The sequence below is a fragment of the Xyrauchen texanus genome, chromosome 19, assembly GCF_025860055.1.
Source record: "Xyrauchen texanus isolate HMW12.3.18 chromosome 19, RBS_HiC_50CHRs, whole genome shotgun sequence".
NCBI classification, from domain to species: domain Eukaryota; kingdom Metazoa; phylum Chordata; class Actinopteri; order Cypriniformes; family Catostomidae; genus Xyrauchen; species Xyrauchen texanus.
This window is the reverse complement of record NC_068294.1, coordinates 2,455,853-2,527,941: the sequence shown is the minus strand read 5'-3', so window position 1 is coordinate 2,527,941 and position 72,089 is coordinate 2,455,853. Positions and strand designations below refer to the sequence as shown.

Sequence of the window (72,089 nt, the reverse complement as noted above, 5' to 3'; positions counted from 1 at the left end):
AGTCATACAATTACTTTGTTCAATTGATTCGTGATGTCTTCCAATATCCTGCTGGGGGCATGGACGCAGCTTCACAACTAACTCAGATACGTCAAGGTTACAAATCTGCTTCAGACTACGCTATCCAGTTTCGCACCCTTGCAGCCCAGAGCGGGTTTAATGATGTTGCTTTGAAGCACATTTTTCGTTCAAGTCTGTCTGCTAAATTACAAGCAGAATTGCTATGTAAAGATGATTCTCTTGACTTCTCCCAGTTTGTTACCCTTGCTATCAAAATTGACAATCTCTTACTGAACACAACCAAGTCCCAAGTCTGGTTATTATCTGCCTGCAACTACTGCTCAGATGCCATATCAGTCTTGTCCACCTGAACCCATGCAAATAGGACGTACTCACTTACCACCTGATGAACGGAGAAGAAGATTTCTCAATCAACTCTGCTTCTACTGTGGTGAATCAGGTCATCGTTGTGCTAACTGTCCTGTTAAACCCACGACCAACCCCTCTCCAAGTGATCGAGTGAGTCACATGTTTAATACTTTACAAATCAGTTTATGTTTGTCACTTCCCATCATTTTGTCCATTGCTAATCTAGACCATCATTTCTCAGCGTTAGTAGATTCTGGAGCAGCTGCTAATGTGATTCATGAAGATTTAGTGAAGCAGCTGAACATTCCTACGACCAAATGTGAATCACCTATTGCTGTCACTGCCGTTGATGATGGTCCCATCGGTACCGGTCATATCACTCATCAAACTCTCCCCATAAAACTCAGAGTTGGCCTGCTTCACACTGAAGAAATCACTTTCTACGTCATATCATCACCACGAAACCCTGTCATCCTTGGATATCCTTGGTTGTCTTCTCACGATCCACAATTTTCATGGAAGGAAAAGGAATTGGTCCGTTGGTCACCTCATTGTTACGCTCACTGTCTGGAACTGCCCACAAAACTTACTGTCTGCACCACTCATCTAGCCAAGAATCCTTTTCCATTGCCAGATAATGTTCCCAAGGAGTATGCTGACTTGGCTGAGGTTTTTAGTAAAGACAGGGCCACCAAGCTGCCACCTCATCGCCTCTCAGACTGTGCAATCGATCTTCTTCCTAACACATCTCCACCTAAAAGCCGGGTTTACCCATTGTCCATACCAGAAACGAAGGCCATGGAAGAATATGTTGAAGAAGCATTATCTTATGGATTTATTAGACCATCCACCTCTCCTGCAGCATCTGGGTTTTTCTTTGTTGACAAGAAAGATGGTAGCTTAAGACCTTGTATTGACTATCGAGCTCTTAACGCAATCACGGTTAAGAATCGCCATCCCCTACCTCTTATTCCTTCTTCTCTGGAACAATTACGAGAGGCCCAGTATTTCACCAAGTTGGACCTCAGGTCTGCCTACAATCTCATCAGAATCCGTGAGGGTGACGAGTGGAAGACGGCTTTTCTCACCACTAGGGGCATTACGAGTATTTGGTTATGCCTTATGGGCTTGCTAATGCTCCTTCAGTTTTCCAGTCCTTCGTTAATGAAGTATTCAAAGATCTCTTGAATCAGTATGTGATCGTCTACATAGATGATATCCTGATCTATTCACGTTCCATGGAAGAACATATCTGTCATGTAAGAACTATTTTGTCACGTTTGCTTCAGAATGACCTGTTTGTCAAGGCCGAAAAGTGTGAGTTTCATGTTACCTCAACCAAATTCCTGGGATACAATATTAGTTATTCTGGAGTTGAAATGGACAACACCAAAGTAAAAGCTGTCATGGACTGGCCCATACCCAGCACTGTCAAGGGGTTACAACGATTTCTAGGATTTGCAAATTTTTACCGTAGATTCATCCGTGGCTTCAGTACCATAGTTGCACCTATCACCTCACTTCTTCAAGGAAAACCCAGGAGGTTAGTGTGGTCAGAAGTAGCTGCTTCAGCATTCAACAAACTCAAGTCCAGTTTCACCACAGCTCCTATTCTTAAGCATCCTGATCCAAGACTTCCTTTTATCGTAGAGGTTGATGCCTCGGACTGTGGAATTGGTGCTGTCCTCTCCCAGCGTCATGGAACACCAGGCAAGTTACACCCCTGTGCATTCTTCTCACGAAAGTTAACTCCAGCAGAAGCTAATTACGATATTGGTAACAAGGAATTATTATCTATCAAGGCCGCAGTAGAAGAATGGAGACACTGGCTAGAAGGTGCCCTTCATCCCTTTCAAGTCATTACAGACCACAAAAACCTGGAGTATATCAAGGAAGCCAAGCGTTTGAATCCTCGCCAGGCAAGATGGGCACTCTTTTTACACGTTTCAATTTTTCAGTCACATACCGTCCAGGGAGCAAAAATAGCAAGGCAGATGCATTGTCACGTATTCACGACTCTGTTGATTCACACATGAGACCAGAAACTATCTTACCACGTTCCGTCATCATCGCACCCATTCAGTGGGATATTATGGATGAGATACAGCAAGTCCAACAGGGAAACCATCCCTCCAGAGTGTCCAGCTGGGAAAATCTATGTTCCAACCAGTCTTCGCAACAGAATCATTCAATGGGTCCACACATCCCTAGCTTCTGGACATCCTGGAATTAATCGCACCATCGCTTTGGTCAGAAATTCATTTTGGTGGTCTACATTATCTGCAGATGTTAATAGGTATGTAACTGCTTGTCTAATCTGTGCTCAGTCACGTGCATCTCGACAACTGCCTGCAGGACTACTAGAACCACTACCCATTCCTCAACGACCCTGGTCCCACCTTTCTATTGACTTTGTCACTGACCTTCCATGCTCTCAAGGATTCACCACCATCATGGTCTCCATAGACCGCTTCTCTAAGTCTTGTCGTCTCATTCCATTGAAAGGGTTGCCCACTGCCATGGAAACTGCCCAAGTTCTGTTTAATCAGGTTTTTAGAATTTATGGATTACCTGATGATATCGTAACGGATCGAGGGCCACAGTTTACTTCACGGGTTTGGAGAGCCTTTTGCAAACATTTAAACATCAATGTCAGTCTTACATCGGGCTACCATCCTCAAGCTAATGGACAAGTAGAACGTCTTAATCAGGAGATTGGTAGATTCTTGAGATCATACTGTAGCCAGGAACAGGAAAAATGGAGCATATACCTTCCATGGGCAGAGTATGCTCAAAATTCCCTCAAGCACTCTTCAACTGGTCTGACCCCTTCCAATGTGTCCTGGGATACCAGCCTCCCCTGTTCCCCTGGTCTGGGGAACCATCTGAAGTACCTGCTGTGGATGATTGGATTAGGAGAAGTGAACAGGTCTGGGACAATGCTCATGTCCATCTCCAGCGAGCTGTTCGATCTCAAAAGATCCAAGCTGATCAACACAGACGTCCGCATCCGGCGTACCAGCCAGGTCAAATGGTGTGGCTTTCCACTCGCAACCTACGCCTGAAACTCCCTTGCAAGAAATTAAGTCCAAGGTATGTTGGCCCTTTTAAGATTATACGTCAAGTTAATCCTGTCACATACCGTTTACAGTTGCCCAATAACTACCGCATCTCTCCTTCCTTTCATGTGTCCCTCCTGAAACCGGCCCATGGCTCATCGAGCCCCAGGACCACTGATCGAAGAACCTCCTCCACCGCTCGAGATCGATGGAGCTCCTGCCTACCTAGTTCGGGAGATCCTAGATTCTCGCAGGAGAAGGGGTCAGATGCAATACCTTGTAGATTGGGAGGGATATGGCTCGGAGGAGAGATCGTGGGTAGCAACTAAGGGCATCTTGGATCCATCACTCATCATAGACTTCCACCAAGCCCACCCGAATCGTCCAGCACCCAGACCAAGGGGTCGTCCTAGAAGAGGAACACCTGGAGGTGTTCCTAGGGAGGGAATCTGTAACGTTTAATCAGGCACCAGTCCACCAGAGGGAACCATCACCTGAATTTTGAACTCTGTTACTTCCTGTTCCTGCCACATCAGTTCCTGTCTTGTCATTTCCTGTTACTCTGTATTTAAGCCTTGTGCTATCACTGCCTTATTGCGTAGTATTGCCAGTTCTCTGCCTTACTAAGCATCCTACTATCCTGTTTGAGTTACTGTTATGATCATTGTTTTGTTTCCTGACTCATGCTTTTGGATTGCTGTTTTCTGGAGTTGTCTGCCTTTGGATTGTTTTACATGTGCTCTGACCTATGCCTGTGACCTGACCTCGAATTGTGACTGTTGTTTGGATTCTTTGCACAGATCCTTAATAAAGACCCGCTTATGGATTCTACTCAGCCTACATCTACTTTACAATTACATTTTGTAAATGCAATGACTCGATTTGTTCGGTTGAAGGGGGTACCAAACTGCGAATCACAATCAAAACAAGTTCCAGTAAGAAGGAAGCGGGAAGCGGGGTGGCAGTCCAGGTAAGTCAGCTTTTTAATGTTTTTTCAACTTCACAATAGGATATGCACTTTAGCTTCACAGCAAACTATACTTAAGCTTCACAACAAAATACACTTCAGCTTCGGGTGTGTATTTGTCTCTGACTCTGTCTCCCCGGCATTCTCGGCAGCCTTTTCTAGCCCGTCTCTGTGTTAACAATCACCAGGTGATGGTCCTTAACGCTTCCTCTCTCCCTAGTGACAGACACATCACCACGTCTCGCTTTACAACATATTTACACATTAGCTTCCACTGAATAGTGGGAGGCACATATACAAACTGTTGTAATTCCTACACCGTTCACCTGATTTGGATGTAAATACCCTCAAATTAAAGCTGAAAGTCTGCAGTTAAAGCACATCTTGTTTGTTTCATTTCAAATCCATTGTGGTGGTGTATAGAGCCAAAAAGATTCGAATTGTGTTGATGTCCCAATATTTATGGACCTGACTGTATCTGTGAAATGCTAATATCGGCCGACCACTAATGTGAATGTTGAAGTCACCAACAATGAAAGCTCTATCTCCTACTAGATTACAGGGAATTCAGAATATGGCCCGGGTGGTCTATATATCAGTTGCAAAGCAAAAGATTATACCGATTGTTTTATTTATTTCAGATAATGAGACATTAATCACTTTAAAATATTTAAACTAGTGTCTTGACCTCTGAGTAACACCAATAACATCACTGTAAATCACAGGGTTTCAGTCTAACTGTAATAATTTCATTTACTGTTAGTGCTTTGGATTAAAGAAATCTAATGTTTAGTAACCAAACCTTATAAGATGTTTATCTTAATATTTTCAAGTGATCTTCAATCATATTTTTTCTGAAATGTTTCTTTACCAAGGTTTTGTGTTTGGGGAACAGACACAGTCTCTATATGTTATCTAGGTGATATGGTCTCTATGTTTTGTAGTTTATGTGACCTGTGTATTTTCTCAAACCTGTCAGATTAGCCAGTCTGTCTGCCTCCTCACCTGGGCCAAGTCAGTCAGATGCTATTACTAATAAGTAGGGCTGTCAATTGATAACAAATTTTAAAAAAAGCCCCTCATATAACAATAATTCAATATATAATGATTATACATATTTATATCAATATATAATTATACATAGTTATCTGTAAATATTTAAAAATTATATATATATATATATTGTCATAGTTCCTCTGTAACCCGCACACACAAACACAAGACGAGACAGTCACAATGTCGGAGAAAACTGCTTTATTCCAACAAAGCAGGCAACAGTACAAAAACAGGGCAAATCCAGTGAAGAATGGTCAGGGTGAGCGTTAAATCGAAGCCGGGGAATCAAGATAGGGTAAAGGGGCAAATCCAGGAGAGAGTGGTCAACGAGAGCGTAGGGGGTCAAAGCCGGGGTAATCAGAATCAGTGAGACGGGACTAGAGGGAGCAAAAGGGGAGCTCGAAAGCCGGGGAATCAAGAGGAAAATGACGAGACTAGTGGGAGCAAAAGACAGGGGAACAAGGGGAGCTGGCAAGCTAAGAGGTGAACGAGAGGAGGTCAAAACTAGACGAGACTAGCGGGGGGCAAAGACACGGGAAACTAAATACAATAACCAACAACCGTGAAACGAAAGGGTAGTGATATATATAGGGGCGAGTGCAGGTGTAAACCATGACAGGTGATGAGACGAGTGCAGGTGAAACTAATGTGCAGGAGTGCAGATGACGCGAGTGCAGGTGGTCATAATGTTCTGGGGGATTGGAAACGCGTGAGAAACTCGAGGAAGGGAGATTGCCTACAAGCATGTGAGCGAGTAGGAGCAAAGTGGGCGTGAGGGCTTGAGCGAGCAAAAGGAGCGTGCGAGCTCGAGGGGGCGGAACGAGAGTGGGAGTTCGAGGGGGCGGAACGAGCGTGGAAGCTCGAGGGGGCGGAGCGAGGGAGCGGGGTTAGTGACAGTACTCCCCCCTCTAAAACGGACGGCTCCTGACGGCCGCGCTCGGTTGCGAGGAAGTGGTGCTGGACGAACCCAACAAACAAAAAACCCTGAACAGACAACCCACAAAACACACAAACAAAATTGAGGGCAGTCCAAGGGGCACAGAGGGAAATGAGACAGTCCATGGGGTCAATGGGCAGTATCAAGGCAAGGTCTGGGGGAACATAGCGGACAGGCGGGTGGTCGGGAGATCTAGGGGGCAGCCGTAGGGCAGAGACTGGGTCAGGGGGTCTGGAAGGCGACTGGAGGACAGGGACTGGGTTCGGGGGTCTGGAAGGTGACCACCGGACAGGAACAGGGTCAGGAGGCCAGGGAAGAGGCCACAGGACAGGGAGAGTGTCAGGGGGCCACCGGACAGGGTCAGGTGGCCAGGGAAGAGCCGTGAAAGGTGGTGCCATCAGAGGCGGCACAGTAGGTGGCTCTGGAGGTGGGGTTCTGGAAGGCTCTGGAGGTGGAGCCGAAGGAGGCTTTAGGGGCGAAGGCCTGAAAGGCTCTGGAGGTGGAGCCAATGACGGTGGCGCCGTGGGAGGCTCTAGAGGCGGAGGCCTGGAAGGCTCAGGAGGTGGAGCCAATGGAGGTGGCACCGTGGGAGGTCCCCGAGGCGACGACCTGGCAGGCTCTGTAGTCTCGGGGGGTAGAGCCGTAGGAGGCCCGAGAGGCGGAGCCATAGAAAGCTCTGGAGTCTTTGGAAGCAGAGCCGTGAGGGGTTTGGGAGGTGGAGTCGTGGGAGGCTCGGGAGGCGGAGCCGTAGGAGGCTCGGGAGGCGGAGCCGTAGGAGGCTCGAGAGGCGGAGCCCTAGGAAGCTCTGGAGTCTCTGGGAGTAGAGCCGTGAGAGGCTCGGGGAAAAAGGTCGTGGAAGACTCGAAAGGCTCTAGAGGTGGGGCCCTGGAAGGCTTGAGGGGGGAGCCATGAAAGACTCAAGAGACGGAGCCCCGAGAGGCTCGGGAGGAGGAGGAGCCCTGGAAGACTCGAGAGACGAAGCCCTGAGAGGCTCGGAAGGGGGTGGAGCCCTGAAAGACTCGAGAGGAGAAGCCCTGAGAGGCTTGAGGGGAGGAGCAGCCCTGAGAGATTCGAGAGGGGAAGCCCTGAGAGGCTTGAGAGGGGGAGGAGCCCTGAGAGACTCGAGAGGCGAAGCCGTGAGAGGCTTGAGGGGTGGAGCCATGAAAGACACGAGGGACGGAGCCCTGAGAGGCTCGAGGGGAGGAGGAGCCCTGAGAGACTCGAGAGGCGAAGCCGTGAGAGGCTTGAGGGGTGTAGCCATGAAAGACTCGAGGGACGGAGCCCTGAGAGGCTCGAGGTGGGGAGGAGCCCTGAGAGACTCGAGAGGCGAAGCTGTGAGAGGCTTGAGGGGTGGAGCCCTGAAAGACTTGAGAGGAGAAGCCCTGAGAGGCTTGGGAGGGGGAGCCCTGAAAGACTCGAGAGGAGAAGCCCTGAGAGGCTCGAGAGGAGGAGCCCTGGGAGGCTTGGGAGGAGGAGCCTTGGGAGGCTCGTGAGGCGGAGCCCTGGGAGGCTCGAGAGGAGGAGCCCTGGGAGGCTTGGGAGGAGGAGCCTTGAAAGACTCGAGGGACGGAGCCCTGAGAGGCTCAAGGGGAGGAGGAGCCCTGAGAGACTCGAGAGGCGAAGCCGTGAGAGGCTTGAGGGGTGGAGCCATGAAAGACTCGAGGGACGGAGCCCTGAGAGGCTTGAGGGGGGGAGGAGCCCTGAGAGACTCGAGAGGCGAAGCCGTGAGAGGCTTGAGGGGTGGAGCCCTGAAAGACTTGAGAGGAGAAGCCCTGAGAGGCTTGGGAGGGGGAGCCCTGAAAGACTCGAGAGGAGAAGCCCTGAGAGGCTCGAGAGGAGGAGCCCTGGGAGGCTTGGGAGGAGGAGCCTTGGGAGGCTCGTGAGGCGGAGCCCTGGGAGGCTCGAGAGGAGGAGCCCTGGGAGGCTTGGGAGGAGGAGCCTTGAAAGACTCGGGAGAAGAAGCCCTGAGAGGCTTGAGAGGCGGAGCTCTGGGAGGCTCGAGGGGTAGAGCTCTGGGAGGCTCGAGAGTCTTGAAAGGCAGAACCCTGGGGGGCTTGGGAGGTAGAGCTCTGGGAGGCTCGAGAGGAGGAGCCTTAGGAGGCTCGAGATGCGGAGGCCGCGAGGGCTCTGAGGGGCGAGCAGAGGCTGGCAGAGCCGTGGAAGACTCTGAGGGCGGAGCAGAACCCGGCAGAGCCGTGGAAGACTCTGGGGGCGGAGCAGAACCCGGCAGAGCCGTGGAAGACTCTGGGGGCGGAGCAGAACCCGGCAGAGCCGTGGAAGACTCTGGGGGCGGAGCAGAACCCGGCAGAGCCGTGGAAGACTCTGGGGGCGGTGCAGAACCCGGCAGAGCCGTGGAAGACTCTGGGGGCAGAGCAGAACCCGGCAGAGCCGTGGAAGACTCTGAGGGCGGAGCAGAGGTCGGCAGAGCAGTGGAAGACTCTGAGGGCGGAGCAGAGGTCGGTAGAGCTGTGGAAGACTCTGAGGGAACCTCTGCGGTCTTGAGCACAAGACGAGACTGGGGAGAAGGGGCCCTCTTCCTTCTCTTGCGTCCTCGGCCAACAGGGGACGTGGCCATGGGGACGGTCGAGGCTACAGGCGCTGGCTCGCCGACCGTGGCGGGCATGGGCGCTGGCTCGTTGGCCGTGGCGGGCATGGGCGCTGGCTCGTTGGCCGTGGCGGGCATGGGCGCTGGCTCGTTGGCCGTGGCGGGCATGGGCGCTGACTCTCTGGCCGTGTCAGGCCTCGGGACTAGGGCCGTGTCAGGCTTCGAGACTGGGGCCGTGACAGGCTTCGGGACTGGGGCCGTGACAGGCCTCGGGACTGGGGCCGTGTCAGGCCTCGGGACTGGGGCCGTGACAGGCCTCGGGACTGGGGCCGTGACAGGCCTCCGGACTGGGGCCGTGTCAGGCCTCAGGACTAGGGCCGTGTCAGGCTTCGGGACTAGGGCCATGACAGGCTTCAGGGCTAGGGCCGTGTAAGGCTTCGGGGCTAGGGCCGTGTAAGGCTTCGGGGCGCTGGCTCGTTGGCCGTGGCGGGCATGGGCGCTGACTCTCTGGCCGTGTCAGGCCTCGGTACTAGGGCCGTGTCAGGCCTCGAGACTGGGGCCGTGACAGGCTTCGGGACTGGGGCCGTGACAGGCCTCGGGACTGGGGCCGTGTCAGGCCTCGGGACTGGGGCCGTGACAGGCCTCGGGACTGGGGCCGTGACAGGCCTCCGGACTGGGGCCGTGTCAGGCCTCAGGACTAGGGCCGTGTCAGGCTTCGGGACTAGGGCCATGACAGGCTTCGGGGCTAGGGCCGTGTAAGGCTTCGGGGCTAGGGCCGTGTAAGGCTTCGGGGCTAGGGCCATGTCAGGCTTTGGGGCTAGGGCCGTGTCAGGCTTCGGGGCTAGGGCCGTGTAAGGCTTCGGGGCTAGGGCCGTGTCAGGCTTCGGGGCTAGGGCCGCGACAGGCTTCGGGACTAGGGCCGTGACAGGCTTCCGGACTAGGGCCATGACAGGCTTCAAGACGGGGGCCGTGTAAGGCTTCAAGACGGGGGCCGTGGTAGGCTTCAAGACGGGTGCCGTGGTAGGCTTCAAGACGGGGGCCGTGGTATGGAACGCTGGTTCAGTTTCTGCCTCCCCCACAGTAAACGAGGAACCAGCGTACAGTAGGGCGAGGTCAATAAACTGAGCCAGGTTGAGAGAGCAGCGACCACCAGGCATGAATGATGAGGCTGGCTCATTCAGTCCAAATTGAAAAATGTCTTTCAGAGCCACCTCATCAAAATTCACCTGGTACGGCAGGGCACAAAAATCCATAATATAAGCTTCCAAGGGTTGGCTCCCCTGGCGCAAACCCAAGAGTCGGGCCGCTGGCTCCATAATGTCAAGGACGGGGTTATGAGTTACATAACCACTGCCTTGCACGGAAAACCCTTGGTTCGCGTCCGATGAGCCATAAAACCTCTCCGGGGATGGAGAGCATACGGCGCTCGCGGATGCGTGGAAAGCATCAACGGGCTCAGGGGCAGACACAGGTGAAACAGGGTGAAAAATTTCAGACATAGAACATACCTGCTGCCCCTGGGCCGCGAGCGCTTGGTCAAGTTTCCACACCGTAGCTCCTCGCGCTGAATGTGACGTGTTCCTCTGCTCTAGTGAGCTGCGCAAATCCTCAGCGCGACGCATTGTGACTGTCTTCGGTGAGGTTGGTTGTTTTGTAACCCGCACACACAAACACAAGACAAGACAGTCACAATGTCGGAGAAAACTGCTTTATTCCAACAAAGCAGGCAACAGTACAAAAACAGGGCAAATCCAGTGAAGAATGGTCAGGGTGAGCGTTAAATCGAAGCCGGGGAATCAAGATAGGGTAAAGGGGCAAATCCAGGAGAGAGTGGGCAACGAGAGCGTAGGGGGTCAAAGCCGGGGTAATCAGAATCAGCGAGATGGGACTAGAGGGAGCAAAAGACAGGGGAACAAGGGGAGCTCGAAAGCCGGGGAATCAAGAGGAAAATGACGAGACTAGTGGGAGCAAAAGACAGGGGAGCAAGGGGAGCTGGCAAGCTAAGAGGTGAACGAGAGGAGGTCAAAACTAGACGAGACTAGCGGGGGGCAAAGACACGGGAAACTAAATACAATAACCAACAACCGTGAGACGAAAGGGTAGTGATATATATACGGGCGAGTGCAGGTTTAAACCATGACAGGTGATGAGACGAGTGCAGGTGAAACTAATGTGCAGGAGTGCAGATGACGCGAGTGCAGGTGGTCATAATGTTCTGGGGGATTGGAAACGCGTGAGAAAGTCGAGGAAGGGTGATTGCCTACGAGCATGTGAGCGAGTAGGAGCAAAGTGGGCGTGAGGGCTTGAGCGAGCAAAAGGAGCGTGCGAGCTCGAGGGGGCGGAACGAGCGTGGGAGCTCGAGGGGGCGGAACGAGCGTGGAAGCTCGAGGGGGCGGAGCGAGGGAGCGGGGTTCGTAACATCCTCCCCTGAGTGATCTACACAGAGTCCGCCATTTTTTCCAGCACTTGAGCAGATACAGTGAGAAGAATAATGTCTCAGCATCGAAAGCATCATAAGTGTTCTGTTGTTGGCTGTAAAAGTGTACATAAGAGTCTTCATGTACTCCCGGCATCAGAGCCACTGAAGACGCAGTGGACAAGTTTTGTTTTTGAAGGAAATGTGCCCCAACTGTTCATGTTCCAGCTTTATATCCTGAAGTTGTAAGTATCGCACTTTATATTTTGTGAATGTTTGCATATCGCCTTTCCGAATGTGCTTGTTAGCTGATTCAATGGTTAATGCAGCTAAAGTTACCATTGTCTCTGTTTGAATTCACAGAGACCAGAGCTATATCCTTATTTTTTTACTTACTGTCTGTATAAAGGTGCATAACCGCACCTTTATTATGCACAATACTGTAAGGTGATTGTCTTTTTGAAAACTATGTACGTTTTCTGTGAACGTAAGAGAGTTGTACTAAAAGTGGAATGTTTACTTGCAAAGGCCAGCTCATCTGCACAACATATCAGTACCACGAGGGATGTTGGTTGCCAGACTGACTCACCACAGCTGTGTAGTGTCAATTAACCATTCAGAAACGTTGTGATTCATTCTCACAGTTGTGACTTCTGCCGGAGTATCTCCTTCATCAGTGCCCGACTCTGGTTCATACATATATGGCCGGTATTTAAGCTGTCAGTCATATTGGTTCTGATTTGTTGTTGCTGTAGTGACCGTCATCGGCGAGCCTCTTCTTTTTAAATAAATGTTTTTTGGCAGTTTCTGTGAAAATAAATATTAGATAGCAATACTTTGTACATTTTTAACTATCAATAACTTTGCCAATTTTGTCACTTGTCAAAAATCCGCCTTAAGTAATGTGAGGCAGAGAGCAGACTTTTTTTACACTGTTCACCAGCTGTAAAGACACAGCCCTCTTCCGGAAAGGGGTCAGGGAGCAGCAGCTCATTTGCTTTTAAAGAGACACACACGAAAACCGCATGTTTTTGATTCCACCCAAAAAGCGACATTTACAACATGGTATAATAAATGATCTGTGGGGTATTTTGAGTAGAAACTTCACAGACACGTTCTGGGAACACCTGAGACTTGTATTACATCCTGTAAAAAGGGGCGTAATAGGTCTCCTTTAAGAACACTTCTGCAAGCAGTATTTGTTTTTTGAGTTTCTCAACTTTATGCACTACATACAGGTATTGTTATGCTTGTGGGAAGGCAGGAGAAGGCAGACGGGAGGTTTGGATCTAACTGCGGTTTATTGCGACAATAATCAGACAAACACAGGAACAAATGAAAGGTCCACAATGGGAAAATGAAACTAAAAACACGAAAGAACATCCACGAAGGGCAAGGTAATCCACAAACGAACATTCAGGAGAAAACATGAACAGGCATGAACAAACATCAGGAAACACTAGAAAACATTATCAACATTCAACATACAACGATCGACAGTGACTAAACAAAGAACCAGGGTTTAAATACACAGACACAATGAAGACTGAACGAGACACAGGTGAGAACAATGATGAGTGCAGGCAGTGAGGGAGGCTGGGAATTGTGGGAATTGTAGTTTTTAGACAAGGACAGTGAAACACGGGGCGGACAACTATGAAAACGTGACATGGAGCGTGATCAGTGACGAGTGAAACAGAAAACACGGGGCAGACAAAACGGGTTCGTGACAGGTATAGTATGTAAAGAAATGCAAAGAAACTCAATAATACCTTTTAATGTGCAGCTCAATAAAACCATCTTATAATATCTTAATATGTATTGTATGTATAATATATTGACTCATAATATATAAACTCATTTAATACATTTTAATACACCTGTAGAGTGTGCTTTAATTTGAAGTGAGAGATACAGGGGGAGTGAATTTATTGCATCAGAGAGGTCACTTTACTCACAGCTGATTAGTTCAGCATCTGTTTGCGAACTATAACCCAGTTACTGACCCACCTCCTTAAGCCCGAAAAAACAGAGTTTGCTCAAGAGAAACGCAGACTTACTGTACCTGGGTAGCTACTGAAATCAGCTTTGTGCAACGGGCCACTGGGATTTTGTTAGTCAGTGGATAAATATATGGACCAGCACATATTAGCCAGAAAGACTGATTGGTCTGAAGTTTTTGCCTCTTGTACAAGGAGATCTGGGTTCAAATCCACTCTGAGATCACTTTTTAATTTAATAAAAAAAGATTTACTATTGTTTATTGTTATTTACACAGAAACCAGTGGCCCATTGCACGAAGCTAGTTGAACAAACGCAGAGTTCCAGAGTAAGTTTCAAGTTGACAAAACAAGATAGATACAAACAGGTTTAGATCAGGTTCAACAATCTCAAGAATCTTGGTACAAACGTTTTCCATCAACTCAGAGTTTGATCCCGAGTTAATGCTTAAACCTGAAGCTTGTGCACATGAATTAGTGACGTTTGCCATGAACAGTTAATGGGTGAAGTTTGGAGAGAGTCATGTGATTTACTTCTCACGAGACATTCAGTTTGATTTCTCAACTAAAGATCATTATGAAAATATAAAGAATTTAAACATTTACATGCATGAAGAACACTGCTGCTGCTGCAAAGGGAAAAACAGAATATTATGTTTAATGTAACTGATATAGGTTCACAACAAGACACTTACTTAGCAAAAAAAAAGAAGAAACTATACATTTATCTAAAATGAAAAGCTTTTATATAAACTTAAAATTAAAAGGCTAATATAATTTAAGTGCAAGCAATGTCACAAAGTATCATAAAATATCACAAAGATGTTATAGTCTAAAATATAATTTTACCAGTGTACCTTGTGAACACTTCTACAAGCAGTAGAATGTTCTCAGCATTCCCCATACAGGTACAGTATGTATAGAAATACAAAGAAACATAATAATACATTTTAATATGCTGCTCAAAAGATAAAATGTTCCCCGATCTTTCAAATAAACCATCTCATAATATCTTAATATGTATATATAAAATAGTAATATCTAAATACATTAAATACTGTATATACATTTGGAGTGAGAGATAAAGAGGAGTGACTTTATTGCATCAGAGATGTCAATTTACTCACAGCTTACCTTAACTCAGTCTTACCCGAGACCTGTACCATGAAGCTCACTGAACAAACTCAGAGAAGTATACGAAATCTAGAAGTAGTCTTAAATTCTTAAGTAGACAAAAAGGATTGGAGGACTAGAATTCCCAAATTATTATAAAGCTGCCCAAATTCAAATCTAAAGTGAAATGGAGGAAGATAGTTTACAGAATTAGTATATCCCTGTTACACAAACAAAGCAACATATTTAAGTCAATAGATAATATTTGTATTAATAGTACTTTTAGAATTTGGATAGAAAAAATTAAAATAGTAAAATTAAGAAATATATAGTTAATTTACAAGAAATTGCTAAAGACCCCAATTTCATGCCAAATAGATTAGATAATACATTCTCACAATACAAGTTTTGGGCAGATAGAGGTCTGAAAAGATATCACCAACTGTTCACTGATAAAGGAATGATCCAATTTCAAACCAAGCAAAAAAGAATGGGCTTCCAAATTCACAATTCTTTTTATTATTTACAGGTAAGAAGATATTTATTAACAGATTTTAAAGTAAAAGAAATAAAAAGGAAATATATCCATTAATAAATTATATAATTGATGCATACAATACAACTAATCCAATAAAAATACACTTGAATTAGATATACAGGACACTCTGAATACAATTACATGTAGGTGGGAGGATGAATTAAAAATAAGAATTGGTTATCAAGGCTGGGAAGAAATACCATATAATACATTCCATACTACTCAATCTAGTGATTGGAGCGGTCAGGTGGCACAGCTGCTTTTTCCAAGTTGTGCACAATGGGAAATTACATTCTGATGACACAGCTTAATGCTTATTGGCTTAAAAAAACGTGATGTTTCCTTATCTTCAAAAATGGTTGTTTTTTATTTATAATATAATTTTTGTGTGTATAAATTGCAAATATTCCCAACACTCTGACTGTGTAATCTTTGAATATGATTTTATTATATTTCTGAAACATCTAAAATATGTGTCTTTAAAAACACATCTCATTTGCGGAATTAAATAACCGGTAGATTTAATGTCTTTTCTTCATATTTATTTTCATTTTAAAGCAACAGAAATGAAATTATATCCACTTTCTTAGCAACAGCGCATGAACATTAATCCACAATCTATATGCCTTTGATCTCATAGAGGCTAATCCACTATGAGATGTGAGAAATGTCCGACTTGACAGCACGTATATCACTCATCCCATGACTGCAGCCACATACTCTCATCTATTTTCAAGGCGAAGGGTTTGGCATCTCGAACAAGCCTAACCGTACGTTCACACCAGAGGCGGCGAGAGCGTCAAATCGACCGGAAGTCATTCTTTTTCAATGACAGCCAGCGTCTCTCTGTGGCGAGAAGCGGCGTGGCGAGTCTTGGGCGGCGTGGGCGTCAGATGGAAGTTCAAGTGCAGTCAACATTATGGTAATGAGCTGTGACGCGGTTCGGCGGCAACCAATTGGAATATAGAAGTGCTCCGCTCTAGCGATGTCGAGAACACAACCGTGTAAACATTGGTTCCCACCAAACATTCGTTCCGAAGATAAAATGTAGAAACGAATTATTGCCGTGACGGGTTTCCCTGTAATATATGACCAAGACCACAGTTGTTATTACAAATGTATTTTATTTTGATAACAAACAACTATAATTTTAATTACTTTTGCCATCGATCGATTTCTTATTTTCACATTTTAAAGAGTTCATGAGGATATACGCTACTTGTGATCGGTAGGCAAAAAGTAAATGGTCGACATGTCTGGATGTTTAAATTGCGGCCCCTTTAAATATAGTTCACAAAACAAAGCATTCTGAACAAACGTTGCCGCTTATTTCAACTACGTCAGAGCGTCCACGAGCGTCCTTGAGCGTCGAAGGCAGGGCTGCCAGAGCGAATTTTGACGCTCTCGCCGCTTCTGGTGTGAACGTACAGTAATACTGTGGATTGGGAGAGAAAATGACAGGTATACTGATAATCAAAAACCCGCATGTTCAGCTTCTCCATAGAAACGTTGATTATGCTCAACAAGTGACACCTGAACACACACACACACACAGAACAAACTTGACCGTTACATAATGACGGAGATTTTTTTTTTTTACGTAACCCCTGGACCCACCTATATCTGTCATGAGCCGCAATACGTAAATCATAATGTTACTGTTTTACTGCAGGATTAACGTGTTGCTTAAAATAGTGCAAGCAAAAACAAGACATTATTAGTCCTGTGGCTCCCTCTGGTGGACAAATAGTAAAAATACATGGCTTTCTCCACATTTCTAATTATTTGTCTCAGGGAAGCAAGGAGCCTTTTGAGTATCACCTTGGTAACTGCCTAGCAACCAGATGGTGTCACCCTATCAACCAAGTAACAAATCAAATATCTCTGCACCAGAACATCGTAGAGATTTCTGGCTTGTTCATTTGACTCAGGGTAGCAAGGAGCCTTTTTGAATATCACCTTGGTAACTGCCTAGCAGTTGGGTTACCCTAGCAACCAAGTAAAACTTTTGGGCCATAACTCTTAAATGATTTTGCTACAAAAGATATGTATTCAACCAATGGAGATGAATGTATAAATTTTATGTTTCCTTTATGTGCGTTTTACAGCTTCAAAAGGTACACAATTTTCAGCAAATTTAGATTAGGGAGGATCTATTCTTTCAATTTGTATTATTTGGCATCCTCTGGACCATTTCTGTCAATTCTGATTATATAGTTTATTTCTTCACATGTGCTTGGACCCCAATGATTGCCGCTTGAGGCTATATTTTAAAAAAGCAGTTGTAAAATTAGCTATTTCTTCTGTTATAGCTCTAGCTAAATTGCTGTCATTTTTCAAGTGACCTCATAATATTCCCTTTTCAGTGTTTTTTTAAGTTTTGCCAAGTTTTACAATTGTGCTCACAAGATAAAAGGCCAAATATGTTATGGGCCGCAGCCCAAAACATATTTGATAATATCTTCAGAACGATTTGAAATATCAATATGCTTTTGATAACTTTTTGTCTGGAGGCTCTTTAGATGAAGTATACCATGTTTTGTGCGAATTGCAAAAACAGCCTAGGATGAGTTTGAAAAAGTATGTTTTTAAAAAAAATATTTCTGCTAAAAAAGTTTCTTGCGGGAATGAAAATCTATGTAACCATATCACTGAGGGCACTGGTGGACTCAGAGGAGCTACACATTTGTATTGTAGCCTATACGGTTTTGGTTTTATGAGCATAAATGTGAATTAGCTAATTATACTGCCATCGTGTGGCCGATTGTCACAAAATTGTATATGCGGCTTTGAGTTGACAGCTTGTATATATTAATTTCCATAACCCTCGGCCATTCCCAATATGAGTTATGAGGTGCTGAAATTTTATTGGCCGTTTTTTTTTTATTTGTTTAATTTATTTTTTAAGAATATGTTAGCATTTGAACCAAAGATGATGCATATTTATTTTGAACTTTTTTGCTCAAACGGCTGCAAAGTTATGACAGTTTGTCTGTAGTAGCGCCCCCTCGGGGCGGAGTTGTAAAAAAAAAATGCTAACATCTTCTAAACATCCTATTGACTACGAATAACATTTTGTGTTGTGTAGATATTGATCAATTACTAAAATGTTAAATTGAAGGAATTGTATTGTGAATGTGGCGGGGTAATTGGTAACTCCACCTCTCCTACCTGATGATTAATCAGTCAGCCAGCGTTGTTCATTCTCCCCAATGGCTTATTAGTGTTGTGGAGAGAGTATATATAGATTGCGTCCTTCCAGCAGGAATGGTTGGGAAGGGTGGTTGAGCACGACTGCTCCGTGAATGGATCAGAGGTAGGTGGCTGGAATAATATGGATTATGATGGAGAAGATGAAGAAAGGGAAGAAAGTAGGGGACGGATGAGTGACAAAAGAACCAAAGGGAATAAAAGAGTCAGGAATGAGAAAGATAATGATACAGAAAGTGAAGTAGAGGGGCAAGGTATGGTTCAAAAAGAAAGAGAGGAAAAGTATGTAGTCATAATAAGATTTAATGAAAAGAATCAGGGGAGTATGAAGAAAGTTAGCCCACTAGTGCTAACATCAACTCTGGCAAACAAGATAGGGGATATCGAATATGCAAAGGTTCTAAATGATGGCAATTTATTGGTGAGATGTGCTGATGCAGTGCAAATGGAAAAAGCGCTAAAAGTTAAAGAGATAGGAAAATGCAAGGTGGAAAATACGGGAAGGGTAGGAACTCGGATGGGAGGTGGAAACATAGGAGTGATAACGGGGTGCCAATAAGTATTAGCATGGAAGAATTAAAAAGGAATATTAAAGGAGGGAAAGTACTTAATGTACAAAGATTGAAATCAGCAAAGGAAGGAGTGATGAGAGATAGTGAATCGGTGTCAGTAGAATTTGAAGGAGAACATGTTCCAAAGAAAGTATTCTTGGGTTTTATGAGTTATCCAGTCAGGATGTTTGTACCAAAGCCGATGAGGTGCTTTAACTGCCAGAGATTTGGGCACACAGCAAAGAATTGTAATAGGCAGAGAAGGTGTGCTAGATGTGGAGGAGACCATGAATATGGGAAGTGTGCTACAGGGATTCCACCAAAATGTTGCAGTTGTGGAGGTGCCCACAATGTGGCATATGGAGGGTGTGAAATTATGAGACGGGAGACTAATATTCAAAAGATAATAGTGGGAAAAGGATATCCTATGCTGAAGCTGTAAGAGTGTCAAAAGAGAGGGTAGATGTAATGAGAGAGCCAGAAGTTGTGGAAGAACAAGTACAATATCAAAGAACCAATGAAAGAATGTATGTGGGAAAAAGAGATCTAGTTACATTCATAGCAGGGGTGATTAATAGCACTGCAGAAGTTAAATCAAAAAATGAAAAAATCCAGTTGATAGTTAAAGCTGCAGTTAATCATTTAGGACTGGTAGGACTGACGTGGGAAGAAGTAAGAGAGAACCTTACTATTCAGTCAAGTCAAGAAGCGTCATGGGTTGGTAAATCATTTTAATGGTAATTCTTTTACAACGGAATGCTAGAAGCTTAATGGCGAATGGTCAAGAATTTAAGCATTTCATAAATGAATTGGAAGAGAAACCAGATGTGATGTGTATACAGGAAACTTGGCTGAAACCAAGTCTTGATTTTGTAATTCATGGATACACTGTGATTAGGAAAGATATGATTGATGGAGGAGGAGGTGGGTGTGCAACATTTATAAAGCTTGGATTGACTTATAGGTTAATAGAAATGGGAGATGAGCAGGAATATATAGCGGTGGAGGTGTGGGAAAGAGGGAGGGATAAGTGTTATTAACTACTATAACCCATGTAAAAGGTTGATGATTGATAATTTATTAAGTACTCAAGGTCAGGATAGACAAAAAGTAATTTGGTGTGCAGACTTTAATGCTCATAGCCCTGTGTGGGGGAGGACAAACAGATGCAAATGGTAAGATAATTGAAGAATTGATGGATGAAAGAGAATTGGTCAGTCTGAATGATGGAAGGGGAACTAGGGTAAATTTAGTAACAGGAATGGAATCTGCATTAGACTTAACATTAGTGTCTAACACTTTGGCTGGAAATACTAGATGGGAGGTATGGCAAACAACTACACTGGGTAGTGATCACTACCCAGTTTTATGCAGAGTAGGTGGGAGGGAAGAAATAAGGGTAGAAGAAAGGATCCCAAAGTGGATATTTGGGAAAGCAGACTGGGATCAATTCAAGAGGATGAGTGAAGAAATAATGACTAGGATTGAAACAGCAGGAAGTATAGAGGAGATAAGTAACCAAGTTACGTCAGCAATCATAATGGCAGCGGTAGAAGCTATTCCTAAGGGGAAAAACAGAGGTAATCGGAAATTGGTGCCTTGGTGGAATGAAGAGTGTCAAAAGGCAGTGAGGAAAAGAAATAAAGCGTTTAAACTAGTAAAGAGGGATCACAATATGCAGTCATTAATTCAGTATAAAAAAGCGCAGGCAGAAGTGAGAAGAACTATTCGGCAGGCAAAGAGGGCAAGTTGGAGTAAATTTTGTGATGAAATTGGAAGGTCAACACCGGTGGGTAAGGTATGGTCTATGATAAAGAGGATGGGTGGAGATAGGAGACAGTGGGAGTACCCAGTATTGACATTAGAGGAGGAGATAGGTGTCACCAATCTGGAAAAGGCAGAAATAATGGCAAAGTCGTTTACAAAGATACACAGTTCAGAAAATTTATCAGAAGAAGAGAGAAGGAGAAGGTCAGTAACTTTAAATCAAAATATGCATGCGTTAAATAGGAAGGAAGAGAATGGTAGTGTCATTGATGAGCCTTTTCTCTGGCGGAATTGGTTAGAGCGATTAAAAGAGCAAAGCCTACTTCTCCAGGAAAGGATCAGGTGTGTTATGTAATGTTAAAACATCTTGGTGAAAGATCACTATTTAAGTTACTGGAACTTTTTAACAAGATATGGAAGGAGGGAAAACTGCCAGTTGCATGGAAAGAAGCAGTAGTGATTCCAATTAGGAAACCTGGCAAAGATCCAAGTAAACCCATAAGTTATAGACCAATTGCCTTAACATCTAACTTGTGTAAGATAATGGAGAGGATGATAACAGAGAGATTGTCGTATGAAATGGAGAAAAGAGGATTACTGGTAAGTTATCAGAGTGGTTTTAGGAAGGGAAGGAACACAATGGATTCAGTAGTGAGATTAGAGACTGAAATAAGAAGGGCACAAGCAATTAAAGAGACTGTAGTTGCAGTATTCTTTGATATTGAAAAGGCTTATGATATGTTGTGGAAGGAGGGGCTATTAATCAAGTTAGATAAAATAGGTATAGGTGGGAATTTGTTTAACTGGATAAAAGATTTTCTGTTTGGTAGGAAAATTCAAGTGAGAATAGGGGCAGAAGTGTCAAGTCAATATGAGGTTGGGAATGGGACTCCTCAAGGAAGTGTGATAAGTCCTTTGTTATTTATTATAATGATAAATGATGTCTTTGCAAATGTTTCAGAAGACATTGGAACATCATTGTTTGCAGATGATGGGGCTATGTGGAAAAGAGGAAGGAATATAGAGTACACAATTAGGAAGGTACAGAAAGCAATTGATAAAGTGGTAGAATGGGCTTATGACTGGGGATTTAGGTTCTCAATAGAAAAGACTCAGACAGTCTTTTTTACCAGGAAAAGAATTCAGGAAGAAGTTAAGCTAATGATGTATGGGAGAGAGTTGGAGAGGGTACGTTCCATTAAGTTTTTGGGAGTGATTTTAGATGCAAGGTTGACGTTTGCAGAACATATAAAGAAAATGGAAGACAAGTGCAAAAAAGTAATTAATGTGATGAGATGTTTGACAGGAAGAGAGTGGGGAGCCAGTCGGTCATCGCTTAAGAGTATGTATGTGGCTCTGATAAGATCAGTGTTGGGTTATGGTAGTATAGTGGTTGGGTCTGCAGCTAAGTCTCTTTTAATGAGGCTGGAGGTTATTCAGAATCAGGCTTTAAGAATCTGCTGTGGTGCTTTTAAAATGTCTTCAGTACCTGCCATACTAGTGGAAATGGGAGAACTGCCACTGGAATTAAGAAGGAATCAATTGATGGCAAATTACTGGGCTGGATTGCAGGGCCATAATGACTCGCATCCCACGAAAGCAGTATTGCAGGATTGCTGGGAAAATGGAAGAAAGTTAAAGGAAAACTTTGGTCGGATAGGAAATAATGTAGCAAAAGAGTTAGAAGTATTTAATCTTAGAATAAGCCCTACGGTAGTTTTTCCAGAGATTGCCCCTTGGAAGATGACATGGCCTGAAGTAGACTGGTATGTGCTTGAGGAAAAAAGGAAGGGAAAGGAAGAAGTTAATCTGAAAATTATATTTAATATCAGAGTAGGTGGAAACTATAATGAATTTATGCAGATTTATACGGATGGTGCAAAAAAACCAGAGACGGAAGAAACAGGTTTTGGGGTGGCAATTCCAGGGAAAGAAGTAGAAATGAGTATAAAAACATCTAATAATTTAGGGGTATATTCTGTAGAGATGTTGGCAATTTTAAGTGCTTTGCAATGGGTGGAAAAGGTAAGACAGGAAAAGGTTTTAATATGCTCTGATTCTTTATCAGTCTTGGCAAGTTTAAGGTCATTCCATTCAAAAGCTCGGCAAGATATCCTGTATGAAGTACTTCAATTAAACACAAGATTAAGTCATATGGGATGTCAGGTTAAATTTATGTGGGTTCCAGCACATGTTGGTATTACAGGTAATGAGATGGCAGATAGGCTGGCTAAAAGGGCGCTAACAAAAGGGAATGTAGAAATGCAGGTTAATATTAGTAAAGCAGAGGTTAAAAGCATAATTTGGGAGAAAATAAATAAAAAGTGGCAAGAGAGGTGGGATAGAGAGAAGAAACGGAGGCACTTATACCAAATTCAGAGAAATGTAAAAGAGGATAGGGTGGGAAGTGGGAATAGGAGAGAAGAGGCTGTGATGACGAGGTTAAGGTTGGGACACTGTTCGCTGAACAAAACACTAAAGATGATAGGGAAGCACCAGACAGGGTTGTGTGAGGGATGTCAAGAAGAGGAGACAGTGGAGCACATAATTATGAGGTGTAGGAGATATGAAATGCAGAGGCAGGTGATGAAGAATACGTTGAGGCAGATTGGGGTGCAAGAGATTACATTAAAAGGGTTATTAAGAGCAGTAAATGGGACACAGAATAGAATATTGATGACTTTTTTAAGGGAGGCGGGAGTTTTCAATAGGATTTAATTGATAAATAAAGTTTGTTGTTTGTGTGAGTGTTTATTTGAAGGGAATTAAGGTTATGTAAGTGTAGGAAAGAGAATGGACAATGATGTTTTGTAGTTATAGTATCTGATCCACACTCCGGAGCAGAGGGGGCGGTAATGCACCAAAAAGCTGGATGCCAACCGCCGTTAAATTGGAAAGAAGAAGAAGAAGAAGAAGCAGGAATGGTCATTGAGTGTTCTGCCCTTTTTCTTGGCTGTTTCACGTCATTGTCAGAGAGTGGGGTTTGGAGTGTTTTCTGGCCGTTGGCGGGTTTGATCACTGCCCATCCACAGTACGTAGTTATGATCTGTTCGGCGTTGCTCTGTGTTTGCTGTTTCCTCGCGCTCCTGTGCGCATTTATGACCTGTTCGGCATTGATCTGTGTTTGCTATTTTCTCACGCTCCTGGCGTCTTGAGTGCGTTCTTTCTCGAGGGTCCCATTGCCAGGGTTGCAGGGAACTCGCTGTCTTCAAGACGCTGCTGTTTTGCTTTCTTCTGTTTTGTTGTACTGTTTAATTTTGTGTTTTGTTAATTTGGGTAAATTTAGAACACTTCTCTACTGCCAGTGTGTGAACTAAAGGGCAGCTTTGTGATCCGCTTTGGACTCGCTGGAAGTCAATGTAGCCCTACTGTTTGGCTCCTGCGTTACTGTTACAACCCATGCGGTTTGAATTAGTGTTTGAGTGCTTTTTGATTTCATATTTTGTTTATGTATGTTCATAATGCTCATTGAGTAATGCTGCGTTTTTGTATAAATCATGATTTTTCTTTAGGATTTTTTGTTGTTAATTGTGAGTGATACTTGATTCATTTTCTGTCTGTGTTTTATTCAAAGGAGCTGAGGCATGGAGAACAGGGGGTTGGACTGCTGGTGGCTGTGTTTCCTTTTCCCTTTTGTTCTGTGAATCACCATTGATTTAGCGTGCGTGCACGTGTGTGAGTGGGATTTTGTTTTAATTTTTGTGTGTGTGTGTCATCACTGTTTTACTATTTACTGCCTGTGTTGTGCCCCTTGCATAGGGCAGATGATGTTTTGGAATCTTGTGCAATAAACAATAACTTTGTACACCTGTGTGTCCTGCCGTTTATGGGACTTGCCTGCCCTGATTATTGGTTTTCGCATAGAGAATTACCAGGGTGGAAGCCCATGGTGGTGTAATCGTTAGTTTAACCTTGGGAGTGTGAATTCCTTGTACTCCCCTCTGGCACATTAATATCTTTGGAATGATTGTATGTATCAAAATAATTTTGATACATTTGTATCAGGGGGGGGTCTGTAGATGTATACCTAATTTCATGTCAATCGGACTAACGGTGTAGGAGGAGATGGGGAAAAAGTCGGTTTTTAAAAGGACATTTTGTGTTGCGCTAACTCTGCTGCACAGCATATACCTTTTAAAGCTCCTTGTTGACTCATACAGGAAAACACCATCGTCATGAGCATCCAGCTCTCGGTTTGTAGCAGATGACAGCTAACAGATCGCAAATACATTGCAACTTAAGGCACATACAGAGTACGTACATAATTAAATAGCAGGATTTTGTAGTTTATTAATCACTTGAGTCATGTAGCGACCTGCTATTTTGGACTGAAAAACTACCGTCATCACACAGAAACATTTAAAAATTAAAGCTCTGTCAAAATAAAAGCTCAATTTAAATGAAAAATAATAATGACAAATATCACTAATGTACAGTTATGTACTCACTTTATTATTACTATTAATAATAAATTAATGGTAATTGTATATTTAACCAATATCTCACATCTGTGATGCTCTGTTATGCAGAAATTTACTTGACAAAACAGAACTCCAATGCTGTATTTTGGATTGTGCTGCGAGGTTCTGTATGCAAGTACTTCATTTGTTGAAAATTAATTGTTATATTGTCATTTGATTAAAGTTTTAATTCATTTATTTAAACACCATTTTGAAGATAAAATTTAAATAATCTGTTTATGGATTTCAGAAAAAAAAGAAAACTGGTATCAGAAATAAAGTTTCGGTACTTGTTAATAAAAAAATGGTATCGGAACATCCCTACTAATATACCACATCTTAACACCAGTGTCATTATACCTATGCCTGGCAGAAAATGAGAATCTACCACTGCAGATGATTAAGACATATACACAAGCTTTTCATATACACCACACCTGTCACACTGAATCAAGTTTGTTCTCTTACAATGGGCTGTATTCCCCAGAGTCACGTGATGACATGGCCAAACAATCAGACCATCCCTACTTACAAGACACCTATTTTTTCATCAATCCTACATTCTCAATCATATGAACAATTATATGTTTGGTCAGACTGCATTTTGCCCTGATATTTTCAGTCAGACAGTTACTACGGCTGTTGAGAGACTTTGCTTGGTCAATACAACTAAAGATGTGTGTTTGTAATGTTTAGCTGCTGATGGCAGAGAGATGTGTAGAGACAAGTGATTGATGCTGTATGGAAGAGGCTTATAAAGAACACAGAATCATTCACTATCGTCACATCAACACATCAACATCATCCCAATGGTCTTCTTCCTCTGTAACTTTGAGTGACAGCACTTCTTCATTGAGAAAGAGACCGCTCAATCGCTCTTTACGTGCTTGTCTCTGCTCTTTCAGCTGTCGCTTACGTAACACCTTTTGCTGCATCTTCCTCTGCTTGGATCGTTTCTGCAAAAACATGAAGATAGAACAGAACAGCCGTCATAATTTGTTAACAATATCAAGATATTGAGGATTGGTAATGAATATGAGAGTACCAACACAATAGTGCTAGGTGATATGGCTACAAAAACTATATCTCAATATTGTTCAGCCAACTGACGATATTCAATTTATAGCTTGTTAATGAAAGTATTTGCTCTGAAATAGCTTAACAGTGATTTGTTTTTCTTTTCAGAGTAAATATAATTTCAACTAAACACAAGGAAGAATTACATTTAATTGTTTTCATTTATATGCACCCAAATACCATAATACATTAAAAAATATATATATATATTTACCTAAATATATTTTTACTAAAAACTTTTTGTGAAATAACTTCCCACATTTATTTTTTTGGAACCCAGTTGAATATGATATAATACTGAATTATTATTCTGGGACCAAGGTTCATTATAATAATATGATACTGAATAATTATTCCTATTGGATTGGTGCATTAGATGGCGCATTAGATGGTGTGAATGACTTTACTGTTGCTTTGAGGGGAGACTTCCAGAGAAGACTTGTTAGAGACTTGACTGAAACCAGCATGAGTGTGTTTACAAGTAAAGAATAAGAGGAGAGTGGTCTATCAGTGAGATAACCTTCTCTTTACATCGTTGCATGCCTCTGCCAGCAGCAACGAGATGATCAGTATGAAGTAAATAGTGTTAAAATTGTGTGTTACTCTTTACAATAAGATTCTATAAGTGAACATTACAAAATGCAACAGCTAGCATAAAATTATTATAAATTATTATTATAAAATTATAACAATGAACAATACTATTACCGCATTTATTAATCTTGGTTAATGTTCATTTCTATTTACACTGGCGGCCAAAAGTTTGGAATAATGTACAGATTTTGCTCTTATGGGAAGAAATTGGTACTTTTATTCACCAAAGTGCCATTCAACTGATCACAATGTAGAGTCGGGACATTAATAATGTGAAAAATTACAATTTGAAAAAAAATTTTTTAAACTTAAACTACTTCAAAGAGTTCTCATGAAACAATCCTCATCAATGCAGCATATGATCCCACAAACTTCAGTGTCTTGTCATAGTATGAATAAAACAATTGTTTTCATGGGTGAGACCCATAACCTTATAAAAGCTGTTTTATTCTACATGGAAAGGGTCCACACATGGGGCTGCCTTGTTGGAATCACATGACCAGCTGAATACTACTTGCTTAATCTCAGTAATCATCCTGTTATTTCACACTTTTACTCATTGATTAAAGTCATCATGACTGACTGTGAATACTAGATTTTAAATGATGCTGCATCCAAGCCACTAGATGTCAGTGTAAGTCCAAGATGACCCAAAAAGTTACTGAGTGCACCTTTAAAGAAAAATTAACGCATTACATTTTTTTATTAATCGCATATGTTAACGCATTAACGCTCTAATGGATATACACACCTAATCAAAAAAGTAATTGTATGTGTTCTGCAGAAGAAAGTTTACATTAGTTTGAGACTGCATAAGGGTGATTAAATGATGAGAACTCAACAGCTGCAACACACTCTAATGTATGCATCCAATGGCCAATGAGAATTTCAGACAGACAGATCCAGTTGTGTTGTACTAAATCCAATTTGCTGTATTCCCACTTGATTTCAAACTGACCCGGCTCTTTCTACGGTAAAGTTATTTTGAGAGGTGGAGAATGTTACACTTTGATATAATTTTTTTTTGTAATCGTGTAATTCTTAATTTATTGAATTGTTTCAATCCATTGTTTCAATTCAAAATGTTAACTGCGAAATCGCAGCAAAAATTTTGTGTTTGGTGTGCAAAGGTCTTATGAAACTTAAGAAAATAAAAATAATGGAATTATTGATATTTAAATTAAATTAAAATGTAATATGGTAATGAAAATGAATATACCTTTTCTCAGATATTAAAATGAAGGGCATTTCTGATGCCAAGATTACCTTAGAGTCTCGTATGCGCTCTGCAGCGGTGGCTAGGTTTCCATCACTGTGTGCGCGGCTGATGTTGGTGGAGGAGTTTGATCTGGTAGATCCAGTGCTGCTGCTAGAGCTGCTCACCATGCTGGCATTACTGCTGCTGTAAGCACTTATGCCACTGGTGCTGCCACTGCTCGCCACACTCCGCTTCCAAGCATCACGCAACACGCTCGCCCGCTGCCGTGGACTGTGCTCACGGATGTAGCTCCTAACCTATAACAAACAGAGCTTTACTAACTACAAGCTAAAGTATCAAAAACTGCAACAATTAGCGGTCTAATTTTGTGCTTACTATACAAATCTAATCTGTCTGTAGTACACTTCAGAAAAAAATCATAATTTACTCTGTATGTGTATTTTCCATTTGGACGGTTATTCCTTTTAAAGCCAAATGTAACCGACAAAGTTTTAAACTTTGATTAAAGTGCAGCGATTGATTGACAGGTGAGTAGGCGGTGATTCGCTTTTGTTTGAATGCATTAAAATGGATAAGCATATACACAACAAGCTCATTAAGAACACGCAGGTTTTTGACCACCTCTGAATGTGGTTGCAGGGTTTCAGACTGCAGCTTAATGGTCACAATTTTGCAACCATTTTTCCTGACAGTTGCAACCATTTCATAAAATTGAGTGCGGCTACAAAATTGGCCAACTCTCTCCGATGCGCTTGAGAAAAAAACGATAAAAAAAAATTAAAAAAGTTAATTTTTTTTCTAAAGCACACTCAAACACAGCAAAGTTGACTGAAGTGCTGAACAGATAAAAGATCTAATATATAGTAAAGAAAAAAACAATATTGCTTGGCCACCTTGAAATAGTTACATCAGGTACCTAGAGAGGATACACACAGTGTTTTTTCTTTCTTTATATTTTTTTAATCTTTAAATAAATCTAAAGAAGAGCATGCTATGGATTAAACTGTGTCAGCCCTCATACCCAAATTAACATGTACAACATCAGCAAGGATACCTATATTTGCTCCAAGTTAAATTAAAATGAATAACTTAACCTTAATTAATTTACGTATTGAATCAAGTCTTAGTAAAGGCGATAGTAAATAAAAACTTTACAGCATTTTAGATAGTGTGTTATGAGACATTATGAGCAGTTCTGTTCACTTACACTTATGTTACCAGGTGTATAATCGCCATTACATTTTTTGTTTTCAAATTAAATAAAATTACTGTGTTATTTACAATTTATTTTCCAAAAAATGTCAGATAAATGTGCTTTTTAAGTGTCACTCTTCATTCCAGCCCACATAAGAATATTAACAATTCTGTTTATAAGAATATTTTGCTAAAAACCAATCTGTTCATGCCAATCTCCAAATCATTGCTATGGAATTTCCACAAAGCTTATCAGCACGGCTAATGGACAGAGAATCATGAGTGCAAAGCAGGTGCGTTTACTCGTGGACCGGTCTCGAACTCAAAAACTGTGGTGTGGGTCATGGAATTTAGCACAAATTATTTGTTGAAAACCTCTATAAAAACACCAAATCCCAAATGTTCTAGTATATAACCCAAATAATCTAGTTAGTGGTACTTGCAATGCAAAGCATCGCTATTATAATCTCACATACTTTACTCACATTAACCTTCTTCCGCACCTTTTGGCATAGACCAACGAATGAGTTGTCAAATAAACCGGCCTATTGAGGACACCTGTGCTATGTCTTTTCTAAGTGGTAGGTGGTATGGCGCACCCCTGGGGGGCAAAAAATGTCCCGAAAAATCCCATTGACTTTGCATTGCGCCAAAATTTGTTTGATCATATATCTGGATGGACTCATTTAATTCAGCCTAGCAAGCAGTTTTGGAGCATTACATGAGATAAGGGGTAAGATATATCCCTGGGGGGTAAAACCGGCCCAAAAATGCCCCATAGGCATACTATGGCAAGGGTCTCACCCATGAAAACAATTGTTTTATTCATACTATGACAAGACACTGAAGTTTGTGGGATCATATCTCCCAATCAGAATGTCGTACAGACATGGGGCAGGCTCATTTCACTCAGGCTACCAAACAGTCTTTAAGTATCACCTTTGAAATGGTGTTGCCACACCCTAGCAAACATTTATGGCACGCTAGCTACCACCCCATAGACTTCCATTCAAAATGGCTCAGAAGTCTATCTTCAAAACAGAATGTCGTAGAGACTTGCAGATTGACTCTATTGAGTCAGGTTAGTAAGCAGCCAATTAGAATCACTCACTGGTCACTGGCTAGCCATGCCCTAGCAACCATTTAGAGCACCCCAGAAACCAGCCTATTGACTTCCATTAAAAATGGATGAGAAGGATATCTTTGGATCAGAATGTCATAACCCTAGCAACCAAGTAAATCAAACAAATATCTCTGCACCAGAACATCATAGCGACTTCTGGGTTGGCTCATTTGACAAAGGCTAGCAAGAAGCCTTTTGAGTAGCACCCTGATAACTGTCTAACAACCAGATGGGTTTAGCCTAACAACAGAGTAGCAAAACACATATATTTGCACCAGAACATCGTAGAGACATCTGGGTTGGCTCATTAGAAGCCTTTTTAGTATCACCATAATAACTACCTAGCAACCAGATTACCAACAGAGTAGCAAAATGCATATCTCACTCAATCAAATCAAATCCCTTTAAATCAAATCACTTTATTGTTACTCAACCATATACACAAGTGCAACAGTGGATGAAAGTCTTGGATGCAGTTCCGAGCAACATATAAATGTCTGTAAAAACACCAGGCAGTTGGTTCGCGCACACTCTGATGATGCGGCCCGGATTGCCATCTGGACCTGCGGCAAGATTTTGTATTCCCTTTGAAGTCTATGATGATATTAATTCCCTGCCACATGCTTCTAGAGTCGGTGGAGTGGAACTGTCCTTCAATCTTGTCCCTGTACAGGCGTTTGGCTGCTCTTCGGAGGGCATAACTGGCTTTTTTATGATCCTCCGCATTCCCATAATTAAAAGCAGAGGTCCACATATTAAGAGCCGCACGAATATCGTTCATAATAATCCAAGTTTTTTGGTTTGGGTAGATCCGTATAGTTTAGGTCAGTAATCTGTCATCTATACACTTCTTGATGAAACACGTAACAGTATCCGCGTAGACCTTGATGTCATCATCAGACGCGGACCAGAACATCTCGCAGTCCACGTGATCAAAACAGTCTTGTAGCATTGAATCTGATTGTCGGACCAGCACTGGATCATTCAGAGGTTGGGTGCTTCCTGCTTCAGTTTCTGCCTGTAAGCGGGCAGAAGCAGAATGGAAGAATGGTCCAATTTGCCAAATTGTGGGTGGGAGAGGGATTTGTAGCCATCCTGGAAGGGAGAGTAGCAATGGTCTAAAACCCGGTCCCCTCATGTGTTGAAGCTGATGTGTAGTATTTCAGTGCTACTGAGATGAGGTTGGTTTTTTTTAAAGTCCCCGGTCACAATGAACGCTGCATCTGGGTGCGCAGTTTCCTGCTTGCTTATACTCCCATACAGTTCCTTGAGTGGCCAGTCTGTGTCGGCTTGTGGTGGGGGATGTACACAGCTGTGATAATGACCGCTGTGAATTCCCTCGGTAGCCAGAATGGTGACACAGAAGAAGCATGAGAAATTCCAGATCAGAAGAGCAGAAAGACTTGATAAATGTACGTTCCTCTGATCACACCATGATTTTGTGATCATAAAACATAACCACCTCCTCTACATTTACCTAAGAGGTCTTTCACTCTGTCCGCTCAGTGCACTGTGAAACCCAAGAGTCTGGACCAGAACATAGTAGACATGCGGGTGGGTTCATTTTACTCTAGATAGAAAGAATCCCATTTATTGTTAACCTGGCAACTGCCTAGCAACCAGATGGAACACTCTAGCAACTGTGGAACAACACTAAGAAAATCTGCACCAGAAAATCCTTCAGTCGTGGGGGTGGCCTCATTCAGCTTGGGGCAGTTAGTGGGACTTTGTGGTGACAAATTTTGCCACGGTAAACAGGATACTATCTTAAAATTATATTAAATGGCCAGCCATGAACAGACATAAATTGCAAGGCTTTTCAATCCACACATTGCAACGCTTACAAAAACATATGCATTTACTATAGTTACACAAACTTTATCAACTATGCCATATGGGTAGAAATTAATTATTTTCATACTAAATATAAAATAGTTCTACAGCTGGTATTCAACCAGAATAAGCTTAGTACCACTGCAATCACTGCATTAATTAGTCATTAGCAGCTCTAAACCTCAAAGGGGTGCTATAACCATAGAATTTTAACAGGCCAGAACTGAACACCTCAAAGCTCTTTCTCTTTTGATGTTTTGAGTCGGCAACTGGTCTGTGACAAGAAGTCTCAGATCTCACGATGAATGGTCTTGTAGTGTGGGTATTCCTGCGACATGCTGAGACTAGTCGCAAACAGCAGGTTTCAAATTAGCTAGATATCTAGATGTCTTGTAGTCAAGTGTGCACAGTATCCCGATGAGCGAGAGACCGAAACTGAGCAACGGCCTCGAAATACATGTGAAATACAGGAGTGCAAAAGGAGCACAGCGTATTGGGAAGCAGGAGATAAACAGTAATTTGAAAATAAAATAAAACTTCATCCACACCTCTTTATTATTATTTTTAGCTGTTTTTCGTATTTTTGAAAGTGGTCTATCAATGAGATAACATTCTCTTTACATCGTTGCATGCCTCAGCAGCAACGAGATGATCAGTATGAAGTAAATAGTGTTAAAATTGTGTTACTCTTTACAATAAGATTCTATAAGTGAACATTAAAAAATGCAACAGCTAGCATAAAATAACAATGAACAATACTTTAACCAAGATTAATAAGTGCGGTAAATGTAAATTTCTATTTAATTTTCTATTTTGGCGGCCAAAAGTTTGGAATAATATACAGATTTTGTTCTAATGGAAAGAAATTGGTACTTTTACTCATCAAAGTGGGATTCAACTGATCACAATGTATAGTCAAGGCATTAATAATGTGAAAAATTACAATTTGAAAAAAAAACATCATAACTTCAAAGAGTTCTCATGAAACAATCCTCCATGTGCAGCAATGAAATCTTTGCAGATCCTTGACATTCTAGCAGTCTGTTTGTCCAGATACTCATGTGGCATTTCACCCTACTTCCTGTAGCACTTGCCATAGATGTGACTTGTCTTGTCAGGCACTTCTCACGCACCTTACAGTCTAACTGATCCCACAAAAGCTCAATGGGGTTAAGATCCATAACACTCTTTTCCAATTATCTGATTCCAATGTCTGTTTCTTTGCCCACTCTAAACTTTTCTTTTTGTTTTTCTGTTTCAAAAGTGGCTCTTTCTTTGCAGTTCTTCCCAAAAGTCCTGCACCCCCGAGTTTTCTCTTTACTGTTGTACATCAAACTGGTGTTGAGCGGGTAGAATTCAATGAAGCTGTCAGCTGAGGACATGTGAGGCGTCTATTCCTCAAACTAGAGACTCTGACGTACTAATACTTTTGCTTAGTTGTACATCTGGTCTTCCACATCTCTTTCTGTCCTTGTTAGAGCCAGTTGTCCTTTGTCATTGAAGATTGTATTGTACACCTTTGTATTACTTTTTTTGGCAATTTCAAGCCATTCCTCAAAGCAATAACTGACAAGTTTCTAGAGAAAGCTGAAAATATTTTGCCATTTTTTACCTAATATTGACCTTAAGAAATGCCAATTTATTGCATACTGTGGCAACTCAAAAACAAAGACAATCTGTGGCAGGGCGGAGGGCGGGGCCGGGTCGTGATCCTACACACCCGGTCCCGTATTAGGCTAATTATGCCTCCGTGAGGGATAAAGGCTGACTGCAGGGGATCGTGCGAGATCGTTCCTGTTACAGGAAGTACCCCCCCATTTTAATTATTTCTGTTTCCCTCCCCTTGTCCCCTCCCTCGTCCAGGTAGATGGGGATGACCTGCCGGCAGACTAGACGTAAAGCACGCCCTCCCCCAGGGAAAGGGGGGGGTTTACGTCAGGCTGGGGCCTCCCCAGCCTGAGAGAACGAGGGAGGAATGTGGCAGGGCGGAGGGTGGGGCCGGGTCATGATCCTACACACCCGGTCCCGTATTAGGCTAATTATGCCTCCGCAGGGGATCGTGCGAGAGTGAGAGAGATCGTTAGCGGACATGCCCGTCGTGTGTGTTTGTCTTCTTTTAAGTTTATCATTAAACTATTATTTATATTGAAAAGCCAGTTCTCACCTCCTCCTTTCCATTGATCACTTTACACAATCTTAAGCTTCATTTAAAAATCCAAATAGCGCTCAGCAGTGTCTGATAAAAGTACTTTTTTGAAATAGTAATGGTACTGTTTTACATCAGTAATGTCCTAACTGAACTTTGTGATCAGTTGAATGCAGTGGCAATTTCTCAGGGCCACCAAAGCCTTCTCTGCTGGTGTAAATTGCCTAATAAATACATATTTTTTCATCCTTTCATTCTCATTAACCTTTTTGCCTATGTATTTTCAATCACTTTCCACTCCTAATTAATCTACAAATGAACACAAATCATATGCCTGAAGCTGTGCTCCTTAGCCGAAGCAGTCTGAGTCTGAGCTCCACCCCATCAGGCCTTCAGAATTTCCACAGAATCCCTCAACAGTGCAGTCAATAGGCATCTTAAGTCAGATTGTCAGATTCATCAGCCAATTAGATTGATTTATTTTTTTCTTGGTGGGTGTGGTCTTTAGGATATGTCCTGGTCAAGGCCTTCTAGCTGGTCTTGAGTGACACAATCATGAGTGATGTAATTTGTAAATATAACAGGGTTCAAATGGAAAGGAAGGGAGGAACCGAAAGAAGCATCAAAGTAATGCTTTTAATAAACTTTAATAAACACAAAGACATACAAACGTAAACGCATACAGGGCAGCTGCCTGTAGCTCTCTCTCTCTCCCAAACTACCACATCTTATTGCACGAATCCCTCTCCTCAGCTGATTAGCCCGTTCTGGCACCGCCCTCCTCGTCACAGTACAATTTCTTTTAATAAACATTAGCAAATATTTGAAAGGGTTCTGTGGAGAAACACGTTAAACAATTTCCTGTAACACATTTTACTGTATTATTTAGGAATTTATTAAAATACCTTTTAACGCTTAAGCAAATCATGACTTTTTTTAGATAATTATTTTTTACAGAAAAGTTTAAAACACCTATTTCCCTCTACTAATTCAACAGGGGGAGGGAGCTGTTTAGATCTTTGTTTGAGGTAAAAAAAAAAACACCCTGTTTAGACCTGGTATTAAGATGTATTTCGGGGTGATCTGATCACATGTTGTCAGCACTAAATCCAGGTCTAAAATCACATACGAATGTGGTCACACATTTGAAGTGTAAATGTTATCCATCCTGAATGCGTCCTAGACAACAGTGAACACCACCCCTCAACTGTCAGTGAACTGCTGCGCTAAACAAGAGTTTACATTTTGTCAGTTACGAGCGACTTTAAAAGAAAATAACCTTCCAATTGGAAAATTTGAAAAAGCAGATACATTCATTGCATGAGAACTTCACGGATCTTCTTCAGTATGTCTGAAATCAACATGCAGAGACACAGATCTGATATATTAACCAACATCTGATACTCTGGTTAATATAGGAAATCCACTAAAATGATGGATAATTCTGCTTGAAATGTTACGCTTGTGCTTGGATTAAATTTCAGCTCCATCTGGGAGAAACACAGATTTTTTTTGGCAATTTCTTTGTCATTTCTGACTTAATTGTACTTTAATATCATGCAGTAACACAATGACAGAGTGACTGATGTATGTTGTCATAAAACAGAGACTCTCCCCTCTGTGTATACAGCAATGTGTCTCGTCTGACCACATGTGATCGTTTCAACCCAAACGCATCTTAACTGACTCTTCGCTAAGCTCCACCCCCCTTGGTTACAGTTGCTTGCTCTGACAAGCTCTGCAGAACTCCCCATAGGAATGAATGAGAGATTGCCATAAACATTTTAAGGACCCGCGGGTACCCTGTATGATGTGGTTAACTTACTGAGACCGAATATGTCTCCTTCCTGAGCGGTATAATGGCTGCGTGGTCTCATGGTGTTTACACTTGTGTACTATTGTTTGTACAGATGAACGTAGTTTGGTTGTACTGATGAACGTAGTTTGGTGTAAAAAGTGCTAATTAATCCCAGAACAACAGCAAAGAATCTTGTGAAGATGCTGGAGGAAACAGGTAGACACATATCTACAGTACATCCACAGTAGTCTACAAAGGCAGAACTACATAGTCATAAAACCTGACTGCAGCCTGTAGAAACACTCAAAAGACCTGATAACACAAACGGTACCAAAATCAAACAAAGGGAGTCCAAGACAGACTACAGATCCTTGCTCACTTTATATCATCCTATTGGATGAAGCACACGACAGAACGCGTCCCTCAACCATGATATTATCGAGAGTATAAAACCTTGGAGATTCCTCCCAAGCTTTGCTTCCAGGGACATGTGCCATGTCTAGTTGCAGCCCTGCTGCTCCCAGGAGTCACTTTGTTGCCCAAGGAAGTAACGTACATACCTGAACTTTGGCCATACAATCTCCATCTTGCTGGACAAGCTGAGATTTCTCTGTGTCCCACAGAGCACGCTAGCGGTTCTGAAGGATACTGCTGAGCAATCCGCGTCTCACCCTTTTTCCTGCAGATATGAAGAAAGAAGAGTCGACTTTGCTGATTTCTCCAACAACCCACCGATAATCAGCCGCCGTACTGTCCGCCGACAGAGCGAGGAAATGGCCTCCAGTCATCACCCGAGCTTCGAGGAACAGAGTCAGAGTCAAACGACGGACGAACACACATTCTATCTGTGTCCTCATGCGACTCCAGAATTTTGACTGACTTGGGTGACAGTGTACTGGAAAAAGGTCAAAGGTCATTTCCAAACATCCTATCCCGACAAAGATGGTAATGATGAAGCCAACCGCCTTGCCAAGCTAGGCACAGAACAGGGCACGGCCTGAGTGTTCAGAGAAGCTTCAAATTATCCAAAAATGTGCGGTAAATGAAATCAACCGTCGGCAGGCAAATGGTGAGAAGACCCGCAGACCTACCCACAGACTGCACTTGGGACAGACACCCGGCGATGCAGATCTGATCACCCTGCAGGAGCAAGACCTAGCAATCCAAAACCATCCTGCAGCGGGTTGCAAACCCTGCAACACAAGGAGCCTCTCAAACCCTACCTTGTGCGTCGGAGGAGCTACATGCTCTCCTTCGCTACCAGCCGCGTCTTAAACTGGAGAAATGTTTGTTGGTCTATACCCAAACTGACCTGGGACCATTGATCATAGGGGGGTGATGATAGCCCAAGCTCATGACTGCCCTGTCGGAGGCCACCTGGGTTTCAAGGCCGCCCTCAAGACCCTCCAGCAAGTTGTTTACTGGCCATCGATGACACCTGGCCCTATATCAAATGATGCCTGGTCTGTAGACAGGCTACTGGATCAGGCCACACTCCAAAACAGAGGGATCACGTTCCTGTGGTCCCAACTCCAGCTGGATTGGATTGGACCAGTCCCCAAGTATTAACAATTACATCCTCACGGTTACCTGCGCTTTCACCAAGTAGCTGGATTGCCTCCCTGCTCCAAATAACACCCCCACCGCAGACCTGCTGCTGAACCATGTGTTCAGCCGCTGGGGCTATCCCTCTCCATTGATTCGGATTGAGGCACCCATTTCACCTCAAGCATCATGACTATCATGTACGAAATCATGGTCTTGGAAGTCTACTTCCACATTCCGTATCAACCCCAGTCATCTGGACAGGTCGAACAGGCCAACCACACCATTATCAACATATTTTAAAAAGTATGTTAACAGCAATGGCAGAGATTGGGATGTGAAACTCCCCCTGATGCTGATGGCCATTAGGTCTACTCCGAACCGCTCCACAGGAGTCACATGTTCGAATGATGACTGGACCTTCCGCTACACCTTCTGTACCACCCTGAAGAAGTCAGTGTTGCAACCGCCTATACAGCGAATAAGCCAATAAGTGATGGACCTAAGTGACCATCTTCGGGCCACATTCGCGTGGGCACAGGAGAACTTGGAAGGCAGCGTCAAGGGATCCAAAGCCTACTATCTTTCCCACAGGAAAGTGTCTCACTGAGAGTACAAAGTAGGCATTAAGGTACTCTATTTTAGGTTCACCAAAACTGGCAGGAATCTCTAAAACGTTCCTATTACGTTGGTCAGGCTCCTCCGAGATAGTGGGAAATCTCTGTCTAGTAGCCTACTGCATCAGGATCAAAACCAAGTCAAAACCAAGTCAAACACTGGCATACAAATGGTTCCATTCGAATCAGATTAAGCTCTTCAAGCCGTTTTCACTCCAAAGGGGAGAAGTCAAGTCAAGTCGAGTTTTTATTGTCGTTTCAACCATATACAGTTAGTACAGTACACAGCAAAACGAGACAACGTTCCTCCAGGACCATGGTGCTACATAAAAACAACAAAGGACCAACACAGGACCACATGAGACTACACAACGAAATAAAATACCTATATAAAATACCTATGTATACCTATATAAAGTGCACGTGCAAACATGTGCAAAAAGTACGGGACAGTACAACAAATTTCTGACAATGAACAGGACAATAGACAAAGTGCAGCGCCGACCAGTACACAGTAGTGCAAAAAGATTACAGTTTCTAAAAAATAAAAAAAAAAACATAAACATAACATACTATGAGATAGTGTTCTATACACATAGCAGTTATTGGGGTAGCAGACAGTTATAAAGTGACAGTAATTAAAGTGCAACTCAGGACACGTGTGTGTGTGTCAAACCAGTCACTGAGTATTGAGGAGTCTGATGGCTTGGGGGAAGAAGCTGTTACACAGTCTGGCCGAGAGGGCCCGAATGCTTCGGTACCTCTTGCCAGACGGCAGGAGGGTAAAGAGTTTGTGTGAGGGGTGTGTGGGGTCGTCCACAATGCTGGTTGCTTTGCGGATACAGTGTTTTTTGTAAATGTCTTTGATGGAGGGAAGAGAGACCCCCAATGATCTTCTCAGCTGTCCTCACTATCCTCTGCAGGGCTTTGCGGTCCGAAACGGTGCAAGTCCCAAACCAGGCAGTGATGCAGCTGCTCAGGATGCTCTCAATAGTCCCTCTATAGAATGTAGTGAGGATGGTGGGTGGGAGATGTGCTTTCCTCAGCCTTCGAAGAAAGTAGAGACGCTGCTGGGCTTTCTTGGTGATAGAGCTGGTGTTGAGGGACCAGGTGAGGTTCTCCGCCAGGTGAACACCAAGGAATTTGGTGCTCTTGACGATCTCCACAGAGGAGCCGTCGATGTTCAGCAGAGTGTGTTCACCTTGTGCTCTCCTAAAGTCAACAACCATCTCTTTTGTTTTGTCCACATTCAGAGACAGATTGTTGGCTCTACACCAGTCCGTCAGTCGCTGCACCTCCTCTCTGTATGCTGACTCGTCGTTCTTGCTGATGAGACCCACCATGGTCGTGTCATTGGCGAACTTGACGATATGGTTCGAGCTGTGCATTGCTGCACAGTCGTGAGTCAGCAGAGTGAACAGCAGTGGACTGAGCACACACCCTGGTGGGGCCCCAGTGCTCAGTGTGGTGGTGGTGGAGATGCTGTTCCCGATCCGGACTGACTGAGGTCTCCCAGTCAGGAAGTCCAGGATCCAGTTGCAGAGGGAGGTGTCCAGGCCCAGCAGGTTCAGCTTTCCAATCAGGTGCTGGGGAATGATTGTGTTGAATGCTGAACTGAAAACTATGAACAGCATTCGAACGTATGAGTCCTTATTGTCTAGGTGGGTGAGGGCCAGATGGAGGGTTGTGGCGATGGCATCGTCCGTTGAACGGTTTGAACGATACGCAAACTGCAGTGGGTCTAGTGAGGGGGGCAGCTGGCTCTTTATGTGCCTCATGACGAGCCTCTCGAAGCACTTCATGATGATGGGTGTAAGTGCGACGGGACGGTAGTCGTTGAGGCAGGACACTGAAGACTTCTTTGGCATGGGGATGATGGTGGTGGCCTTGAAGCACGTTGGAACGACGGCGCTGCTCAGAGAGATGTTGAAGATGTCGGTAAGAACATCTGCTAGCTGGTCTGCACATCCTCTGAGCACTCTGCCAGGAATGTTGTCTGGTCCAGCAGCCTTCCGTGGGTTGACTCTACATAGAGTTTTCCTCACATCTGCCGTGGTAAGACAGAGCACCTGGTCGTTGAGAGGAGGGGTGGTCTTCCTCGCCATCACGTCGTTCTGCACTTCAAACCGAGCGTAGAAGTCGTTCAGCGCATCTGGAAGGGAGGCATCTTTGTCACAGGCAACTGATGTTGTCCTGTAGTTGGTGATGGCCTGGATGCCCTGCCACATGTGCCGCGTGTCACCGCTGTCCTGGAAATGACTGTGGATTCTCTGGGCATGTGCGCACTTTGCCTCTCTGATTGCCCGTGACAGTTTGGCCCTAGCTGTTCTTAGGGCTGCCTTATCGCCTGCTCTGAAGGCGGAGTCTCGGGACCTCAGCAGCGTGCGCACCTCCGCAGTCATCCACGGCTTCTGGTTGGAGCGTGTGTTGATGGTCTTGGAGAAAGTGACATCATCAATGCACTTGCTGATGTAGCTGGTCACTGATGCTGTGTATTCCTCCAAGTTGGTAGAATCGCCATATGTTGCAGCCTCCCTGAACATGTGCCAGTCAGTACACTCAAAACAGTCCTGAAGAGCAGAGATGGCTCCTGCTGGCCAGGTTTTCACCTGCTTCTGAAGCGGTTTTGTGTGTCTGACGAGCGGTCTGTATGCTGGAATTAACATAACAGAGATGTGGTCTGAGTAGCCGAGGTGGGGGCGGGGCTCCGCCCGGTACGTGCCTGGGATGTTTGTGGAAACAAGATCAAGTGCGTTCGCCCCTCTCGTAGCAAAGTCCACATACTGATGGAATTTAGGGAGCACTGTCTTGAGATTCGCATGGCTGAAATCTCCAGCGACAATAAACAGTCCGTCGGGGTGAGCGTTCTGCAGTTCGCTCATAGCCCCATACAGTTCACAGAGCGCTTCCTTAGCATTAGCGCTGGGGGGAATGTAAACTCGGTTATGCAAACAGTGGTGAATTCCCGTGGTAGATAAAAAGGTCTGCATCTAACAGTCACAAGCTCCAACAGCGATGAACAGTAACTAGAGACTAGCATAGAGTTCTTGCACCATTCCGTGTTGATGTAAATACACAAGCCACCACCGCGAGTCTTACCGCAGAGAGCTGTATTTCTGTCGGCACGAAACGAGGCAAGCCCGTCTAGCTCAATGGTGGCATCCGGAACTCTGTCGCTGAGCCATGTCTCCGTGAAAACAAAGACGCAGCAGTCTCTAAACTCACGCTGCGTAGCCTGCTGGAGTCGGATATAGTCCAGTTTATTGTCCAGGGAGCAAACATTTGAGAGCAGGATAGACGGGAGAGCCGGCCGGCTAGGGTTTGTTTTTAGCCTAGCATGGACCCCCGCGCCCTCTTTCCCCGCTTCCGCTTTCTCACACACCGCTTACGACGTCCTCTCCCCCGGCCACCGGCATCTGGCGACGCCGAGGACTGGAGGCCTGGTCTCCGCAGCAAGCAGAGTACGCGTAGCGCCTCCTGCAGGTCATCATGCAGCTTGGTTTTTGCATGAGTCTTAAATTTCAGTAGTGTCTGGCGATGGTAGACACGAACACTGGTTGATCCGATGTCCATGTGTTGCAAAAGTCGGGGGTTTTTAGCAAAAATAGCACCATTGTGGATCCGGAGTGGCCGCTGCGTGCTACCGCGCCACCATCTTGGATCTTGCTAGTAGAAGATAGTAGCGCTGTAAGGATAGCTCCATGCCTCAACCCATCCCGCCAGTATGCAGTTATTCCTAGCACCACTCCAAGTGGTGGAAGGATTACAGCTTACCTGGTCTCTCTAGACCTTGTCAAACAAATCCTTAGATCTGCTACTGCCTCTATTGTGCAAACTTCATAGATACACCTGGCATATAGTCTTGGCAGTGCAATTCCAATCTATGTAAAACCTCAGAACCTCGAAATAGGATTCATCCTCAATCTACCCATCATAGAAAGGCAAAATATATACTGACTAAAGTCCGTATTGAATACTGGTTTTTGGATAGGTAACACACATTTGACTCAAAACACCACCAACAATTGCCTAACACAATGAGGACCTCTCGCTCTACCTTATCCCTAACCTAAGCATGTGTACCAAGACAAAGGGCATTCTTTAGGTTTGTCCAAGCAACCCCTTTGTTAGAGAGGTGACAAACTCCCTCTGAGGCCTAAAAGCAGAATCCCCTGAACAAAAGTGTCAAGGTGTCTGACAAAGATGAAGGAACCGAGACAAAGGTAGAGCAAGCAGGCATTCGCTGGCTTGTTAACACGAGCCACCGAAGTTCTAATATAATGTCATAACCACCATGATACAGCTACTAAACCAAAACAGACGGTTTTCTTAATGGTTCCCCATGGAGCCACCGTGCACATTTATTATATTGTCCTCCATCATCTCAGCGTCGACAAACATCTTCATGCACTTGCTTAATAATTAGTGTTTTGTGATACAACAAAACGCCAAAGACGGACATCAAGTCATAGATACTAAAGTTGACTTTTATGCAGGGGTCATGTGAATCTGTTTTTATATGAACTGTCCAAACTAATCACCAGAACATACATTTTAAAAATCAACTACTGTCCCTCGCATTCGTGTTTGCGATGAAGTGCACTGGAGGAATCCCAGAGAATGATGCAGAGGGAACCCCCACTGCCACAGTGCAATGCAGCAGTAGATGCAATGAAAAGTTAAGGAAACAAACTCTGTGTAGCAACTGTGTAACATCTGGAAATAAGGTGAAGCAACGGAGAACAAAATCTTCCAAGGACTTCCTTAGATGTCATGTTTGCTATTTGGACACTTCATGAGGCTCATTATATCAGTTCACTCGTCTGTAGCGTGCACAATACAATGTGACAAAAACCATGACTATTTCACACGCCATTGAACTGTACAATATAATTAAGCTAAACGTGAAGTATCCCATTTCTGCGCTACAAGTGGCACCAAACGGAATTACAAAAATTAAGTATCTTTTCAAACAACCTTTGCCAACACCCCATAGACTCATCATGCCCTTTCACAGTCTCTGATTCCCTCTGAAGAAATAGGCAATACCAAATAAAAGGTGACAAACGTTTAACATCATATACATTTTTTTCCTGAACGTGGAAGTATTACATAGTCAAATTTCCGGTCTCCATTGTTTTCACCCGCATAGACGTTTATTCTTAGCATGTTAAGTGTTACATTTGTAGAAGTTGTTAAAAAACATGTGACTCAATAGCACCTCTGTGATTCTATAGTGACTGATACATAGTCGAGATGACTTTTTTTAATTTTCTTTTATTTTTATTTTTTTTACATGGAGTAGATGGCATGAAGCAATGGTCCAAGGTTAGTTACACTGATATCACTAACTTCTTTGAGATGTTATGACAGCCAACAACTGCGCAAGTTGAGCGTGAAATTCGTTTTTACTCCAAATAACACTTTAATGGTGGCTGCTCTCCATCTGGATTGCTCGTTTGGGTTTTACATTGCATCTCAACACCAGAAACAGAAAACAGTCAATTCAAATCATCATGGCGCCGGTCAGTGGTTGCTCAGGAAAACCCTGGATTAAACAATACCACTTTAACATATACACAACAAACAGAAAGCATGGCAGAGGAATCCACTTATCCAATAACATCACTGGACTAAACGGCAGCTGGGTGTGTGGAGGATCCAGCACATGAGGAAGCTTGTTCTTGTGTAAGTGTAGTAATACATATTCCGAGTATCATACAAATTTATCTGAAGTTCGACAGTAATGAGAAAAACTGATTGTAGCTTACCTGTCGAGAAACAACACAGCAAGTTTGCCGAATCCATCGAACCCCAAATATTTCTTCCACAAATTTCTCCAACTTGTAAATGTTATGCTAATGTTCACTCTGGTTTTGCTACATTCTCTGTCTCTGAATTTTGGCAAAGTTACATTTACTTTACTCTGTACACGTCTGCCATAGATATTCCTATTCTCCTGGCTGAACAGTTACTACAAGTGGCCACACCCCAAACTTAAAACGCATAAGGTTGCACTAAAAAGGGATGGGTGGAGCTGAGCGGGCCGCTCAAAATATAAACAATATTTTGATAGTGCCTGAAAGGCTCAGTGTTTATACATTTGTCGGAGGTAAACCCACAAATGGCTTATAATTGTCAGTGAACAATAAACTTGGATAGCAGAATGTATTAACATAAAAAAACATTACATACACATTTAAATCATAAACTTATCCATGAATGCTGCTGAGCTGTGACTACCGCCTATGATTTTACCTTTAAAAGATACCTGCAATCTGTTGCATCAGAGCCTACATAGCACCTAGACTACTGGTCCACACGTGTCATCAAATAACTTTTAACAACTCCACAGTACCTTCTGTAACTTTAAAGGCATATTATATAATAACAACAAAATAAGCACATTTCATGACACATGAGCGGGTCTCAATTGAACCAGTAGTCTACCACTACTGACTTGCCAGGTCAATTATAACACGGCTTAACACAGTTAATTAAATGCATTGTTCTTGTCTTTTTTTTAGTAGCTAACAAGTCAAATTATGAATGTTCACAATGTATTTTCGTAGATTTTTAGGAAGATGATTAAATAACCAATATCTATGAGGCTTCCATTTAATGAAAAAGGCTGACATTCTAGGATTTTCTTTTATATGCCAATGGTATTTTCATGACTAAGCAAAATTCAACTAAAACTTTAATGCTGCCATTCGTTTTGCATTTTTTTAGATTAGATAGATTAGATTCAACTTTATTGTCATTGTGCAAAATACAAGTACAGAGCCAATGAAATGCAATTAGCATCTAACCAGAAGTGCAAATAACAATATGTATATATACACTCACCTAAAGGATTATTAGGAACACCATACTAATACTGTGTTTGACCCCCTTTCGCCTTCAGAACTGCCTTAATTCTACGTGGCATTGATTCAACAAGGTGCTGAAAGCATTCTTTAGAAATGTTGGCCCATATTGATAGGATAGCATCTTGCAGTTGATGGAGATTTGTGGGTTGCACATCCAGGGCACGAAGCTCCCGTTCCACCACATCCCAAAGATGCTCTATTGGGTTGAGATCTGGTGACTGTGGGGGCCATTTTAGTACAGTGAACTCATTGTCATGTTCAAGAAACCAATTTGAAATGATTCGAGCTTTGTGACATGGTGCATTATCCTGCTGGAAGTAGCCATCAGAGGATGGGTACATGGTGGCCATAAAGGGATGGACATGGTCAGAAACAATGCTCAGGTAGGCCGTGGCATTTAAACGATGCCCAATTGGCACTAAGGGGCCTAAAGTGTGCCAAGAAAACATCCCCACACCATTACACCACCACCACCACCAGCCTGCACAGTGGTAACGAGGCATGATGGATCCATGTTCTCATTCTGTTTACGCCAAATTCTGACTCTACCATCTGAATGTCTCAACAGAAATCAAGACTCATCAGACCAGGCAACATTTTTCCAGTCTTCAACTGTCCAATTTTGGTGAGCTCTTGCAAATTGTAGCCTCTTTTTCCTATTTGTAGTGGAGATGAGTGGTACCCGGTGGGGTCTTCTGCTGTTGTAGCCCATCCGCCTCAAGGTTGTGCGTGTTGTGGCTTCACAAATGCTTTGCTGCATACCTCGGTTGTAACGAGTGGTTATTTCAGGCAAAGTTGTTCTTCTATCAGCTTGAATCAGTCGGCCCATTCTCCTCTGACCTCTAGCATCAACAAGGCATTTTCGCCCACAGGACTGCCGCATACTGGATGTTTTTCCCTTTTCACACCATTCTTTGTAAACCCTAGAAATGGTTGTGCGTGAAAATCCCAGTAACTGAGCAGATTGTGAAATACTCAGACCGGCCCGTCTGGCACCAACAACCATGCCACGCTCAAAATTGCTTAAATCACCTTTCTTTCCCATTCTGACATTCAGTTTGGAGTTCAGGAGATTGTCTTGACCAGGACCACGCCCCTAAATGCATTGACGCAACTGCCATGTAATTGGTTGATTAGATAATTGCATTAATGAGAAATTGAACAGGTGTTCCTAATAATCCTTTAGGTGAGTGTATATAGAAATAAGTATATACAATATACAATATGGGTTTTTGAGTGCAAAGTTATGATGTAGAGAAGCAGAGACCAGCTCAATGCAAATGTCTATAATACAGTACAAGGTGCAAATGAAGAAGCATAAACTGAAGGTGCATTGTACAGAATGAGGTATAAGTATGTAAATGTGTAAATATATGTATATGGCCAGTGGCCATAACAGTGCAAGCAGCATCAGGAGGTAGACGTTATGTGCAAGAAATGTGCAAGGGAATCTGCAGAATTTTATTTTTTTTTATAAATATATATAAATGAATAAAACAAAAATACAAAAATGAAGTTCGGGTGGGATGTAGTGTTCAGCGCCTGAGTTGAGAGTTCAGTAGGCTGACAGCTGAGGGAAAGAAACTGTTCCTGAGTCTGCTGGTACGACAGCGAAGACTCCTATAGCGTCTCCCAGATGGGAGAGGAGTAAACAGACCGTGGTTGGGATGAGAGGTGTCTTTGATAATGCTTCTCACCCTCCTTAGGCAGCGTTTATTGTGAATGTCATTGATGGAGGGTAGCTGGACACCAGTGATGTATTGGGCAGTTTTCACCACCCGCTGGAGTGCGTTCTGATCTGAGACAGTGCAGTTGCCATACCAATAGTGCAGCGGTAAAAATTCAGCAGGATATGGGGGACAGGTGAGCTTTCCTTAGCTTCCTAAGGAAGTAAAGGTGCTGTTGCACCTTTTCAATCAGAGTGAAGATGTTGTAGGTGCAGCTTGTCACACGCTCCACTTCATCCCCATCAATGTAGATGGGAGTGTGTGTGTCCTTCCCTAGTCCGCCGGTAGTCCACAATCGGTTCCTTGGTCTTCTGGGTGTTGAGTGTGAGATTGTTGTTGGCTCACCACACTACCAGGTGCTGTACCTCTTCCCTGTAGGCCGTCTCATCGTAGCCGCTGATCAGACCTACTACTGTGGTGTCATCTGCAAACTTGATTATGGAGTTGGAGCCATATTCAGGCATGCAGTCGAGGGTGAAGAGGGAGTAGAGGATTGGACTCAGCACACAGCCCTGTGGTGCACTAGTGTTCAAAGTGAGGGTGGAGGATTTGTGGTTACTTATCCTAACAGACTGTGGTCTGTTAGTGAGGAAGTCCAGGGTCCAGTTGCAGAGGGAGGGGCTAATGCTCAGCTTTTATGGGTTGTTCTGTATTTCTACGATCAAAGCGAGCATAAAAGGTGTTCAGTTGTCTGGGAGGGTGGCATTACTGGTTGGGGGGGGGTGCTGTTTGCTGGTTTGTAGTTTGTGAGGTCATGGATGCCTGTCCACATACGTCGGGGGTCATTGTTCGTAAAATTGTCCTCAATCCGCAGTTTGTAGTTGTATTTTGCTGCTTTAATTCCCCTCTTCAGACTGGCCCTGGATAAAGTGTAGGCTTCCCGGTCACCAGATCTGAAAGCAGCATCAAGTGCTTTCAGCAGGAGTCGGACTTCCTTGTTCATCCAGGGTTTCTGATTAGGGTATGTTTTAATTGTTTTTTTGGGTGGTTACCATGTCGACACACCTGTTGATGTGTTGCAGAACAGAATTTGTGTAGCTGTTAATGTCGGTGTGGGAGTCCAGGTTGGCCTGAGAAGCAAACACATTCCAGAGTTCTGGAACTCATGCTGTAGTGAAGAGTCTGCTCCTTCCAGCCACACTTTTACAGTCCTCACTGTGGGTTTCACACGTTTGATGATGGGGTGTATTTGGGGAATAGGAACAGGGATAAGTGATCGGATTGTCCAACATGGGGGAGGGGGTGGCTTTGTAGGCATCAGAGATGTTAGTATAAACATGATCAAGAGTGTTGTCTCCTCTTGTAGGGCAAAAAACTTTTTGATAAACTTTGGGGAGTGCTGTCCTCAAATTGGCGTGGTTGAAATCACCAGCAATGATAAAAGCTCCGTCCGGATGCGTTGTTTGCAGTTTACTAACAACAGAAGAGAGTTCCTTCATGGCTAGCTTAGCATTAGCATCTGGGGGTACATATACTGCAGCGATTATGGTAGATGTAAATTCACGGGGCAGGTAAAAGGGTCTGCACTTGATAAAGAGGTACTCAATATCTGCAGAACAGTGGGATTTGGTAATAACAGCATCGGAGCACCAAGTTCTGTTTACATAGATGCAAACACCCCCACCTTTGATTTTACCGGAGTCCACAGCCGTTCTGACAGCTCTATGGATACTGCGCCCCTCTAGCTCAATCGCGCTGGTTGGAATGGTGCTATTGAGCCAAGTTTCCGTGAAAACCATAACGTTGCAGTCCAAAACATTCGCTGAGTAATCCGAAGCAGTAGTTCGTCGATCTTATTTGCCAGAGACCGTACATTAGTGAGAAAGATTCTACTTCTACACATCAACATTCAAAAATTACAATAAAAATAATATTATTAACAATTTTAATCATAATGACTATTCCTTCACACTAAACTATGGTGCATAAAGTGTCCCTTTGTGCCTCCTGGCAGTGATTTTGTGCCACATGAGTCTCACATGTGGCTGGTGTTTTTACTGCCACGTTAATTCCCGCTATAGTGAGGTTCATTCTGGTTGACCCATACTGTATTTATCAGGGGAGTGAGGGAATACAATTTGTGTTACAACTATGGCAGTTGAAATTTTTTCAACTTATAACTTTATTAGGTACACCCGTACACCCACTTATTCATGCGATTATCAATGGCCAGACTGGTTTGAGCTGACAGAAAGGCTACGGGAACTCAGATAATCATCTGAGAATCCACAACACATCAAACCTTGAGGTAAATGGGCTACAACAGCAGAAGACCATGTCGGGTTCCACTTCTGTCAGCCAAGAACAGAAAGCTGAGGCTCACAAAAACTGGAAAGTTAAAGCCTTGTCTGATGAATTTCTATTTCTGTTAGGTACACAGATTGTAGGCCTGTTTTTTTAATTGTCCAGTTTTGATGAGCCTGTGCCCACTACAGCCTCAGATTTCTGTTCTTGGCTGAAAGAAGTGGAACTCAAAATGGTTACTATGTAAGAACTATATGGAACATTTTAATAAACACAACGTAGAATCAATTGCTTTAAAGCATGGACCTTTGTGAATTATGGACCAAGCTTTCAGTTTTCCTGCTGTTCTAATGATCTCAGATTATAGGAAAAAGTAACTGGCTTTGTCTGTCTTCAGATTTCTGTATTTTAATTAAGGATGGGCATTCATCAATAATTTGGTATTCAAATATTTAAGCTCATAAAAATGAATATTTGAATATTCTATTATTTAAATGAAGGTAATTAATGAGAAAGATACATAAAAAAGTATTTTTTTAGTTAAAAAAATATAAGCTTTTAAATATAATCAAAACAAGTTTATATCATATCCTGTATTCTTTTTTAAATATTTAAACAAGCAATGAGTGAAAACAAAAAAAGAATAGAATGAAAGCATTTAAGATCACGCAAAGTGAAGAAAAAGAAACTGCTAATGAAGTAGACTGACGCAGTTAACATACAGGACGAGTATAATTATATCGGCATATAATAGTTCAAGTATATATTGGATCTCATGTCATGTTTTTGTTGAGAAAAACAAGCATAAAACAAGCACGTGCTCAGTAAACTATACTCATTTATACACACCAATTTAAATGATGGCATGTCCCTCAGCTAGCATAGTCTTTCTCGGATGCCATGTCTGTTGTTTACAGAAGCATGCCATGTCTGTTGTTTACAGAAGCGTTGTGGGGATTACGTTGCTACGGGGATGCTGCTTTCTGACGAGCTGCACATATACAAGAGTAAAGAGTACACCGCTTATACAGTACATTTAAACAGGAACCGAGCTTTCTCACAGTAAGCCACATTCTCACAATAACACACTTTTCTGGTGTCCATCTGAACGTACTGTGAGAATGTGGCTTACTGTGAGAAAGCTTGGTTCCTCACAGTAAGCCACATTCTCACAATAACACACTTTTCTGGTGTCCATCTGAACGTACTGACAGAACCGTTTGCTCAACAAATGTGATCAACTTGTGTCCCCACTCAACAGCGCCACCCAGTGCATTCTGTTATAACTTCCACTTTTAGTTTGTGTGTTCAGGATTTAACATGCATCTCACTGTATATATGGCCAGCAAAGCAAAACTTTGCGAAATTCAAATAGTATTTTTACTTTTTGAATAATTATTGCAGAACGAATATTCAACTACTCGTACATATCCCTAATTTTAATCAGTAAGATCCTGATGAAAGGAAACTGTTAAGGAGTCCTAACTCAAGAACATTTTAATTAAGCCCAATATAAACTAGGTGTTAACATTTTACAGATTATTGTTGTTAAATGTCAGTAAATTTAAAATTGCGTCCCAACCAATGCTGGTTGAGTAAGCATTTCAATGGGACAAAATATACAAAATTATTGGTACATATTATTATTAATATTAGATTTTGTCATTATATATATATATTTATTTATTTTTATTTATTTTTTGTTGCTTTTGGTCACCTGTTTAACACAAGTCAGGATTTGACTTTTTATATTATTTGTAATTTTTGACATTTTGTAGAGATTCTTAATTTCAGAGACTTTTTCAGGCCTGCAAAATCACAATTTATACAATTCCCTGATATTTCCAGGTTTTCCATGACCCTAACATAACCCTGCTTGGAACTTTGCAAGAACTATAAAATACTGTATTAAAAATTATTAAGTTAATGAGTAAAGTACATAATACATTACCTGTTTGAGTTTTTCATCTGTGAGGCAGTTCAGTTCAATGATGAATTCACTGTCAGTTGGCAATATCTGTGCACTCGGGTCAATTATCTTTATGATATCAAGCTGCTCCCGAAGACCCATTTCTGTGCTGACTTTACGACTCAAATATTCAATATATTCCACCTGCAAAAGAACCAATGAAATTAGTTCACACAGACAACTGGAAGTTTACATTGAAGACACAGCATAACATCAAATACAATTTATTCTGTCATACATTTAGGCCACTAGTGAAATGCTTCTATTTCATTTTTGAATTTCATACAAACTTTTAGGATAGCTTATTAGCAGAACAATGTGAGTGAAAAGCTGTATAAAAAAAACTAAAAAAAGTTTTTCTTTCACACTGTTATTTTATGTAACTTAAGTGTAAGCTGACCCAAAAGTTCTTGGGTTATTTGCAATGTGGTGTCAGACATTTGGACCCCACTGTATATCAACACATACTAGTGTAAGAGAGGATGTTTGTAGATGATAATAAACCTGTTCATCATTAGTCATGGCGCTCCAGGGCAGCTCATCCAGATTCTGGTGCAGTTTGTTTTTTCTTTTGGAAATGAGGCAGGGTGAACTGGGCACACTTGGTATAATGTCAGACAACACATCACTGCCACTGGCTATGTCACTGCCTGGTAACTACAATCACACACATTTGAGTTATTATGTGAAATTTGTGTGTTCAAGAAAACAAAACAAAACATTTAACAATATTTAAACAGATCCTCAACAAAAACACAGCAGACAACAGGACTACAGCTTCAACACTACAGTATCATGCCCACCTGCCACTCAAATTCACTGTCTGACCAATCCCAGTATGTGCTGATGGAGGAGGAGACATCGCTGCAGACGCTGCCCTCAGGAAACAGGTCAAAGGAGGTGAGCTCCTGATCATCCAGAAGGGAGTAGCAGTCGTCCTGATCTCCTACAGACACAGAGGAAAAGAGCTCCTCACTGCACTCTGAACTCGCCACACTGGTGCCACACGACGTCAGGTTCCACCTGCAAACACCATATTGTCAACCTAAATTAGGGCTGTTCAATTAATCGGAAAAACAAATCAGGACTGCGGCTGCCGGTTACAGCCTTTAATTTAAATCTGCTCCAGTTGCATCAATGGTTTCTATTTACAACATGTTTTTGCAACGGTTGAGTATTCTAACTAATAACAGAAATGTCTGTTGAGCAATTATACAGTAATGGCCAATCAGAGACGCTTAAATTAGTCCTCTGTCTTATCAGTAATGATGGCAAGTTTTAAATAGTCCGATGCCCACATGTTTACTTCATATTTCACCTCAGTTCGCAGTGACACAAGAAAATTAATACTGAAGACACATCATCTGATACCGAATAGAAGCCGTGGAACAAAAGAGGAAGCACTATACAATTATTTTGGATTTATGTGCATGTAGCGCCACTCACTTGCTAAGTAGATGGTATATACACTGCAAATGAGCAACGCGACAAAACTGAAACACTCCAGTTTTAATCAAGACATAGACGCGGTGTAAATAATTGATTTAAGCTAATTAGACTGCTTCATTTTAACCCTGTTTGGAGTGTCAGTCAGCTCACGCTGAATGAGTATAAACATGCAGTGAGTGACAACTTCAGTAACTCTATTGGAAGAGTTTGTCTCGTTGCTCTACTTCTGTGTACAGTTTATTCAAAATTGAATAACGGTTTATTTTTGTCACGTTAAGTAGGTCAATGTGAATTTAATTTGTATAAATGGCAAGAAAGTAATTCAGCTTAATTGTTCTAAGCTTTTTTTGGAGATGCAGCCAAAATAAAGAATATTGTATGAATGGCATATTTCACGAATCACTGTAATTTATTGCGTCTGCTCTAATAAGACCCATTTGCCCTGTAGCTGCTATTGGTAGATTTACAATTTTCATGAATCACAAATGGCTGTTTTTAATTTCCAAGGTGCAACCACTGAGGCCAAAAATGATCTAACGATGATCTTTTATGTACGAGATCACCATTCGACAATCTAAGGGGATGAATGAGCAGTCTCATTACCACAGCGCTTACTGAACGCAGTACATAACTTGGTCAATTTAAATCAGCTGTTAATAAGTTTAATTATGGAATGTCACATATTTTTTTTACCAATAATTTATGCAGTTAAGACACATATTGCATGTCTGATGGCAGTTTTTGATTTTATGGCACCTTTCTCATGTGTGATGATATGTATTTATTAGGGCTGTCGATTTAATGCGTTAATTCAGTGCGATTAATTTGACAAAAAAAACGCGTTAAAAAAATTTACGCAATTAATCGCATGTCCCCGGACCATAATAAGTACGATTCCTGAGAAATGCAAGCTTGTAGTACCACCTGTTTACTCCAGAGGGCAGTAAGTGAAATTTCAGCTGTATGAGCAATGCACAGTTTATACAGTAAAGAAAACACTTCAGTAGGCAGAACAACACAAACATGCGTTACGTTCTTGCATTTAAAACACTTGAAGGAGCGCAAATGCGAACTAAGGGATCTCAAGATGTGTTTAAAGATTGAGTATTAAACTACATTTAACTTGACACAGTAGGGCTGAACGATATTCTGTTTTAACATCGACATCGCGATGTGCGCATGCGCGATAGTCACATCGCCGAAACATGCAATGTGAAGGGTAGCACACATTGATGTATTAAGAGAACGGTAGCATACAGTAAACACGAGTTTGTTGTATGGCTTGTTGCTGTGGTGACATGCACGTTCCGCGTGCCAGCACAGTGATTGGTTCGCTGTGCAGTTGCTCACCGCGCTCACACACAGCCAACATTCTCTGGCAATCCTAGCTAAAAATGAGCGACGAAGAGGATCGTGCGCAAATAAAGGATGATTCCGTACCAAAAAGAAAGTCAAAATCCACTATTTGGGACTATTTCGGCTACAAAAAGGAGGATGTTGACCAAAAAGAGGTACTTTGCTTGGAGTGTTATAAAGTTGTGGCCACAAAACAAGGAAACACCACCAATTTGTCTGATCACTTAAAACGGCACCACAAAGCTCTTTACGACGAATACAAAGTCAAATCTGGATGTCAAAACTATTTGCGATGCCTTTGCCAGTATGACACCTTACCAGAAAGGCTCTCAACGACAGAAAGACATAACAGACCCAATAACGTTTCATATCGCTAAAGATATGTTGCCATTAAACACCGTCGCCAAAGAGGGATTTAAGAGTTAATCAAGTTGCGATAAAAGAGCTGTATGAAAAATGCAAATCTAAGATTGAAGCAGAGCTGTCTCACGTGGAATACTATGCAGCTACAACAGACTTGTGGTCCAGCAGGACAACGGAGCCCTACATAAGTCTGACGGTCCATATCCTCACAGAGGACTTCGAGATAAAAAGTCGCAGTTTGCAGACGGCATTTTTCCCGGAGAGTCATACAGCCGAGAATATCGCAGAGGCCCTGAGAGAAGCGGTGACGGCGTGGGGCTTAGATGAGACACGTCAAGTCTGTATAACAACAGATAATGCAGCGAACATGGTGAAAGCTGCCGCTCTGAACAAGTGGACCAGGCTACAGTGCTTCGGCCACAGACTGCATCTTGCAGTTGGTGAGTAATGACCATGATCCTTATCCTAAATATACATTTTTACTTAATAACCTGTCCTGAACCAGACAAAACTTGTAAAATGTATGTTGCATATGTGTAGTAGAGCTTTAAAACGTTAGAAAAAAATACAGAAACTAAACATTTAATTTTAAACAACTTATTATTTAATCAGTGGCAAAAAAAAGTTTTATGAGCACATTTATTGTTTAATTTTAAACAACTTATTATTTAATCAGTGGCAAAAAAAAGTTTTATGAGCACATTTATTGTTTAATTTTAAACAACTTATTATTTAATCAGTGGCAAAAAAAATAGTTGTATGAGCACATTTATTGTTTAAAATAAAACAGTGTGCTTCAATAATTAAAGTTTGCAATGTTTTGTTCGTTTTCTCCGCTTAGAAAATGCAGTGAAAAAGGATGGCCACATTGATCGTGCTGTAGGAGTCTGCAAGAAGCTGGTGAGCCACTTCTCTCACAGCTGGAAGGCCAGCGATGCCCTGGCAAAAGCCCAGAAGGAACTCAATCTACCATCACATTGTCTCATCTCAGAATGCCAAACAAGATGGGGTTCCAGACAGATGATGATCAGCAGGATATTAGAGCAGCAGCAGGCTTTAACTCAGGTCCTGTCTGCAGACAAGAAGTTGCGGCATCTAATTCCAACCTGGCAAGATTTAGATGTCCTGGAATCTGTTAGCAAGTCAATGGGCCCAATGCTGGATTTCACTGATGCACTTTCAGGGGATGAATACGTCAGTGTCTCCTTTGTAAAGCCAGTTCTTCAGCTCTTCAACACTTCACTACTGGAAATGCGAGAGGAAGACACAGACCTGACCAAGAACATAAAGAAGATGATGCTGGACTACCTCAATGAGAAATACGAAGATGATGATACTCAGAAGCTGCTAGATATGGCATCTTTTTTGGGCCCCCGGTTCAAGATGGACTTCATCAGTGCAGACAAGAAGACCCAAGTTAAGGCCAGTGTGGCATCACAGATGATGGAATGCCAGGAGAAATCAAGCTGCAGCACTGACGTGGAGCCCAACCTTACCAGTGCACCCCCTAGGCAAAGAAAGCAAAGAAGTCCTTGGGAAGCTTCTTTAAACAGAGTGAAACCGTAGCAAAGGGTGATTCCTCTCTGACCCTAAAGGATGCTGTGGAAACAGAGTTAAACACCTACATACTAACACCTGCAATAGACAAAGAGGAGATCCACTTGCATGGTGGAAAGTACACAAACTAAGCTTTCCTCGACTCGCCAGACTTGCCCGCAAATACCTGTGTATTCCTGCAACAAGCTCGCCATCAGAGAGACTTTTCAGTACTAGTGGCAACATCGTCACTTGCCAACAAACCTGTCTCAAGCCTGCAAAGGTTGATAGACTTGTGTTCTTATCCAAAAACCTTGAGTAAGCAAAGCATACAGCATACATAAGCATGCATCATGCTAAAGAATACTCAGTTTAGGAGAAGTTTTATTTTATTTTGTTTAGCCATGATTATGATGATGACCAACACTGTTTTACTTTGGCACTTTTGCTAAGAAAAGTTGACTTAAAAACAAAAGATTGTGAACCAAAATGCTTATAAGTTGTTTTATAAAAAATATGTTTATTTTAAGTTATGTTTTATGAACCAATCAGGGGGGTTGGTGTAAAGCTGCTGTTTTATTTAAAAATGTGTTCTGCTTTTCTGTTTACAGAAATATGTTCTAATTTTGAAATAAAATATTAAGTGACCTTTTTGTCACTTGTAATGAAGCTTGCTTATTAGTGAAATTATTAATATCATGGAATGGTAATTATTGACTTTAGCCTGGATTGATGGCTCACAATATCGCAATCTATATCGTTGGGAAAAAAATATTGCAATGTATTTTTTTTCCAATATCGTGCAGCCCTATGACAGTGACCCAAACATTTTATTTTTATGACACAACATGCCCGAGACGCTACACAAGCATGTCTGACGCAGGTGTAAATTGACGGCTTCTTAAACAAGCCCTCATAATAAATCTCCAACTGATTGACAAATTCACTTGTGAAATGGATTGCTGTGAACTGTGTGTCAATGATTGACTTATGATCAATAATATGGTAGTAAACAATACATTGTATTCTAAAGCCACTTTTTGTATTGTCTTATCAATGATTAACTCTTCTGCTACAGGAATGTAATGCATTTTAATTATCTGAATATATATATATATATATATATATATATATATATATATATATATATATATATATATATATATATATATATATATATATAATTTTTAAATATTTAAAGATAACTATGTACAATTATATATTGATATTAATATGTATAATCTTTATATATTGAATTATTGTTATATGAGGGGCTTTCTCAGCAAATATTTGTATATGCGATTAATTAATCAGGACACCATGTAATTAATTTGATTAAACATGTTAATCAATTGACAGCCCTAGTATTAATCAATCAAATGTATTTACATGTCACAAAGGAATTCTGAATCAAGTAAAAACTGGTTTTGTCAATAGTTCAGAAAATCTTTTACATATACTGCATTTCTTTCTACACCATAAATATCCCTTAAAAATTATTAGGCATGTCATTAACAAACACTATTACAATATGTAATGATTACAAATTGCTTAAACTGGAACTCAGCTCATATCTACCATTAATATCTGCTACACTGAAGCACTACGCGATTGCCTAATTTGTGATGTCACTGCAATTTCATATTTATATCAATATTAATAATTTCGATTACAATAACAAGGGCAATAATCAACAAGTGCAGCCCTAACTTAAAAGTACCATTTTTTTATTTTAGAAATAAATTACCAGAATATAAGCACACTGATAAACAACATGTCTGTTTGTTAAGTGCTTGTTGAAAAGTCACCAGTGCTTTTTGCTCTGAATTCTGAACCCTATAATATCAGATGAGTGTGAGTTTTGCTGATACTGATAAAAAAGACGGTGACATGAATAATGGCTGGTAAGAAATAACAGAGCCTTGCTTTGGACTATTTTGAGTTAAATTATGAAACTGGAAATATTAAATGCATTGTAATGTCTAATAATAAAATTATTTGTGGTGTTGGAATTGAAGGAAACAACCTTCAATACACAAACCTAAAAGTGTATTTGCAAAGAACCATAGTGATTCAAGGCTAAAGGGGCTAAGGAGTGATGTAGCTAATTCAGGGATGGAGATTATTAGGAGGCAATGATAGATAGGTGCCAATGGGGGGAATTTGGCTAGGACACCAGGGTTACACCCCTACTCTTTACGAGAAGTGCCCTGGGATTTGTAATGACCACAGAAAGTCAGGAGCTCGGTTTAATGTCCCATCCGAAAGACGGTACTTTTTTTTTAGTATACTATTAGTATACAATTTTTAGTATAGTATCAGCTACTGAGCAGCGTTGAACTGATCGAATTAAAAGGGAATTTCTCAGTTACGAGTGTAATGTAAAGCATGTATTATTTAATTAGCATTTAAAACAGAGCTGACCAAAGTGCTTCACAGTAATAACATTTTAAATATAACAACATTTAAAAATTACCACATAAACAAACCCCAGCAATCTAAAATACAAAAACTCTAAATTGTGTCCTACATTTCATTTGTAAGTCTCAAATGCCAATGAAAAAAGATGAGATTTATCTGGAGGTGAAGCATCTGGCAGAAAACACACATCATAATAAAAGCATGATTCAAAATAAAACGATGCCTGAAATTGAAGAAATTGTGACAGAAATATATTATATTCCAACTGCATATTAAAGTCATAATTACTGTAATAATAATTAATAATAATTAAGCAATATATCACAAGCAAGACTGCAGTTTGGGAAAAAAAAAATGCAATGACATGTTGAAAAGTTTGATTTTCTTCTTTTTCATAAAAAGAAGACAGACAGCTGATAACCCATTAATCTGAGGTTTATATATTGTTGAGAATATATAGTTGAGAAGATACGTTCAATGTTCACACATAATATATACAAATATAAGAGATAAAACTTTTTTTATTATTTAATACTGCCCTTCAGAATCTACATAAGCAGATATTTACATTAAGTATATGATGGATATAGTAGTGTGTTGCCTTCTTGAGCATCAATGAATGTTTGCACCTTGTGTAATAGTTACGTGTATCCTCAAAGGTCCTAAATATCAAAAGCTGGATCTCACATCACAAATAAATAAATAAATGTATTTGTATATTTATAAATATACAGTGGATATAAGAAGTCTACACACAAAACAAAGAAACAAATATATCAGACATTTTGCACCATTAATGTAAAAATTACAACCTATGCAATTCCACTGAAAACCAAAGTGACACAATCAGAGAAAAAATGCAAATAAAACACTGCATAAGTGTGCACATACCTGAACTAATACTTAGTTGAAGCACCCTTTGATTTTATTACAGCACTAAGTCGGTTGAGTTACAGTCTGTTTGGATAAGAGGCTATTAGCTTGGCACATCTTGACTTGGGAATATTTTCTCTTCTTTGCAAAAATGTTCCAGATCTGTCAAATTGCGAGGGCATCTCCTGTGTACGGCCCTCTTAAGGTACCCCCCACATATTTTCTATATAATTCAGGTCTGGGCTATGGCTGGGCCATTCCAAATCATTCATCTGTTTTTACTAATGCCATTCTCTTGTTGATTTGGATGTGTGCTTTGGATCATTGTCATGCTGAAAGGAGAAAGATCTCTTCATTTTCAGCTTTCTAACAGATGCGAGAAGGTTCTGTGCCAAAATCGACTGGTACTTGGAGCTATTAATGATACCCTCCACCTTCACTAAAGCCCCCGTTCCAGCTGAAGAAAATCAGCCCCAAGCATGATGCTGCCTCCACTATGCTTCACCCTGGGTATGGTGTACTTTTGCTGATGTGATGTGTTGTTTTTGTCCTAAACATATCTTTTACAATTTTGGGCACAAATTGTTATTGTTGTCTTATCAGTCCATAACACACGGTTTTGGGAGACTGGATATAGGTTTTTGCTGGGTTTGGATGTTTTGGGGTTTTTTTTTTCATCAGAATAGTCTTGGTCTTGTCACCCTGCCCCATAACCCAGACAGATGAAGAATATGGGAGATAGTTGTCACATGTAGGGAGCAACCAGTACATGCCAGAAATAGCTCCTTTAATGTTGCTGTAAGCCTCTTGACAGCCTCCCTGACCAGTTTTCTCTTTGTCTTCTCATCAATTTTGGAGCGACATCCTGTTCTTGATAATGTCACTGTTGTGCCATAGGATCTCCACTTGTTGATGACTGTCTTCTGTGTTCCATGGTATATCGGATGCATTGGCCATTTTTTTTTTAGACCTCACCTGAGCAATACCTTTCAACAATGAGATCCCGTTGATGCTTTCCTACAAGAACAGCTGAGATTTATTTGGAGTTCATCAGAGTCACTTCAGGTGAAGACAGGTGTGTACTATTTCACATGAGCTTGACGATTGGGTGATACTGAACACAGCCACATACCCAATTATAAAAGGATTTGTACACTTATGCAGTTAAGTTTTTTGTGGCATTGCATAGGTTGCAATTTTTACATTAAAAGTGCAAAAAGTCTAACATTTTTTACATCACAAAAACCTGCTGTATAAACAGGGGTGTGTAGACTTTTTATATCCACTGCATATATAAAGCGGTGCAGACTTCTATTTATAAAGAAGCCCGAAATACACATGGGACTTCTGTTTTGAAATGTCTGCACTTCCAAGTTGTGAGCTCACTGATGGATGATTCACTGAGAAAGTGACTCAAACTGCTAACCTGATATCCTGAGTTCACACCCCAAGTCCTTTTTGGGTGATTTATGAAAAAGACCAGTTCAAAAGAGTAATTTGGTCATGACTCTCTAACGCTGGGTTTGTTGTTGCATGCAGCAAGCTCTTATCATCAACAGAAAGGGTGAAAAGCGGCACGAGACACAATGTCGCTCTAAAGATGTATTCAATAACTCACAAGATGATATCTGATGAAACCGCATATGAAAGCATACAACCCGACTGTCGCCAATGGCGACTAGATTTTAAATTATTGTCGCAATCAATCATTTTTGGCCAAATCTGCAACCATTTAGTCACAGTCTGGGGCCCTGATTTTGGTGTCTATATGACTACTGAAGACTTGGAATATAGTGCATGAATTGCCTGGACTACATGTCTGTGATTCTGCTATAATTTGAGAAGTGATTAAGTTGAGAAGTGTTCTTCAAATCTGGTGCTAAAAACCTGTAAAGAACCTGCCCTGTTTTTCTCGAAATACAAGTTAGTCCAGACTTAAATACACTGAATAGATATAATTTTGTGCACTTTTTGGATGAGCATCAGAACCTCCTGACCAATTATTTCATTAATATTATCTGGCCTGATAAGCAGTCATTCACCTGTTGCTGTGAAAGCGATGCAATGGGTCTGTTCGGTGACACGATGACAACTGACACCCAAAGTCACTGATGTCCAGTGTGGCATCTTCACTGAAGTTTCCTCGCTGTGACAGCAGTGGAAACGGCTCCTCTGGAGCAAGGAACTTCTCATAGACGTCCTCAGACATCTAGAAACTAGATCAGAATCTCATCAGAATACATGACAGATAGTTATAAATCTACCATCTAGCTCTACATAACACACTGTATGACAGATATGATGACATAGATGGTTTATAAAGACTAGTGAACATAGAAACTCTCACTTTCAGTTTTCTTATTTGGGGAAACTGAATGATTATTCGACTAAATGTATTATGGTCAAATAGTCATTTGATTTAATTTAATTTAAAATAACATTACATTAGACATGCAGAAGTTATTATAGGCCAATAACCAGGAACATCCAAATATAATTATCGCACTAATAATGGAATTACCGCTGATATTTTCGGCGATAATTTGTTTCAGTTTAATTGAATCTCTGAGGCTTACCTTCAGAGTTCAGACAGGCGCTTGGGAAGCCTCAAGCGACAGTGGGTATGCGCGCGCACACACACACAATGAATCTGGATCATTTCACATCGCATGACAGTAACTTAAGGATGTATTTGATTATTAAATTGAGGTTGTAATAAATAAAATTATTATACTATTGAGGTTGTTCAATGACTACTGAGTGAAAAGATTCAGCTCAAATAACACATGAGATTTAAAAGATAAATTCATTTAAATGTTTATATACAATTATAAAGCTTCACATTTCTGTCTTAACCCTCCAAAAAAATCACTTCCAAGTGCCTCACTGTTAGATACATTTTTGCTTTTTTATGGAGGGTCAATTCGAAAGCATGTTTTGTGGTAATCATCATAATGCCACAAATGCTTTCGATTGAGCTTAATTTGTATTGAACCTGGAATATTCCTTTCAAATTTCAATGTTTATCGAATGAAATGTCCTGTATTTTGATCAAATTTAACTTGTCTTGTATGTAATTATAGAATTATTTATGAAAGTTCAATTCTTCGTCCTATATATTATGATATAAATAGTTCTAATCTGATATTTATGATGATTAGCTGATTACTGAGTGAAATATGCGAGTTATTGTGTATTTTGTGATTAAAGGGAATAACAGACTGTGCTAGCAGACAAGTTAGCATGGTATACCACAACAGATCTCATAAATAATCCCCCATTATATTCACTGATCTGATGAACAATAAATAACTTATGTAATTAATTTAGTAGAAATACCACTGAAATTACTATATTAATTTACAGTAGGTCGTGTCTGATAATATTAGCGATTAGCATTACACCTCCGCTAACAACACATTAGTGAAGCTTTACACTCTGTGACGTGCCTAATAACTGCTCTCAGAAAACATTACAAATCAATTACTGGTAATTATGTGTTTATATTTCACACATACCTGTTGTTCTATGAGGACTGTGTGTTTATTTAGACAAGCGCGAGCATCATACATCCTCCACCGATTACGTCACACCCCATCTTTAATGTTTAATAGGCCCTTTTCACATGACGTCACGCAACTTCCGTTCTGACTCAAAGCAGTGTACGTTTACTTCCGCCAGCATAGTGGAACGCTATGGAGTTTACCCAGTCCCTTCGACACCTGCCAAAAATACATCTAGATGATGTACAGCGACTTGCAGACAAATTTTCACTTACAACACGTTCCAAACTTGACAAAGGATACAAATTCTTCATTGAGTAGTACCTGTTTGCGTATGAAGGTAAGCATTTTGTATTGTCCCGCCCAAATTACGTTAGCGGAGGAGTTAGGATAACGATAGTTGTTAGCTTTCTCTCCTGCAGTGAAAGTCCATATTCTTAATTAATTTACTGTAATACAGACCTGTAAACTCTTGTTGCAATCATGTTTATTACTGATGTTAGCTACAGATTGTGTATTGTTAGATAAAAGTCAGTAACGCATTCATGGTTAATGTTGTGCCCTTTCACCAAAACATTGCATTGGAATAGTTTCGAATGTAGTTGTCGATGAGGTGACAGTGAGAGGGCGTTGTCACAGGTCTTTGAGGAAAAATGAGGAGGCTCATCACCTTCAGGTTTTTCTGATTTTCATGTTCTGCTGCGGTTGCAGACACTTTGCAGTAACGTTATCCCACAAAGTTCCCTTGTGGTTCAGTGTGTTTCTCAGCCTGATGTCAATGAGTGTGGTGCACCAAAATCTAGATGACAACCTTACATTTAAAAAACAGAAGAGGGTTGTTTGAGGACAATAAGACTGAGAAATATGCTGTGTGATGTTAAAATAAAATAGGTGTTCAAAGTTCATGGACTTACTTTAAAACCTTAAGTTTGTTCAATTAATCCAATGAAATGTAAAATTGTTGTGCAGGAAAGACTTATTTTCATGTTTCTCTTATCAGGTTACATTTCATGCTAAAGAGGTTCCTGTGGTACTGAAATGCATGTCATGTACCTGCTCTGCTGGGAAAGCACTGTGCAACCACATTGTGGCATTATTGTTTCAGAGTGCTCACTACTGTACCATGGGCTTCAAGGCAGTGCCATTGCCACTGTCATGCACCAGCTCACTGCAGACCTGGCACCGGCCTAGGACACAAGTAATACGTTAACATTTATTACATTTAATGATGTTGGACTATAATTTTGTAATGACTATGTCAATTAATTATTTATCATCAATATATTACAGGGAATTGCTCCTGAGGCAACAAATGACATGGTAGTGTGTAAACCAGTACCGAAGTCCAAGGATCATGCCCGAACTGGTGTGAAATGTACACTGTACAGAGCATATGGTGGCAAGTCTGAATTAACACCTGTCTATATATTTTAATGTATAACAGAACAATGATTAGTATATTTTCCCTTTAAACTTCAGTTGATATCTTCTGTAAATTATGAACATCTCTTAATATATAGGGTTTGGGGCAGCTCAAAACACTTTCATGTTTATTAAAATATACATCTCACTTTTTTGTCAGGTCCTCTTCCAGATCCTCACATCCTTGCCAGTGTTGAGAAACTGCAAGACAAATGCCCACAACCAGGCATTTGCAAATTGCTCCACGGGCTTGAGGCCCTTAATTTTGTGGACTCTAAATTTGGCCCGGTGCCATTTGGGTCTTTGCTCTCTTACCAGAGCCCTCCTGAGATAAGTAGAGACATTATTAAACACCCTGGTGCCCCTGGATTTCCTCAGTTGCCCATTGAAGGTCACAATTTTAAATTTCACATACAATTTGAGCCTAACTACAAGCAACAATGCCACTTAGAGAGCCTTAAAGTGTCAAGGGAGATCTCTGCTGCTATTGAGGCAGAAACACGACTGCAGTCAGAATGCCAGCTGTGGACCCAGGTACGCAAACCCTGACTTACAGCCAGCAGATTTGGTGAGATATGTCATGTCCGTGGAGAGTCAACTGCAAAATCCTTAGCTGCTCACATTCTGAGCGGAACTCCTCAGACAGCAGCTATGAAAAGAGGGCTGGACCTGGAGCCTGACATACTAAGGCAATATTCTGATTTCTGTGATGTCACTGTGACGCAGTGTGGGGGTCCTCATCCACCCTGATGCACCTCACCTTGCAGCCAGCCCTGATGCCAAAGTTTTCAACCCCAGAGAAACACCACCATTTGGGTTGGCAGAGGTTAAGAGTTATGATGTTGAAGATGTTGCTCAAGTTAAACACCTGATCACAGTTCGAGGCCAGGCTTGCCTTAAGAAAAGCCACAAATATTACTATCAGGTTCAAGGCCAGCTGGCCATAAGCGGACTTCAGTGGTGTGATTTTATAACAGATACCCACACTGACTTCACAGTTGAAAGAATATTTCGGGATGAGGAGATCATCAACTCAATGCGACAGAAGCTGGATTATTTTTATCACAACATCTACATGGATGTATTATTACGTTAAGGCAGAATTTTCAAATGTAAATATTTCTATGAACATCTGAGGCATGTAATTCCTGTTGTAAATACTTTTTCAATTTACAACTTAAGTCAGTGTTGCATTGTATGTAAATATCCTTTGTCTTATCGAGCAGTGGTCGCTCTTCAACCAGTTTTCAACCTTGTTTGTAGCTTTGAGCTGCTATGAAAGGTTTGTATTAGTTTCCTTCATCTCACATAAATGCTATTACCAAATATGTAAATAAAAAAAAAATGGCAAGTTTTAAAGATATTCTCTTTCTTTATTGGTTAAGATGTAAATTCATTTTACTCTGGATAAACTTTTTACAGAATGCTTCACAACATTGTTTATTAATAACCATGAAAATATAGTAACCCATATGTTCATACAAAGCATAGAAATTTAAAAATATATTACAAAGCACTTGTATTTACAGTATATCTACACAGTGCAAGCCCGTAGGCAGGGGGGTTCGGGTGGTTCGAACGAACCCCCCCTCACTGCCAAAGGTCCAGAATTTAAGTCGTTTTTTTTTTTTTTATGTGATTATTGTTATCGTTGTTTTAATCAATGCTTGTGACAAATATTCTGGATTGCTGTTTCAAATTAATATGATTTAATATTGTAGCTGGACGTGTGTGTGCCGCGCGTGCAGTTCAGAGAGAGTTGTCGCAATACACTTTTCAAAGCAACGGTGAAGAAGCATCGCCCCCTGGGGGTTATATATATATATATATATATATATATATATATATATATATATATATATATATATATATATATATATTTTTTTTTTTTTAATTAAAATTTCTATATTTTATACACTCAATAGTCTACAATATAATAGCCATATAAACGTAGCGTAATTAATAATAAAACATAGTTGGATATTCAGTGATATTGGCTGTGCAATATCGACTTTTGTGATTGGCCAATACCGGCAGACTGGAGCCAATGGAAATGCTTCTCTTCGGTGCGCATCTTATTCCTCTGAGAACTTCAAATCAGATCGCTTGAGGTAAATTATCTGGAATGATTTAATTGATTTACGATGCCTAGTATGTGAGAGTGTTATGTCTTAATGTGAGTTAATCTGAGTGTTTTTATGCGTGTCATGTTATCCTTTATTTATTAACTGTTATGAGTTTATTTTGCACCGATTCACTGATAGTGTGAGGATGTATGAGGTCACGAGTATGTACTAGTTGAGCACACATTCATGCGTAGCAGCATGGGAGAGGACCGCTTGTCATCCCTGGCCCTCATCCATACACACTATGACATGGCAGTCAACCTGGATGAAGCTGTGAACATATTCTCCAAATTGCACCCAAGAAGATTGGAACTGACCAGTGTATGGCGTTTAATTTTGGACAAAACAGCGCAAGCGCAAAAGCACCGCGCGCAAGTGAATTTCAACAGTGTGAGCACCATGACACAGCTCGCACGTAAAATTTAAACCTGCAGAACTTGCAAATCACAAACTCGAGCACAAAAAATATTATTGTGCACACAAATTAACAAGTCCCACACACGCGCTACTTTTTTCTGCACGCGCGCAGAACTGTACACACGCGCGAGTTCTTTTCTGCACACAAATCGGTTTTGACACTCAGGGGCGGGGCCCAATCCTTTCTGTTAACAAATGCTATTGGCTGCTGACCAAATACTGTATTGATTGGCTGCATCTCTTCGAATCTCTCGTGATTGGCTGTTGTTGGACGAGAACAGACAGAAAGCGGGAACTTCTTATTTTTGACAAGAAAAAAACATACAAAACTCTCTTAGTGGAGAAATAAGAAATATACATCAATTGGAACAATACAATTATTGTCAGTGTAAATGAAAAAAAAAAAGCGTCCCCTACACAATACTGAACAACAAAAAGCAAACAACAAGGGGATATTGGTTTAAAAAAAAGTCTTGAGATCAAAAGGCTTGAGAGAAAATGTAAATATTAAAGATAAAATTTAAATAAAAGCATCCTTTAGACGTAGCATACAAGTGGATATTTATAGAAACAATTGTCTGGATATATCATTACACATCTTTCTTGCAATTTTAGACTTTACTTATTTCAGTGAGGAAAATACTATTTATAATCGTTCATAAACCATGAAAAAGAAGGATTAGAATATCTCCACTTACTATAATGAATGATATTTACCCATGAGGACAATCATATTAACCAAATCAGATAGGGATGAATCTACATTATGGATCCATATAAAAGAGAATTTGTGATAAGTCAAACATCAGGATGTCATCAATCTTAAATGACATGTATGTAAATCAGACCAGAAGCTTTTGGCCATAGGACACACAAAAGAACAAGTGTTCCAGAGTCTCATCAGCAGCCTCAGAAAATTCACAGGGATCTACTTCCAATTTAAACCTCTTTCTAAGAAAGTCAGCAACCGGATATATTTTATAAATTATTTTAAAGTGAGTCTCTTTGACTTTAGGGCAAATGGGCCATTTGATGAATTTGAAATGTGGTTTATCAATGGACAAGTCATTCATATTTGGAATTTGTACACACAATCCTCTATTATAATCCAAAAACATTTTGTTATATACGTAAATACATTTGTTATAACATTTTCTGTAATGTAAATTACATTCATTAATTACTAGATTTGGTAAGGTTGGTGAAAGTCTTATTCTCACATACAACAATGTGTTTTGGATTAACGGTAATAACGGTATTGATTTACACATTTTATTATATTCTCTATAAGTGCGGTTAAGATTATACTTGAGCAAAAATGCAAAATGTCCCAAAAAGTCACTATTATCATCTAATTTATCATTCACAAACACAATACCCTTCTCATACCAATCACTTTTAAACAATGATTTCATATTAATTATAATGACACTGTTATTCCATAGGGTGGATCCATGGGGAAAAAAGTTGTGGGTAAATATAATTTTACAGTATTGGAGAAGTTGTTTGTGGAAGTTTGATAATTTAATAGGAATCTTAGATACCTCAATCACATTTTAAAAGAAATTCAGGCCCACCTATTTTATTAAATAGAAATCTAGAGATCTATCATATAGAGTAAGTATGATTTCAACCATTTACCCTTAAATGCCCCAAACATTGATTCAAAGTCCAAGGCATTGATACCACCCTTATCATTCTCTTTCACTAACTGTGATTTCCTAATATAATGGGTTTTATTTTTACAAAGGAGGGAACTGGGAAGATTGGGAATCGGATGATGGCAGACAGTAAAGAGGTTATGGTTTCTTTCTAAATTCCTCCTTAATTTCTTTTAGCTGTAAGATGTTTTGTGCGTTTATATATATATAGATGTGTGTGTATGTGTGTGTGTGTGTGTGTATGCACAAAACATCTTACAGCTACAAGAAATTAAGGAGGAATTTAGAAAGAAACCATAACCTCTTTACTGTCTGCATAATCCTTCCTATTGTCTGTCTGTTCTCGTCCAACAACAGCCAATCACGAGAGATTCGAAGAGATGCAGCCAATCAATACAGTATTTGGTCAGCAGCCAATAGCATTTGTTAACAGAAAGGATTGGGCCCCGCCCTGAGTGTCAAAACCGACTTGTGTGCAGAAAAAACTCAGCGTGTGTGGGACTTGTTAATTTGTGTGCACAATCATATTTTTTGTGCTCGAGTTTGTGATTTGCAAGTTCTGCCGGTTTAAATTTTACGTGCGAGCTGTGTCATGGTGCTCACACTGTTGAAATTCACTTGCGCGCGGTGTTTTTGCGCTTGTGCTGTTTTGTCCAAAATTAAACGCCATACCAGTGTACTAAATCCATAAGTGTCAAGACAAATACAGCAACAAGCAAAGAGGCATTGACAGAGAGTCAAGAAATGATGATGAGAAGAATTATTATTAATATTTCAGTAAAGTTCATTAAATCTATTCTGTTGTTAGTGTGGTCTTTAAACTTATGAACTGTGTATGGACTGACAAAGGTGTTACATGAGGAAGCATTTGACAACAATGCAGTAAATATTTTAGGTGCATCAAAAAGCGTGCTCGTTAACCAGCAGGCAAGCTAATCCAGCACAAATTAGTGCATAAAAGGTCACCAAAATGAAGTATTTGAACCTCATAATTAAATACAAAAGGAGGAGAAAAACTGCAAAAAGGTCCACTTTTTGAAAAAAAGAACCCCCCCTTTCAATAGGCTGGCTACGGACCTGCAGTTTCAAACACCTAAAAGTAGAAGAATTAATTAAGAATTAATCTCACCCAAGAAAGGAAACACTTCAGACGGGTTTGTCCCCTTTGATATCAAGAGGTCCCTGATAGTTTGAGAGTAGGCAACAGATGGCCCACAACTGATTGACTGAACCTACCATAGAAAGAGGAACAAGCCCATCCCAAATGTGGTACTCCTTCACCCTGCGTATCACCCTCTCAACTAAAATTCTCAAGCGGGCAATAGCCTGGGTCTTCAATGTGTCCTCTGTGCTGAGCTGATTTGATTTTTTCAGTGGAGGGATGATGAGCGTTGCCTCCACCTGTGACAGCATCTTCTCAATCTGGAACCCCTTGTCAGCCATTACTCCATCTTCTGGTTGAAGTAACTGTAAGATCTGTGATTGCCATGTTATTTGTATATCAGAGATGGAGCCTGTGTACAATTTCGAAACAAATGTGATAACCCCACATGGGGCAATGCCAATTAGACCTTTAAAGGTGGTGTGGTTTTTATAGTTGGAAAACGTTTCCGACTGTAGTAAGAGAGAAGATGCTGTTTCACAACGGATCTCGGTGCAGTCTATTATCACTCTCACCTGAGGGCAGTTGAGCTTGAACTTGTCAGGCATTGTCAATAGTATCCAGCTGCAGACCCGCAGCACCACCAGTTTCAGAACCCCAGCGCCAGAACCTGAAGTGAGGGGCGGAGCTTACGTTCTAAACCAAGTAGCGCCACCTAACGTTTTGGAGAGTAGGCTACACCACCAGTTTCAGAACCCCAGCGCCAGAACCTGAAGTGAGGGGTGGAGCTTACGTTCTAAACCAAGTAGCGCCACCTAACGTTTTGGAGAGTAGGCTACACCACCAGTTTCAGAACCCCAGCGCCAGAACCTGAAGTGAGGGGCGGAGCTTACGTTCGAAACCGAGTAGCGCCACCTAAAGTTTTGGAGAGTACTTTGCTTTTATTACAAACGAAACATCATACTTTATACGTATGTTATAATGATTCTTTAAGGTACAGTACAATAAGCATTTTAAAACATTGATCTTGTGTAATATAATTGTATATAGTTATCCGTTTCATTGTATTATGAGAGTTACTTCCTGATCATGATGGTGAAAAAAAATGCTTGAAACTTATGGGCATTTTATATAAAATATACTTTATTTCACAAGAACATGTGCAGCATGCATTTTTCTTTATGTAAATTAAAACATGTCAAAAAACTAAAAAGAGAGAAAATTCAGCATAATTTTAAAAGAAACAATAAAAATATATACAACAAATGACCAATTCACCCCTAGGCCCATTTTATCATGACAATCCTGTATAAATTAAACTTAAAATGTATCAAATGAGGAATTCACTCTCAGGCCCATTTTGTCCTTACATTCTTGCTAAAATAACTCCATGTCATCCCTGAACACAAAATGAAATAGAAAGGGCTCTCTGCAAGCTTCTGACTGTTCCAGGAGATTGTTGCGGGCCTTTTCCTTGTGGTCTTCATTCATTCGAAATGTCTATACAAGAGATGAAAGCACCACACAATAATCTCAACGTAAAAAAAAAACCCTCAACTATAAGGTAACATTAACTCACAAACAATGCATATAACAGAGGAACGTGGAACAAACACTTTAACATCTTCACAAGATGTCTTCAAAACGTCACCGCAAGGCTCATTTACAACACGCAAAAATGTATCGAACCATCCGCATAAAAAATCCGTATACCATTTTTTAATACAGTAAAGTATGACAACATATTCAAGCTTCATTAAGATGATAAAGTTATGCACAAATTAAATGTTTAGCAGATAAACACTGAACTTAATATATGCGATAATTTTTCACAACATGATGTCAAAAACGTTACACAACTCACCATGCTCTCCGCCATGCTTGTCTCATTGTCAATAACTCCGCCCCTCACTTCAGGTTCTGGCGCTGGGGTTCTGAAACTGGGGTTCTGAAACTGGTGGTGCTGCGGGTCTGCAGCTGGATATGTCTCTCTGGCGCTGGGGTTCTGAAACTGGTGGTGTAGCCTACTCTCCAAAACGTTAGGTGGCGCTACTTGGTTTAGAACGTAAGCTCTGCCCCTCACTTCAGGTTCTGGCGCTGGGGTTCTGAAACTGGGGTTCTGAAACTGGTGGTGCTGCGGGTCTGCAGCTGGATACTATTGGGTTCTGGCGCTGGGGTTCTGAAACTGGGGTTCTGAAACTGGTGGTGCTGCGGGTCTGCAGCTGGATATGTCTCGGCATTGTGGCCTGCACTTGCTCTCTCGTCATCCACAACGGTAGCGAGCCAAGAACCTGGTAAAGGTAGCTTGTCCATGTTAAGATGATGCGACTGACAGTAGACAAGCTGACCTCGAAGATGGTTGACAAGGTTTTCTCCTGAAGCCCAGCTGCAACACGACAGAGAAACATGAACAGTTCATCAATGAGCGGAAGTTTTCGCTGAGGGCTAGGTGTCTCTTGTGCTGTTTGCTGTGCCTTGGACCAGTACAAAAGCCTTGAAGCAGAAGGGTAAACTGACTCCCAAAACACAGTGAAGACCTCCTTTGAGCTGAACCTAGTGTAGTAACGAAAGTTATCCAATTATGCGGTCAGCATAACAGTTTGTGATGCATTTCCGCCACCAGTAGTGTTGGAGTGTGGAGTATTGATGTTGAGGAAAAACCTATTAAATTCTTAAATCCTGTCCCTCAAGTCTGTATCCTTAATTTTTTTTAGCAGAACTGTATATACTCTTGAATACTTGGCCCTGGCCCAATTGACATTTTTCACACTTCGGGTTTTGGAACGCGTAAGTAAAAGTTTGCAGTGTAAACTTCGACAGCAGTGAATGGGAGACCACAGCAAATATCATTTTCACTTACCCATTTGCTCAAAGAGCAAAAGAAAAAATCTATTACATTTGAATGACTTTCCAG

The 72,089-nt window shown here is 41.4% G+C and overlaps 2 protein-coding genes across 3 annotated transcripts; one reads left to right on the top strand and one right to left on the bottom strand.

Annotated features, from left to right (window-relative positions):
- Positions 1–24,840: 24,840 nt before the first annotated feature.
- Positions 24,841–62,563, bottom strand: LOC127659495 (protein FAM199X). Its single transcript, XM_052149349.1, has 7 exons — positions 62,463–62,563; positions 60,987–61,160; positions 51,750–51,969; positions 51,451–51,603; positions 50,929–51,090; positions 27,926–28,174; positions 24,841–25,944 (listed from the first exon to the last, which is right to left on the bottom strand). Exons 2-7 carry the CDS (start codon positions 61,151–61,153, stop codon positions 25,771–25,773), a joined length of 1,125 nt encoding a protein of 374 aa, XP_052005309.1. The 5' UTR covers positions 61,154–61,160; positions 62,463–62,563; the 3' UTR covers positions 24,841–25,770.
- Positions 62,564–62,616: 53 nt separating this feature from the next.
- Positions 62,617–65,215, top strand: LOC127659506 (uncharacterized). 2 transcript variants are annotated; one of them, XM_052149363.1, is made up of 4 exons: positions 62,617–62,787; positions 63,448–63,645; positions 63,738–63,813; positions 64,030–65,215. In XM_052149363.1, the coding sequence occupies exons 1-4, from the start codon at positions 62,686–62,688 to the stop codon at positions 64,416–64,418; spliced, it is 765 nt and encodes a 254-aa protein (XP_052005323.1). In that variant the 5' UTR covers positions 62,617–62,685; the 3' UTR covers positions 64,419–65,215. The 2 variants fall into 2 exon arrangements, with proteins under 2 accessions (XP_052005323.1, XP_052005322.1); XM_052149362.1 differs by having other exon boundaries at positions 63,738–63,846.
- The last annotated feature ends 6,874 nt before the right edge of the window (positions 65,216–72,089 follow it).

Coding starts and splice junctions, on each gene's coding strand:
- LOC127659506 (XM_052149362.1), top strand. CDS start 62,686: ATGATGTACAGCGACTTGCAGACAAATTTTCACTTACAACACGTTCCA. Junction 62,788..63,447: donor GTACCTGTTTGCGTATGAAG/GTAAGCATTTTG, acceptor TTCTCTTATCAG/GTTACATTTCATGCTAAAGA. Junction 63,646..63,737: donor GGCACCGGCCTAGGACACAA/GTAATACGTTAA, acceptor AATATATTACAG/GGAATTGCTCCTGAGGCAAC.
- LOC127659495 (XM_052149349.1), bottom strand. CDS start 61,153: ATGTCTGAGGACGTCTATGAGAAGTTCCTTGCTCCAGAGGAGCCGTTT. Junction 51,604..51,749: donor ACAGTGAATTTGAGTGGCAG/GTGGGCATGATA, acceptor GTGTGATTGTAG/TTACCAGGCAGTGACATAGC. Junction 28,175..50,928: donor CAGATGAAAAACTCAAACAG/GTAATGTATTAT, acceptor TGTTTGTTATAG/GTTAGGAGCTACATCCGTGA.